The 72,089-nt window shown below is 40.0% G+C and overlaps 5 protein-coding genes and 1 pseudogene across 5 annotated transcripts in view; 3 read left to right on the top strand and 3 right to left on the bottom strand.

Annotated features, from left to right (window-relative positions):
• LOC102169262 (putative olfactory receptor 10D4) overlaps window positions 1–6,609 on the bottom strand; it is an 8,731-nt gene extending 2,122 nt beyond the window's left edge. Inside the window, 1 exon segment of the mRNA XM_013975795.2 lies at window positions 6,556–6,609. Coding sequence (XP_013831249.2) covers window positions 6,556–6,609 — 54 coding nt within the window.
• On the bottom strand, window positions 11,730–12,665 carry LOC102168981 (olfactory receptor 149-like). The gene has a single exon (XM_005699693.2). The coding sequence runs from the start codon at window positions 12,663–12,665 to the stop codon at window positions 11,730–11,732; it is 936 nt and encodes a 311-aa protein (XP_005699750.2).
• On the bottom strand, window positions 22,363–51,942 carry VWA5A (von Willebrand factor A domain containing 5A). The gene is made up of 19 exons (XM_005699555.2): window positions 51,866–51,942; window positions 50,839–50,883; window positions 48,695–48,752; window positions 48,390–48,592; window positions 47,577–47,799; window positions 47,279–47,454; window positions 46,884–46,998; window positions 42,225–42,394; window positions 41,882–41,970; window positions 41,088–41,232; window positions 37,110–37,189; window positions 32,577–32,691; window positions 31,659–31,823; window positions 31,281–31,381; window positions 30,765–31,030; window positions 28,250–28,372; window positions 25,906–26,036; window positions 24,218–24,344; window positions 22,363–23,696 (listed from the first exon to the last, which is right to left on the bottom strand). Exons 3-19 carry the CDS (start codon window positions 48,735–48,737, stop codon window positions 23,617–23,619), a joined length of 2,352 nt encoding a protein of 783 aa, XP_005699612.1. The 5' UTR covers window positions 48,738–48,752; window positions 50,839–50,883; window positions 51,866–51,942; the 3' UTR covers window positions 22,363–23,616.
• LOC102173069 lies at window positions 52,741–53,484 on the top strand (annotated as a pseudogene).
• On the top strand, window positions 65,265–68,014 carry TMEM225 (transmembrane protein 225). Its single transcript, XM_013975823.2, is given in 6 exon segments — window positions 65,265–65,442; window positions 66,032–66,149; window positions 66,151–66,176; window positions 66,474–66,593; window positions 67,772–67,982; window positions 67,984–68,014. Coding segments are annotated over 6 exon segments (684 nt in total).
• LOC102168700 (olfactory receptor 147-like) lies at window positions 70,146–71,075 on the top strand. Its single transcript, XM_005699692.3, has one exon. It carries the CDS (start codon window positions 70,146–70,148, stop codon window positions 71,073–71,075), a length of 930 nt encoding a protein of 309 aa, XP_005699749.3.

Below are 72,089 nucleotides of genomic sequence, written 5' to 3'. Positions count from 1 at the left end.
GCATGCCCTTTCTTTAATCATGAGGTGTTGTAGTGTCCACATTTTCATCTACATCCATATGGAAGATATTGGTAAAAGAAACTGCCTAAAATGGCAATAAGTTTTTCTTTACTAAAATATTTGAATATATTATGTATCCTATTTCTGATCTAAGTAGGGGAGAGATATGGATTAACTTTTATAATTCTTTCAATTTAACTAAATTGAGGATTCTAATCAGCATTGCACAAATATACATACAAAAAATTTCAAAAACTATGGATAAAGTAAATAACTGAAAATAAAAAATATTTCATAACATTCTGGAGAGGTTTCTTTGTATTCTCTAAAAGAGATTCAGAAATAACAAATGTCATGAACTATCTGAAATAGGATATTTTCTGCTCCTGAAGCAACCCTATGAAATCAGATGAACTTAATTTAACATCCTAAACAGTTTTTTTTTAATATGCAAAGGGAAAGCAACTTTTAAGTATAAAATCAAGACTAACATGTGTGATGAGTCAGAAATTAATCTGAAAAACAGATTATTAACTTTGAGGAATCCATCATACCCACATCCTTCAGCTTTTTTTCTTCATTGCCTCGGGGAATAATAAGATATATAAAATTTTTATGATAAAATAAATCATAAAAGTTTAGACCATGCCTTTTTTAGATAACATGTTTTGATTTTATTTTCATTGAAGTTTTGAATAAAAAGAATATGTTCTATTGATTCTATTGATCCAAGAGGAGAAAGGGGAAAGTTTTCATATCAGAGAAGAGAAATTATAACACACAATAAAACAAAATTAGCGAAAGTTTAGACATTGAAAAAAACCTCATTCCTATAATGCTAAATTATTCTCTTAATTCAACATGGTGGATGGTAGTGCTAGTAAGTGAAATATGGAACTAAGTGAATTATAGAATGAAAATCTATTTTTAAGGTAAATAATAGAATTGTTCCTGTATCTATTGACTTTAAGGAACATATGGACCAAGCAATTGATGATGTCCAAAGTGGAGCTGAATGCATGACTCTGACACCAAAGAGAAGTTCAGGGCTAAAGATGTAACTGCTCCTTGTATTTATGAAAATATAGATGAGTACAAAATGGAGAACACAGAGAGGAACTGGGAGCACTTGAGAAGTCTAGGGAATTAGGGGTCCTGTCTTTATTCCTTCCCCTCACCACTCCTCACATTATTATCTAGTTCCAATGCACTATGGAAAATCAGTAAATTAAATAAATAATAACTAATAATCAGCCCTTTATATACATTAACACATTTAATCCTCTTAACAACCATCTGTAGTATTTGTATTACTATTCCCCACTTACAGAAGAGTAAATGGAATAATAATTTGCCACATTACTTACAAATGAAAATGAAAGTCTCAGAAGAGTAAACTGCATAATAGAAGATTAAATAAATTGCCACATTATGTATGATTACCAGATAGTAATTTCTGACACTCTCTCTTCCCGCCAAAACAGAGATCTGGTGAGCTGTTTGCTAAGCATGAGTCACCTGATTATATTTGGTCTATAATTATTTCTGAGTTTTTAAAAGTCTCAGTCCAGGTTTCGTGTTGGTGAAAGAGAAGCCTCATACCATTGTAAGGCTGTAAAGTGAGTCAGACAATAAAATGGATAGAAAAAGGACTATCAGACTGAATGTTTACTCTGTGTATAATAGCATTGAAGTGAATACCAGGAAATGACATACCAAGCAATGTTAATCATTTGAATGACTCTCCAGGGACAAGAACACTGTAAATATATTAAAGTGGTTATTTTTAATTTCTTCTCTTAAAATTCATGAGAACAGTTAGGCTAGGGAACAATTTAACAATTCAGGAGCCCAAATCTTAATGTTCTAATGAATGATTCTATGGCACAATTCCTTAACTGTAAACATATCTTTATTATCATCATACAAAGGAGAGCCAGAGAGCAGACATATATCATAACTAACGCAGAGTAAATCCTACATGGCTAAATATGGAAGGAGACAAAAAGACGAACTCAGTTTGTGTCTCGAATTGTATTTGAAAAAATAAAGGTCAAGAGAGAACAGAAATGCCCAATGTCTTAGATTCAGGATTAGAATTTAGATCCAGGGTATGTTGTGGTTGATCTGAATCAGTTCTATTTAATCCTTTGACATCATATTCAGCATGTCATGTAGGGCGGATGGGGAGGGAGATACACGCAGACATACACACACAGACACATATTTTTTTCTGGGAAAATGTCCATAAGTATTCTTGGGTTCTTAAAAGGGGTCACAGCCATCAAAATGATGAGGAATCACTACTTAGACTAAACTAGGAAAATGACACGTAGGTTAAGAACTAAGGTGAAACAAATATATTTGTGTTTATATTCCATGACAAAAGAGTGAAAATGTCTTAGCGTCTACTTAAAGCAAATGGGGAAAAAATAGAACAAGGAAGTTACATAGCAGAAAGGGCAGAGAGGAGTGAGAAAGTGATAGGAAAAGATACAGGGAAAAAGAAAGGAAACTATATGTTATAATAATCATGTAGGCTTATACTGTCATAAAAACAGTGTTGTGGTCCAAGTCAGTACAGTTTTACACTTCTCTGTTCTCCTGGTGCCTCTTATGGATGCTTTTATGGTCACCTTGTCAAGAAAGGACTACAAACTGGCTTGATCCTGGGGTCTTTAGGTTTGTGGTGTTGCTATGTTTCTGTCCTTAAGCTGGTCAGGGTCTGTGCAAATCTAGAGCTCATTGAGTCATTGATCCTTTCTCTAGGCTCTAAAGCCTCCCTCAAGAGTGGGTATCAGAGGCTTAAATAGAACTGGCATCTCTAAGGGACCAGATTCCATGAAATCTGTTTTAAGTCCCTAAGGCTTACAGATAACATCATTTTCTCACTAATTAGTTTAAGGACTCTAATACTTTTTTGTTTTTTGACGTAGCCAGTTGGTCTCTGTATTGAAGATGATGAAACTTTTGCCAAGGACCATTCTGGAAGAGCTACCAGGTATGCTAGAAAACATTCAACTTATTATCTATGAAAAGTAGAGACCTGATGCTACATTAATATTTTCATTCCTGACATTTAATGTCTCAATGGTTGGTTCTTCCTCAGAACAATTATAGGGCTCATGATTTCTGCATGGTACTTAAAGTGTAAGATTTTTAATCATAACATCTGGGTTTACATCCTGACCACACAATGACTGGTGTGTGAGAATGAACAAGTTACTCAAATTGTCTGATGATCACCAAATTTCTTTATCTGTAAACCTGAGATGATAATACCTTTCACATTATAGTTTTATGAATTTCACATGAGATAATGTGTGTGCAAATTTGGTTTTGAATTGTAAATCTTTCTGTAAATATTAAGAAGTAGCACTATTTTAATTACTTTCACTTAATTAGTATGATTTAAAGTGGCTGGAATAATGTGTTAAAAGAACCTAGACTATTGACTTCTTAATAACAAATTTCTTGAGATATAATTCACACATCATAAGACCCATCATTTTAAAGTATACAGTTTAGTGATTTCACAGTTTTGCCACCACCACCACAATCCAATTTTAGAACATTTCTATCACTTTAGAAAGATCCCTCGTGCCTACTTGCAGGCATTACTTCTTCCCATCCCTCACTCTAGGACACCATAATGTGCTTTTCTGTTGTTATGGACTTGTCTTTTGTGCACAGTTCATGTAAATACAATCATACACCATGTAGCCTTTTGCATCTGCCTTCTTTCATTTGGCATAATGTTTTCAAGGTTCATCTACTTCATAGCATCTACCAGCACTTCATTCCTTTTATAGCCAAATAATTGTGTACAGTGTAGATATTGTACATTTTTTACTCATTCATTACTTTATGGGTATATGGGTTGTTTCTGAGGTTATTAAGGTTACTGCCTCAGGAATGCAGATAACCTCAGATATGCAAATGACACCACCCTTATGGCACCTTTATGGCAGAAAGCAAACAAGAACTAAAGAGGCTGTTGATGAAAGTGAAAGAGAAAAGTGAAAAAATTGGCTTAAAACTCAACTTTCAGAAAACTAAGATCATGGCATCTGGTCCGGGCAAATAGATGGGGAAACAATGGAAACAGTGAGAGACCTTATTTTGGGGAGCTCCAAAATCACTGCTGATGGTGACTGCACCCATGAAATTAAAAAGCACTTGCTCATTGGAAGGAAAGCTATGACCAACCTAGACAGCATATTAAAAAGCAGAGACATTACTTTGCCAACAAAAGTCCATCTAGTCAAAGCTATGGTTTTCCCAGTAGTTGTGTATGGATGTGAGAGTTGGATTATCAAGAAAGCTGAGTGGTGAAGAATTGATACTTTTGAACTTGGTGTTGAAGATTCTTGAGAGTCCCTTGGACTGCAAGGAGATCCAACAAGTCAATCCTAAAGAAAATCAATCCTGAATATTCATTGGAAAGACTGATGTTGAAACTGAAGCTCCAATAATTTGGCCACCTGATGCAAAGAACTGACTCATTGGAAAAGACCCTGGAAAAGATTGAAGGCGGGAGAAGGGAACAACAGAGGATAAGATGGTTGGATGACATCACTGACTCAATGGACATGAGTTTGTGTAAGCTCCGGGAGTTGGTGGTGGACAGGGAAGCCTGGCGTGCTCCAGTCCATGTGGTTGCAAAGAGTTGGACACGACTAAGCAACTGAACTGAAACTGAACTGAACTGAGTTATTCCTACTTTAGATTATTGTTAATAGTGCTCTTATGAAAATTTATATATGTTTCTGTTTGACTATATATTTCCAAATCTCTTGTGTATATGCCCAGAGGTGAAATGCTGAATCTAGATTGTTGGTACTTCAACTTGAATTATATACAAACAGAAAAAAATATTCTTGTTGACTGTACATTTTCTTAAGTATTGTCATCTCTAATTTGAAACTAGATGTGAATGGTTGCTTTCAATCTTTATATAGAAATAAGCAAAATAAATGCAAAAAAATACTATAAAACCTAATAAAATCCTAAATGCACTGATTTTATCTAAATGATTATGTTGTTTTATGTAAAATCAAATAATTGATACTGAATTTAATCAAAGAAATATATTTATATTTGTGAGTTTTATGCTTCATTTGTCAACTTGATTTCATTTTTATATTTTTTCTTAACTTTTTATTTTATATTGCTGTATAGCCTGTTAACAATGTTATGCTATTTTCAGGAGAACTACGAAGGGACTCAGCCATGCATATACATGTATCCATTCTCTCCCAAGCCCCTCTTCCATCCAGGCTGCCGCATAGCATTGAGCAGAGTTCCCCATGCTATATGGCAGGTCTATATTAGTTATCATTTTAAATTTAGCAGTGTGTGCCTTTCCATCCTAAACTATTCAAGGTATATTCAATTATCCTTTGAATTATCCTTCTTACCCTTGCTGTAATCTCACTTCTTTTAAAAATGAGCTTTTAACTTATCAATATATTATTTTTACCAGCTAATTAATTAAATTTTAAAGGGATTATAGCAATTAGATTTTAGGGGAAATCTAAAGGAGTCTCCAGTTTATGATGAGGGGAGTCTCCCCCGGATGATGATGTTGGAGGTCAATGTTAGATAACAATGTTGTTGGGTGACCATGGTAGGAATGAGTTACTTCCAGCAGATGTTGGGGCAGAGAGAGTTGACCAAACACCATCACAGGTCACAGTACATATCAAAGGAGGCCACAGGAAGGTGTATCAAAGTGGAAAAATGGACACCACTCTTTACCAATGCTGTAACCTTGTAGTTGCAGAGCTCAGAATCAACCCTGGGGAAATGAAGGATGAGGGTAGAAAGTTCAAAATTGACTAAGTTTGTAACTTGAATGTAACAATTTTGTAACTTGAATATAATAAGTGTAACTTGAATCTCATGGACTTCAGTGTAATTAGGATACTTTTCCTACCAACCATTTGGCAGAAATGGAGGTGCAAGATAAAAATAAGCGAGGTATGAAAAAATAAAGAGAGCTGCATTTTGCGCATCTGGGTTTGTCCCGTAGGAACAACAGTTGCCCACTATATCTTCTTTGTATGTCTGCATGAGTGCTCAGTTGTGTCTGACTCTGCAACCCGATGGACTGTAGCCTCCCAGGCTACTCTGTCCATGGCATTTCCCAGGTAATAATACTGGAGTTGGTTGCCCTTTCCTCCTCCAGAGGATCTTCCTGAGCCAAGGATCGAACGTGTGCCTCTTGGGTCTCCTCCATTGACAGGTGTGTTCTTTACCACTGAGCCACCTAAGAAACCCACTTACATGTTTGAAATGACCTTAAATTGTGACACTCCAAGAGATACATAGTGATGTAAGTTATATACTTGTATATGGATGTGGTTGGGGACCTGATAATATGATGGCTAGGAACAGAATTACAGGTGGAAGATAATAGGCCTAATTATGTTCAATGGACTTTAAAAATTATTCAGCCAGTGCAATTTTACTTGCAACATTTTCTCTGACATTCAAGCTTACATCTCATTTCAAAGGGCTCAGCAAACCAGCTTTGGTCAGTCGCTGACTTACAGGATCCTCTGGAAGGTTTCCATGGAAACCAAATGCAGAGCAGAAGGAGAGCATGGATAGCCTAACAATTAATTTCAAGCCTGCTGTTTCTCTTTTTCCTGACCATATAGCCAATGCTTTTGCCAAGTGAATATAAATAATACCATGCTACAAACATTTAAAATACTATAAAATACTATATTAACAGTATCCAATAAAAATAGAACATATTACTATATGAAAGTGAAGTGAAAGTGAAGTCGTTCAGTAGTGTCCGACTCTTTGTGACCCCACGGACTGTAGCCTATCAGGCTCCTCTGTCCATGGGATTTTCCAGGCAAGAGTGCTGGAGTGGATTGCCATTTCCTTCTCCAGGGGATCTTCCCAACCCAGGAATCGAACCCTGGTCTCCCGCATTGCAGGCAGACGCTTTACCGTCTGAGCCACCAGGGAAGCCCCATATATATATATACACAAATGAATTGTACATATATGTATAGTATACATTGTACGTACATACCATATTATATATAATAATAGCTGCTATATTATAAACATATAACATAATATTAAGGACCATATATTACTGATTTTTTTTTTTGGCTAAAAAAAAAAACTAATGACTTTTCTATATCTCTTGACATTTCTATGCCTTAACCACTCCTAGATTTTCCTCTTATGGCCATCCCCATTCTCAAATTTTTAAATCCTACCCCAGCCAGCAATACACATTTCATATGTGATCTTCTCTTTTAGGCTCACCCTGGTATTCCCAGACCAAATAAACATCTCTCATTTGAACCCACTTCATATTTTAATTACATTTTTTGACAGATAATACTTAATTTGTTTCATAATTAATTACATAAAGACCTCTGCCCAAATCAGCTTTTCTTTCTCTGTAGCATCTAGTTAAGTGACTTAACAGTGACTCAATGAATGTTTGCTAAATTAATACATCAGTTAATTAAAATAAGAGGAAATCAACTTAGACTTCAGATCCCTTGGAGAGCAGAACTCCCAGTTTTGTGCCCTCATTTCTGAGCACTCAGGAAGATACACAGACCTCTTTCCTCTTTTCTAGGAGAGGTATTTATATGAGGGATCTCTGAGGTCCCTTCTGCCTCAACAATTCTATTTGATAATCATGATCTAAAAATAAGGTCTAACTATGTTGCATTTAGACTATCTTTTCATGCGGACCCTAGTCTAAATTTCTCTCTTTAGTTCTGCTCATCATTTGCTTCCCAGTAGATAGACTTACCTCTATAAATAATAAACTGGCCAGAGAGTTGAGGGCCAGGCTACGTAAAGGCATCACTTACTAAAGTATATCCAATTCAGTATTAAAAATAGTGATAGACTTTCAGCTGTGCTCAGACCCTGTGCTGAACCACTGCATGGGACACAAAGATGGGCTTAGTGGTACAAGATATATGAGACATACAGTACCTATTCTCAGAGAATTCACCAGCTACGAAGTGGAGAAGACAAGTATAAAGATAACTATAAAAGCTATGGAGGAGGATTCAGGAGGAAGGGGACACATGTATGCCTATGGCCGATTCATGTCACTCTATGGCAAAAACCATCACAATATTGTAAAGTAATTATCCCCCAATTAAAATAAATAAATAAATTTTTAAAACTTATTCTAAGCAGACAAACTCAGTATAAGATTTAGATCCTAAATTAACTACCAATCCATTCTTTTAAGTGAAGCGGCATTGAAGAACAGAGTCCCTAACTTTTTTCTCACTTGTTCCATGTTATTTTATGTATGTTGTTTGGGCTCTCTGGATTCAGTTGCCTCATTATATATAAAATGAAATCATTGTTTTATATGATCTTTAAGGTCTCATAAATTTCTATCTTCCTATGTCTTACAGGGCTTAAGAATGTAGCTCTTTGTTTTCATAGAAGTGGTTTGTTTATTGGCGTCCCTAAAGGACTTTTATATTCACTTTAAAAATAATGAATTTCATTCTGTTGGATTCTTATCAGAATTATTATCAGTTCCATTGATTATATCATGTGTGTGTGTGCATGAGTTTTGTGTGTGTGTGTATTTAAGGAAATTAAATATTCCTTAGCTTTCTCAAAATAACTAAGAGTGTAATATACTTATAAATTTGGGGTATCAAAACTGCAGGCAATAACATGAGATACAAATTTTCACAGCACCTACTGATGGAAAGAATTAGCAAGTATCAGATTAATTTAAGCCATGAGAACAGTCAGGGCTGATAAACTGAACCTTCTGCATTCCGTCTTAAAATTCATTCTGAGAGTCAGACTGCTCGCCCTGGTCCTGCTGTTTGGTCTAATTGCCTTGCTTTAATTCTGCTTTTTATTAGGTGCTGGGCAAAGCCAGCTCTGAGCCTGGAATGTGATTGAAAGATTCCAATGGTGCTTCTTTGAGATAAGATTCCATGCTCAGAATATGTAGCCATTTGAATGCTGAATTATTTTAATTGCTTTGTCTAGACCATTTAATTGCATCATAACTGGCAAGTGACATTTTTATCACTAACTCTCACAAAAAGCTAATATCATAGAATCTCTCTCTTTTAATGCAATAATTTAGGAAGAAATCAGTCTCACCTTAGAAATGCTAGAAAAACTGAGGTGAATGAAATTTTGCTTGAGTGTGTGTGTGGAAAGTAGGCTGTATGTTGTGTGTGTGTGTGTGTGTGTGTGCACGCATATACACATGTATGTTACACTCACACTTACTTCTTCCCTGGAATACTAATTGCAGAGAAAACCCAGACCATAAAACTAACAACCCTTCTTGTACTTCCAGTATCAATTCCCAGTCTTAATCCACTTGGCCCTGATATGCAGCTCTGAAGTAAGAGCTAGAAATAAGAGGGCAAAAATAAAATCCAAAGTCATAATGAGCAGAAGTATCTCATAAGAGTGAGTACCTTTGAGATTAATTAACTAGAGAATTATCTTCACAATGATTCCCTTAGAGAAACCTTACAGCTTGGCGTAAGTGGTAAGAAAAGTTTTTTAAATGTGTTTCTTTTCTGGAACTTTCCATTACCTCCTTTGGGAAACAAAGACCGTTTCTGAGTCTCAAACAGTGATGTTGATAGGAATGAACATAGAAAGTGCATGCTGTTAGCAGCACAAATCATACGTTGGCTATGGGAGGCATTAGAACAGATCTGGGCTTGGAAGTCTCAGTTTTATAGGACTATGGGGACAAAATATTGAACCACAAATTGGGTGGCATGAACAACAGACATTTATTTTCTCACAGTTCTGGAGTCTAGGAGTCTATGATCAAGGAGACAGAAGGGCTGGTTTCCTCTGGGAGGACAAGGGACCCATTTCAGGCTCTGTCCTTGATGACTTGCCAAGGGCCACCCTCTTGCTCATCCTCATGCCGGCATTCTTCCCACTGTATCCCTGGTGTCTCTTTGTGTCTGCAGATTACCGTTCTTATAAGGACATCAGTCATGTTGGATCGGGGTCCACCCTAAGAGCCTTATTTTAATTTAATTACTGCTTTAAAAGTCCTATCTCCAAATTACAGCCACATTCTAAGGTATGGGGTCTGGCAGGGGACAGTTAAGACTCCAACATGTGAATCTGGGGGGAGAACACAATTCAGTCTATAATAGAGTAAGACAAACATAGGGCTGGATGGCAGCCAAGGTGCACATGACATGTACGGCTTTGAACAAGTTTCCCATGCTCAACCTCATGTTTCTAACCTGCAAAATACAAAAATACAGTAACAACAAGTATTTAGCTCATAGGGTCATTGAGTGAGTGAAAGTCGCTCAGTCGTGTCTGACTTTTTGCAACCCCATGGACTATAGAGTCCATGGAATTCTCTAGGCCAGAGTACTGGAGTGGGTAGCTTTTACCTTCTCCAGGGGATCTTCCCAATCCAGGGATCAAACCCTGTCTCCCACATTATAAGTGGATTCCTTACCAACTGAGCCACTAGGGAAGCCCAAGAATACTGGATTGGGTAGCCTATCCCTTTACCAGGGGATCTTCCCGACCCAGGAATTGAACCAGGGTCTCCTGCATTGCAGGTGGATAGGATCATTATGAGAATAAAATGATATAAGAATGCAAATAAACTAGTATAGTGCTTAGTACATGATAAATGTTCTATTTATCACATTTATCAAATTTGTCACATTTATCACATTTACTTGGTCTCTCCATTCCTGGTGGTAGCTTCAGTTTATCTTTTTCTGCCTACAGTTGTAATTTAACTATTGTATGTCTGTTTTCTCCAGCAGGCTATGACATCATTCAGGTAAGATCATCTGTGTCTTCTTTATCTTTGCCTTGCCCACTCCTAGCAAAGTTATCTGTCAAATGATATCTGAATGAGTGAAAATGAAAAGGAATTGGATTCCATCTTTTATTATTACAAATTGTGCTAGGTTGACCCTCTGAGCTGTTACAACCAGGAAACTGAGGAATGGGAAGAGATCATGTAGACTCAGAGAGGCTTAGAAGCGTTTGTGTATGCATGTGTCTCTCTTTTTTTTTTAACAACTCCTAGACCAATAAAATGAGGGCTTATTCAATGAAGACACTGGAGGAATCAAACACTGCAGCCAAGATGAAGAAGCACCAGGGCAAAGGGGGAAAGAAGAGGAGGAGGGGCTGCAAGAGGATGAAGGAAACAGATCTTGAGAAGCTGAAAAAGCAAAAGGTGGTCTCCCTCCTTCCCTTATCAGCAGCATGATAACACACACATCCCAGCGTCAGAAAGCCAGCCCTCGAGTCTTCTTTCTGCCATTCACTCCTTATGTGTCCTTGCATACGTGCATGTGTGCTAAGTCACTTCAGTTTGTCCAACTCTTTATGACCCCATGGCCTGTAACCCACCAGACTCCTCTGTCCATGGGATTCTCCTGGCAAGTATACTTGAGTGGGTTGCTGTGCCCTCCTTCAGGGGATCTTCCTGACCCAAGGATTGAACTCCTGTCTCTTATATCCCCTGTATTGACTGGCAGGTTCTTTACCACTACTGCCACCTGGAAGCCTTATGTGTCCTTAACAAGCCATTTTATCTCTTCCAGTCTTAGTCCCCACATCGCAAAATGGATGTAATCATAATAGTATCTGCCCTTTCAAAGACGTTTGTGAATATTACCATATACTAATATTCCATAAACTACAAAGTGCAGTTGAAGTAGTAGCTACTGATTTCTCTACCTCTGCTCAGGAAGGAAGTCCAGCTGATATAGGACCTTCCTCAGAGATGACTTCACCTCCTTATTTCTGAGGCTGTAGATCAGTGGGTTGAGCATGGGGGTGACCAGGTTATTCAGGATCTGAACAGTTGCATCCATCCAGGGGCTTGGGGTTGGCCGTAGGTAGATGAGGACCACTGGCATGTAGAAAAGCAGGATGGCAGTGAGGTGGGCGCTGCAGGTGGAGAAGGCGTGCTTTCGGCCGTCTGCAGAGCGGATCTGCAGGATGGAGCAGACGATGCGGCTGTAGGAGGTGAGGATGAGAAGGAAGCAGCTGAGGGGCATGAGGCCCACACTAATGAACCCCACCATCTCCAAAGCTGAGGTGTCTGCACAAGCCAGCTTCAGCATGACCGGAATATCACAGAAGAAATAATCCACTTCATTGGGGCCACAGTAGGGCAACTGGAAGGTGAGTGTAGTTAGAAAGGTGGCCTGAATACAGCCAAAAAATGAGGTGCCCATGGCCAGGATGGCACACGCTCTGTGACTCATGATTATTGTGTAGCGCAGAGGGTAACATATGGCAACAAAGCGGTCATAGGCCATTACCGTGTACAGGAAACACTCGGTGCAACCCAGGAAGTGGTAGAAGAAGAGCTGGGACACGCAGCCTGCATAGGAGATGGCTCTGCTGTTCCCTGCAAGGTAGAAGAGCATCTTGGGGGAACTCACAGAGGGAAAAAACATGTCACACACAGACAGTTTACACAGGAAGAAGTACATGGGAGTGTGCAGCCGAGTGGAGGAGACAATTGCCAGTAGGATGAGCAGGTTCCCCATTAGGGTGAAGATGTAGAAGGACAGAAACAGGACAAAGAGCATGGTCTCCAGGTCCTCTGTATGCGGGATGCCCAGCAAAATAAACTCAGTCACCGCCGAGGCATTCCTCATAGCTGTGATGAAGTCAAACCATAAAAAGGGATCAGGAACACTGAAGTCTGAACACCAATATCAAATTATTAAGCTTTTTGACGATGAGCACATTGGCTGTGTTTTTAACAAGCAACAACCCGCCTTCCTATGAATGGCAGGTTAAAAATATCATGTATTAAATATATCATATCTTGAAGTATCATATATTAAAAATATCATGTATTAAGAAAAGGCTATTTTACAACCAGTCTATCAATCTCTTGGAAGGAATGTCTTGAGAGGCTGATTCTTGTTTATAACAAGACCAGAAGTTCTGAGATATATTCAAATCATTTTCAGGTCAAGTTAGAAACCACTTTACAGTTGTTTAATTCATGGATTCACTCTTTTCAGGCACATTTATATTTTGAAATCTCACAATACCTTTGAGAGGCAAACTCCCACTATGCATTACCCTCTGAAAAATAATTAGGAAAAAATTGTGTTAGGAATCAGAACATTTAATTTTAATTCTGGCTTTTCCACTTATTAGATATAGTAGTTCAAACAATTTATACAATATCTTCCATAGACATAGTTTTGTCATACACAAAATGAAACTAATAATTACCTTAGCAAAAACATCAACAGCAAAGATACTCTGGTGTTATAGTAAAGTTAATGCAATTTCTATGAAAGTATCTGCGGAAAACATAAATCCTAATGAAAAGTGTATTTTTATGTTTCTTAAATATATGTTTAAATACCTTTCTTCAATGTTGGCATTATAAAATTATTTGCCAATACATATTTTATGAAATAATATTATTAAATAGACTTACATCACATCCTCTTCAGGTTACATCCTTCCAGACTTGGGAGGCACAATGTCCCCAACTCTATCAGGAGATGCTGCTCTGGTTCTTCTAGTCTTTTTAACATTTTCTGAGTGGACTTAGAAATATTAAGTCCTAAGGTGACTTTGGAATATTAAATAAAAGAAAGAATAGCAGCAAGTAGAGTACCAAATACTACAATAACATATGATTCTATAATACTGTTTGATTTTTAAAGTCCATTTCAGGAAAAAGAAGCCTCAAGGACCAGGAAGGTCCCTTTATGTGGTCCCCAAGCATGTGTGGGGGAGCAGAAGCTAATGATAAGACATGGCATGGCAGAGGTTGAAACACTCACATAGTCCACCTGAGAATGAAGTCACATTTTCCAGCGTTATAACAGGACCTCATGTTTACTGCCTCTGACCAGAGAACAGAGTGCTCCAGCCAAACACTCTTTAATTCTCCTACTTATAAAAATGGAGTCTCTTAGGGTTTGTGCATTTGAGACCTGTACACACCCCTGCTTCCAGGAGTGCTTCCTTGGAAGTTGATTCAGATCCCCTGAAGCCCTATTTGGGAATGAGTGATAGCTCTGAGGGAGCAATTAGTTTGTCGATCTATTCATCATCCAGATATGAAATAATAGTAGTACGATCATCAGAAAGGAATTCTCTGAAGTGGGAAATGTCTGTGTTCCTCCAAGAGTATTTGCATGGTAGCATGAGTTCCAATTCTAACCTTAGATCACCTGCAATGCTATCTCTTTTTTGCTTGTCTCCTATACCTTCAAACTTTTCCTTGTGATATCCTTTGTCTACTTTTTTTGAAATTATCTATACATCCATGCAACTACGTGGTTATCTCTAACAAATACCACTTCCAGGTAGAAACTCCATCAGTTATTATTCGCTTTATATCTACTACCATTATTTGTCCTTCGGGTCAATACTTCTAAAGACAAATGTACATTCATGGAGGGTGATCAGTGTAAATAAAGGGGTTGGCTGCAAACCTTCTCCAAAAAAAAAAAAATAATAATTGACTAAATAGCTAATGTTCAGTTAAAAACTCACAGTAAGCCTTTGTCACATGCTAAAGAAAAGTGAAGGTGTTAGTTGTTCAATCATGTCTGACTCTTTGCAACCCCATGAACTGTAGCCTGCCAGGCTCCTCTGCATGGAATTCTCCAGGGAAGAAGACTGGAGTGGGCTGCCATTTCCTTCTCCAGGAGGTCTTCCTGACCTAGGCATTGAATCTGGGTCTCCTGCATTGACAGGCAAATTTACTGTCTGAGCCATCATGGAAGCTCTGACACATTCTAAGTGTTACGTTAATTCTTAAAATTTATTACCACATTTATTCTCCCAAAGAAACCATATAACAAAGAAACTGAAAAGCAGATTAAATAACTGATCACACAACTAAAAACTGACTGCACTGAGACTGTAATTTTAAGGCCAATGTTTTTAAGCTCAACACTATGATGAGCTCCAGAGATTTGAATTTTGTACCCAGACAGATTTGGGAGAATGACATTGAAACATGTATAATATTATATAAGAAAAGAATCACCAGGCCAGGTTCAATGCAGGATACAGGATGCTCGGGGCTAGTGCTCTGGGATGACCCAGAGGGATGGTACAGGGAGGGAGGTGGGAGAGGGGGTTCAGGAAGGGGAACACGTGTACACCCGTCATGTATACATGTTGATGTATGGCAAAACCAACACAATATTGTAAAGTAATTAGCCTCTAATTAAGATAAATAAATTTAAATTTTAAAAAAAAGGCTTCCAGGGCTGATAGATAAACTTTGTATGCACTCTTCCATGTGATGATTCAGGAATCATGGGCATATCTGGTAGAAAGATTTATTTTTGATGCAGAAAGTTTAATTATTAGAAATTGGACTCAGAGCAACTGTGACTTTCCTAAAGTTAGACAGCAGAACAGTCATCTCCAAGCTTAGCCCTCCTTCACTGCATCATCACTGCTTCCCAAAACAACCCCATGCAGAAAGCAGCTGGCCCTGTGAGAGAGTTATTAATAGATTCACTTGAGGGTTTTGGAGGAGTGTTGTGTATGCCCTTAGTGTATGCCTTATTACCATTTTTATTGTGTATTCCATGGCAAGATTTTATGAGAAAGAGAAAAAGAAGAGAATCTGATCAGAATATGTCTTGCTTCATAGGAATCGAGTCTCAGAAATTTCAGTAGGTATTTCTCAAGGGAGCAGTCTTGCTACAATTTATTTGTAGGAAATCTTGCCTTATTTGGATCACTCTTGTTTTAATCAGAAAAAAAAGCCCTGCCTTGTTCAATGCCTTTTATCCTCTCTCTGAAATTCAAGTAAGTCACTAGTACATTCTTGCAACAACTGATTTCTCAACTAATCATTCAGCAGAACTTTCTGATTATAAATAGCAGGGCTAAGTCCAGGCATTCTCGGTCCAGTGACAGGTGCTTTATTGTTTGTTGGTAGGGCTGGGGTCTGGCATGAGTAACCAAGTGAAAGTTTCTTCTTTCATCTGCAAAAACTCAGCAGTGAAGAAGTGGACTGTGAGCCAAAACGGAAGAGTAAGATATGGCGACTTACTGGGTCATAAATTTCTTAATCTGTTTTCCCTCTCCCTTTCTTTTTCTTTTTTTCCTTCTGGTAAGAAAGTATTCAATTGCTTTACTGGGCTCCCTAACAATTTAATTGTTTCTATGGAAGAAGTGGAACCCAGTTAATGGAGGAATTAAGTTAATAAATATAGGAATGAAACATACTTTCTGCATTTTTTGTTGGGGAGAGATGGGTATGAGAGAAATATCAGGGACTTGAATCCCAGGAAACTCTCTTGAGTGGCTTGGTGTCCTTAGTTATTACCAGTTCTTAAGTGATTCCTCGCATTTCTTTGTGGTCCCCATTCCCATGATGAGAGCTGGTCAACTGCTGGGATATGGTTCAGGTATGCTCAGAAGGCTACAGTACTGAAACAGCCCTTGTGTGTGATGGAGCAGACCAGGTACTAGCAGAAAGATGACTGATCTAGCAGGTTTGAGATATAGCCCAGTCTGTCAAGCAAACTACAGTATCCAGTTTCCAAGGCACAAGCAGACAAGTAGGCCATAGTTCAGAAAGAATAAAACTTTTAGTAACAGCTATCCTGAAAGATACAGTAGAGCATCCTTACAAAAGAAAAAAAAATATGTATAAAAAGATGCACCTTTGTGTCACATATATGTAAATATATGTGTGTTTGTGTAACTATATATATTCAGGGTTCAATTGCTAAGTTTTTTATGTTTATAGTCATTCCTGTTTTGCTCTCTTTCATTCTAACAATATTAAATCCTGCCTTCATTCACATATTTATATTTCTAGCCCAGGTTTCCTCCCTTGAATTCTAGACTTGTTACTCAATATCTCCATGTAGGGGTCTGGATGTTAGGCATCTCAAACTCACTGTAACCAAAGAGGCACTCTTGTTTTTCCATTCTAAGCTTTCTCACAACTATCTCTAGCTTAGTAAATAAAATGCTACAAAAAACAAAAACAGAGAAAATCTTTAAAAAAGTCAGAGTCAAGCAAAACACTTTACACACTAAGGAAAAAGGATAAGAATTACAACATATTTCTTGCCAAAAATTATACAACCAGGAAAAAGTGGAATGAAATGTTTAAAGTGTTGAAATAGATAAGCACAGAATATTGAATTGATTAGCCAGTAAAATTATCCTTCACAAGTGAAGGAGAAACAAATACTCTCAGACAAACAAAATCTGAGGAAATCTATTTCCAGGAGAACTATTCTGCAAGAAATGTTAAAAGGAATTCTTCAGAAAGAAGGAAAATAACATAAGTCTGAAACTCAGATCTACATAAAGAGAGAGTGTCAGAGAAGGAATAAATAAAGGTGAAACAAATATTTTATTTTTCTTAGTCTAAAAGATAACTTTTTAAAGTAATACTAATGCATGGGACATCATGAGAAATGCTGGGCTGGAAGAAGCACAAGCTGGAATCAAGATTGCCGGGAGAAATATCAACAATCTCAGATACGCAGACGACACCACCCTTATGGCAGAAAGTGAAGAGGAACTAAAAAGCCTCTTGATGAAAGTGAAAGAGGAGAGTGAAAAAGTTGGCTTAAAGCTCAACATTCAGAAAACGAAGATCATGGCATCTGGTCCCATCACTTCATGGGAAATAGATAGGAAACAGTGGAAACAGTGTCAGACTTTATTTTTGGGGGGGCTCCAAAATCACTGCAGATGGTGACTGCAGCCATGAAATTAAAAGACGCTTACTCCTTGGAAGAAAAATTATGACCAACCTAGACAGCATATTCAAAAGCAGAGATATTACTTTGCTGACTAAGGTCCGTCTAGTCAAGGCTATGGTTTTTCCAGTGGTCATGTAAAGATGGGAGAGTTCGACTGTGAAGAAAGCTGAGTGCTGAGGAATTGATGCTTTTGAACTGTGGTGTTGGAGAAGACTCTTGAGAGTCCCTTGGACTGCAAGGGGATCCAACCAGTCCATTCTGAAGGAGATCAGCCCTGGGATTTCTTTGGAAGGAATGATGCTGAAGCTGAAACTCCAGTATTTTGGCCACCTCATAAGAAGAGTTGACTCATTGGAAAAGACTCTGATGCTGGGAGGTATTGGGGGCAGGAGGAGAAGGGGACGACAGAGGATGAGATGGCTGGATGGCATCACGGACTCAATGGACGCGAGTTTGAGTGAACTCTGGGAGATGGTGATGGACAGGGAGGCTTGGCGTGCTGCAGTTCATGGGGTCGCAAAGAGTTGGACACGACTGAGCGACTGAACTAAACTGAACTGAATGCGATGGATAATTATAAATAAATGAAGAACAATGCCACAATAAATGGGATGAAAGAACTATGAAAACTCTGTAACTCATCAAGGTACCTGAACTACATGTAAAGTAAGATAGTGCTATTTGAAGGTGGACCTGATATTGCAAAATCTAGGGAAACAACTAAAAAATACATGTAAAGAAATATAATTGATATGTTGAGAGTGGACATAAAATGAAATCACATATAATGCTTAACTGAAACCAAAAGAAGTGGGAAATGTTTAAAAACAGATGTAAGAAATAGAAAGAAAATTTAGTAAATATTAAGCCAATTATATCGCTGATTACAAAATGTGCTAACTAAAACTCAAAGATGGTCAGAGTAGCTAAAAACACAAGCGAAGTGAAGTCACTCAGTCTTGTCCAACTCTTTGAGACCCCATGGACTGTAGCATACCAGGCTTCTCTGTCGATGGGATTTTCCAGGCAAGAGTACTGGAGCAGGGTGCCAGTGGTTAAGACTCCATGCTCCTAAGAGGGCACAAGTTCACTCCCTAGTTGAGATACTATGATCTTGCATGCTATACAGTGTGGCCAAAAAAAAAAAGTGTGTGTGTGTGTGTACCACTAGAAATCCGATTTAATTATAAAGACTTATGTTAAAAGTAAAGGAATAGAGAAAATTATATATCAGGCTAAAACTAATCAAAAGAAAGCTGGACTAACTATATTCATTTTAGACAAAGCAGATTTCAGAAAAAGGAAAATAATCAGAGATAAAGGTGCATATTACAACATAATCATTATGTATCATTATGTACATAATGTACATCATTACATAATGATAAAAGGTGCATATTACATAATGATAAAATCCAAAATGTGTATGTGCCTAATAAGAGAACATCAAAATGCATGAGGTAAAAACTGATAGAACTGAAAGGAAAAACAATATATGGGGCATTGCATGGAGTTTTTTTTTCTTGTCAATCAGGTACTTCAAGCAGATGGACTGATTTTAAGGGAGCCATGGCTGAGTTGGGAGAGAAACAGCAGATGCTAAATAATCTCCAACATGACTGTGTTGTTGTTGCTAAGTCACTTCAGTCGTATCCAACTCTGTGTGACCCCATAGATGGCAGCCCACCAGGCTCCCTCATCTCTGGGATCCTCCAGGCAAGAACACTGGAGTGGGTTGCCATTCCCTTCTCCAATGCATGAAAACGAAAAGTGAAAGTGAAGTCGCTCAGTCATGTCCAACTTAGTGACCCCACGGACTGCAGCCCACCAGGCTCCTCCGTCCATGGGATTTTCCAGGCAAGAGTACTGGAGTGGGTTGCCATTGCCTTCTCCAAGAGGATCTTCCTGACCCAGGGATCCATCCCTGGTCTTCTGTATTGACAGGAGGATTATTTACCATCTGAGCCATCAGGGAAGCCCTTAGTAAAAATACCAATGGGTTTACTAATAAGTCTCTGTAGAACAGCGTACCCTGCCCTGAAGGCACTAGACTCGGTCTGAGTGGGAGAATCTTGAGGCCATGTTATCTGCCTTTCCTCTGGCCAAGTCTGCAGCAGCCAGGAAACAACTACAGGAACAGGGTGAGGAAAACCAATATGAGAGCAGCTTCCTTCCCAGGCTCCTTGCCCAGATCATCAGTTCCTGTCAGCACAGATGGTGTTTGACATTTTTCTAAAACATGAAGCACCAGCCTTGAACGTGGGCTTCAGTGCAGGTGATAAAATATCTTTGTTGGTTCTGAAGATAGACACTTGTTTAGATCTGAGGAATGTATAGTTGGTACAACATTCTATAACACAAGAGCACAACTAGAAAAATAAAAGCGTGGACATTTATAGTTTATACTTTAAAATGGGAGTTGATTCTGCAGTTTAAAGAAGACATAAGTAAGATTATCCTTTGTTTTTTGGTTTTTGCTCAGTTGCTCAGTCCTGGCTCTTTGCAACCGCATGGACTATAGCCCACCAGGCTCCTCTATCCATGGGATCTTCCAGACAAGAATACTAGACTGGGTTGCCATATCCTTCTGTTTTTTTTGTTTTAGAAGTTCCTCAGTCTCAAGTCTGGAAACTGAGGGTGAGCAAAGGAGAGATGAACAATGAATGGAACAGTCTACGTCCTGCACAATAAATGTAAAGGACTGTCATTTTGTGGAAGAGGGTAATTGTGCAATGCCATGGTCCTTAAGAACCTGTCTTTTCTGTCATTACATTGATAGGACTATCTAGATCACAGGTCTCCAGCTTCTGGGATCTAATGCTTGGTGATCTGAGGTGGAGTTGATATAGTAATAATAGAAATAAAGTGCACAATAAATATGCTTGAATTATTCTGAAACCAACTATCTCCATCCCCATCACCCCAGGTCCATGGAAAAATTCTTCCACAAAACTGGTCCTTGGTACCCAAAAGTTGGGGGACCTCTGATCTAGATGACAAACTTGAATGCAAGCATATTTTATGAAAAGACCAAGCCCTTATTTCTCTAAGTTCAATGTGTGTACAGATCACTTGGTGAACTTGTGAAAATGCTGGATAAGCAAGCTGTGGTACATATACACAATGGAGTATTACTCAGCCATTAAAAAGAATACATTTGAATCAGTTCTAATGAGGTGGATGAAACTGGAGCCTATTATACAGAGTGAAGTAAGCCAGAAAGAAAAACACCAATACAGTATACTAACACATATATATGGAATTTAGAAAGATGGTAATGATAACCCTGTATGTGAGACAGCAAAAGAGACACAGATTTTTAGAATGGACTTTCGGACTCTGTGGGAGAGGGAGAGGGTGCGATGATTTGGGAGAATGGCATTGAAACATGTATACTATCATGTAAGAAACGAATCGCCAGTCTATGTTCAATACAGAATACAGGATGCTTGGGGCTGATGCACAGGGATGATCCAGAGAGATGATATGAGGTGGGAGGTGGGAGGGGGTTCAGGATTGGGAACTCATGTATACCCGTGGCTGATTCATGTCAATGTATGGCAAAACCAATACAGTATTGTAAAGCAAAATAAAGTAAAAATAAAAATTTAAAAAATAAAGAAAATGCAGATTTTGATACTGTAGTTTCTGAGGTTTCCTAAAATTCCGCATCTCTAGCAAGCTTCTCAGTGATGTCAGGGCCATATTCCATGGGTTGCACTCAGCTGTAGTAAACTTGGAAGAAAGTCTTTGGAGGTGAGTCACCACTGTGCAAGTCAGGCAAATCTTCCTAATGCCAGTTCATGCAAGAGCCAAACAGGACTCAGCTCTGGGCCATTCTCCACCTAAGTGAACAGATATTGTCGTCTTGCTCAGAATGCTTGAATAATCAAGATGAAAGTAATAACAGAATTCTAGTTTAATCTCTTTGTTGTAGGATGGGAATTCTAAGGTCCTGAAGGTAAAATCATTTGTCCCTCCTCACATGACTATTTAAATGTATGGTCAGGATTCCAACAGTGGTTTTCTGGCCAGTGCTCTTTACCTGCCTCATATAGGATAGGAAGCCAGGGACTTCCCTGGTGGTCCAGTGGTTAAGAATCCACTTGTGATGCAGGGGACACAGGTTCAATCCCTGGTCAGAGAACTATGATCCCATATTCCTCAGGGCAACTGAACCCACGCACCACAACTAGAAATTCCATGTGCTGCAACAAAGGTTACACATGACACAGTAAAGACCTGCATACCACAACCAAGACCCAATGCAACCAAAATAAAATATATATATATACATATATATGCAACAAAGATTACACACGACACAGTAAAGACCTGCATACCACAACTAAGACCCAATGCAACCAAAAAAAATATATAATATATATAATAAGATACAAGACACATAAAAAAAAAATAAAAATAAAAAAAAAAGATATATATATATATTTATATATATTTCTCATTTTAAAAATGACAGGAAACCAGCCTACAACAGAAGATAGGAGGAAAGGACACAGCATGAACGGCAGAGGCACCAGAAAAGTTGGCTGGAAAAAACAGGGATAATAAAAACTGATGCAGGTTCAGTGGGTAACTCTACAAATAAAGACCAAATACAACAAAGTGCAGGGTAGAGATAGCCATTTTAATATTGATATGATAGCATTTTAGGAGACAACACATCAAAAACGGTCATTTCCACCAGGATAGAGTATATGGGACATAAGTTTCAGAAACACAAGGAGTTTCTTTCTTCCTCATGGGGTGAGTGGTCTAGGTGGAGGTCTCAGAGGAAATTGCCCTTCAACTTGTTTTTTCCTATATTATATGAGGTCAGATCTGGACTTAGAAGCCTCATGAGTTCAGACTAGGACTAAGGAGTCCATTAGTGCTTTCTTACTAACATGTTTAAAGATTAGGAAAAACAGGTCTCTATCAGACATAACTCAACCCAAGTCACCAAGGCAATGGGAGGAAACGCATGTAGCAGGGGCAAACAAAGCCCAAGCAGGATCAATCAAGAAAGCCCCCAAGAAATAAAGGGTGGGATGAACTGGGATAGTAGCGTTGAAACATACCTATTACAATATGTAAAACCAACAGCTAGTGGGAAGTTGCTGTATAATGCACACAGCTCACCCCGGTATTCTGGGATAAGCTAGAGAGGTAGGATGGGGTGGAGGGTGGAAGGGAGGTTCAAGAGGGAGGGGCCATATGTATACTTATGGCTGATTCACACTGTTGTATGGTAGAAACCAACACAACACTGTAAAGCAATTATCCTCCAAATTAAAAAAAATTTTTTTTTAAAGAAGCTCCCCAAGTGCCAGATTTCACAGTGGACCCCTGAGTCTCCCTCTTTGTGATCTTAAGCTTATATGTATCCCAGTGTTGGCTTTCTACCTCCCCTCCAACTCTTCTTCCTATCTAAAAATAGAAAACTGCATAGTTCTGGTCTAGTCTGGTGCTGATAAGTACCTAAGAACAAAAACAGACAGAAAAAAAGTGCAGAGAATTCTCTAATTCAAGCATTCCCTGAACATGATTGCTACAATCTTTAGTCTGGAGTCCACATCACCTGTGTTCCATGTGGTCATTCTGGACAATTGAGGAGGAACATTATAGCCTGGGAATGCTTTGAATTCCTCTAAGAAAGGGAACAGATTCTGGGACCCGTGACACTCGGCTGAGAGTATGAGCTGGGGAAGGAAAAGCACATTCGAAGAGAACCTGACACTGAGAGGCAAGAGGGTGTGGCCGCCCACTGCTCGTGTAATAAGTAGCTGCCAGGACAGGTGTAAACTACAGAAACTTCAGAGAAGAGACGGTGAAGGCAAGGACTGTAGCATAGCAGAGGCACTTCTTCTGGACGGTCTCCTCAGGGGCCGAAGATGGCAGGATCCACAGAAGATTTCACAAAAGCAATTGCAGTTTTCACAAGCTCGTGCCTGTCGGACCCTGGTAGAGGAGGAAACAAAAATGAGGGCTGAGGGACAGCGATGAGAGGACAGGCTCTTCTCCCAGGCTCCCCTAAACTCTTCAGCATCTTCCCTGAGCCCTACTTAGCAGTCTTCAATACCCCTGACTTTTTTCTCCCTAGTGCCCAGGCTCCCTTTAATCTTCTCTGGCCCCAGAAATATTCAGCAGCAGTGAAACGATAAATACCCAAGGAATAAGGGCTCCACATCCAGTCTTACACTCAGTACAGCACATTTTCACTACACGTCCTTCTCACAGCTCACACTCCCCACCCATGTCCCCTTCCCTCTACACCCACCTCCTCCACTCCCCCAATTTCAGATTGCACCCTCATCCAACCAGTTGGGGCATCAGGAAAGGTCTGAACCAGGATGGTCGGGAAGGGAAACATGGGGACCCTATCTTGGTAACCCTCTATCAGGCTTGGAGGCTCAATGCCTGGGATGATGGCTAGCTTCCTAAACACGGGGAAAGATGGGGTCTTAGGACTGGGTTCCTACCTGCGTGGGTGTGAATCCAGGCCACTGCCTTCCTTTCCAGAAGCTCCCACTCACAATCCATGTCCTTAGCGTTGTCATGCAGCCAGAGCACCGCCAGGACTGTGGCCCAGCTTGAAGAATTCGCATCCTGTACCACAGAGAGAGATTTCCCTGAGGCCCCCAGGTTACGTTCAGGGACTGCCCTCATGGCCCGGTGGTTAAGAATCTGCCTGCCAATTCAGGGGATTTGGGTTCGATTCCTGGTCAGGGAACTAAGATCCCACGTGCTGCGGGCAACTAAGCCTGTGCGCTCTGCAGCCAGAGTCTGTGCACTGCAACGAAAGATCCCTCACAATGCAACTAAGACCTGACACAGTCAAATAAATAAATATTTTTAAAAATTGAGATTCCTTATTGAAGGACTCTTCATTCCCCTGATTTATTGATCCAGTTACCACGAGAAGGAAGGAAATGTTAGTCAGACACGTCTTGTTCTCAATGAAACCAAGTTAGAACTTCGTGATTCTCATATCTTCTTCCACTTATTCGTAAATTATCCCTTTAATTATTTGTTTTAGAATAATTATTTCCAGAGAAATATAATGCTAGACACATATATAACTTTAAATGCCCAAGCAGCCACATGTAAAAATAAAGACATTGAATTATTTAATATATTGCATTTAACTTAATATAGTCAAAGTATTATTTTAACATGTAATCAATTTAAAAATAATTATCAAGAATGGTTTACATTTTTGTGTTGTCTTTGAAATCAGTTTGTCTTTCACAACTCTAGCACATTTCAATTCAATGGAAAATTTAATTTCTCACTTGCATTTGTCACAGCTCAAGCTCTTAGAGGACACAGGTGACTAGTGGATACTATATTAGATGAGGCAATTATAGAATATTTAAAATTTAGTTAATCACCTTCCACATTTTGAAAATTCAGCATGATGGGTGTCCTTCAAGTTTTTGGCATTTGTCTCATATGTCTCATTTGGCGTATATCTCAATATTCAACAGTTTCTCAACTAGAAGATTCAGTAAGTTACCTTGAAATTCTTGAATATAATTTGTCCTCATCAGCATACTTGAACACAATTGAAATAACTAAGTTGTCCCTATTGATACTTCACCTATCTTAACTTTGGTGAAATTCTGTTAATTTCTGGACCACCCTGTTTAGTAGAAAGAATATAGATTCTGAAGACAGATAGTCCTAGATTGAATCCAACTCTGCCACTGACTAGCTGAGTATACTCAAAGATATTGTCATACTTCTTTGAACCCTGGTTTATTCATCTATTAAGTACAGCATGAGTAGGATTTACCATATTTAATTGATTGATGAATAAATAAGGTCATGAAGGGAAGTGCAATGCACAGGGGCTGGCACAGAGTAATTGCTCAATAAATATAAGTAACTATAACTAAGATGACTGGCAGAAAATGTAGTTAAAGAGGATTTTTGCTTTCCCTCTGTCATCCATCAACTCTAAACCATCAACTTCTACTAACACACTAATTCTTTGTTCTTTCTGCTCCAACACAGCCAGAAAAATCTTCAACTTCTATTTATCAGAAATTAGTCTATGACCTCTTGTATTCTCCTTCCTCAGGTGATTCATGATTCACCCCAATTCTCATTACTCACCTTAACCTCACAAAAATATACACACTCTCTTTTCTTCTCTGAATCTCACCTTGTCAGGAAGTGCAGCCTGTATGTCTTCCAACTTCATACCCAGGACCAAAGCCAGATCTTCATTCAGATCCCAGGAACCATCTGCCTTTTGAAGGGAAATCAACTGTGCAAGACGATTATCTTCAACGACTGTGCGGGAGAAGAAAAGAGAGGATGGGAGATTATGGCGCTAATGGCCCCTGAGCATCCTGAGAGACAGGTCTGAATTCAGAGACAGGATGCAGTGAGAGCCCAGCACTAAACAGATACCAAAAGATCCTCATTTTAATCTTGTCCCCTAGGACACATGCCCTCTCTCTGTGACAATGCAGGCCACTCCGGTGACACACCGACAGCACTGAAACATTCAGTGACAAGGGAAAGATACAGGCCACTAAAGAACCCACATGATGGTGCTGTTTAGGTCTTACCCAGTCCTGCTTATTTTATTTTTATTTTTTTAATTAATTTTTATTAGCATGTAGTTGCTTTACAATGTCATGTTAGTTTCTACTCTACAGCAAAATAAACAGGACTGGGTAAGACTTAAACAGCACCATCATATGGGTTCTTTAATGACCTGTATCTTTCCCTTGTTGAATTTTGAATTTCCTTCCCACGTAAGTCATCACAGAGCATTGAGTAGAGTTCCTTGGGCTATACATTTGGTTCTCACTAGTTATCTATTTTATACACAGCATCAGTCATGTTTAAATGGGCCTTAAAACTTTAGGTATATTAAAAAAATTCTGGACAAATGTGGTTTGGATTTCAATTATCAAAATTTCCAAAGAAAGCAGATACTATGGAAGCTCTCAACAGTCTACCTCAAAGAATAGCCTAGTGTCCAATCCTGGCAGTATGAAAATTGCTTAAAGGCCACAAAATTTTCATAGAAAGTATCTCACATCTGGCTATCAATCCTATGAGATGATGTACTTACAGCAACTTAGAAAGTTAGTAGGTAAGAAAAACTGTAACCAGAGAAACAGTTCCACTCCAATGGAAAAAGAAAAAATACCAAAGGCTCTGATTTCAACAGTCTTAGTTTGAAACTCAGCACTGTTAACACTCAAAATTTAACAGTTCTTTAACAGGAATCTCAGCCTTCTCTGTAAATTCAAGACAATAGAGCCTAACAGACGACAAAGAATGTGAAGTGCTTGGAAGGCCACTAATTAGCTCTCTATAAATAGTAATTGCTAATTAATTCATAAAAACCAGCAGCTTATTCTCCTGGGTAATTTTTCTTTCTACTTTGGTAAAAGGATTTATAAGTGAGAAAGCTCAAAGTGGGGATATTCTAAGTTACTGAGATAGTAGGATACTACAGACAACCAACACAAACTATTGGTTTGTCCAAAGAGTTTTCCAAAAGATCTTATTGAAAAACCCGAATGAACTTTTTGGACAACCCAAGAAGGTTCTTGTGACAACCCAAGGAGGTGAGGAGCTGTGCAGATGAGTGAGCTAGCTAGCGCTAATAAGTGAACTAATTTGCCTAAAACTCCACAACAACTGGGAGTACAGAGCTCTGAATCCACTGTAGACCCTGAAGCTGTGAGAATGAGTGCCAAATAAGATTTTAAAGAATGAAATAATTGTATAGCACAAACTCTGGCTACAAAACTGGGGAGACTAGAAAGAAATGTCCTGTTAGCCTATTTTAATAGAAAAGACATCTCTTCATGGTGAAATGTACTTAGATTCCATTTGTTATGTACATGTAAAGCCAGCTACTTGAAACAAAAGGCAATGAGCAAGGAACACTCTTTGGTGACAGACGATCATCAGACAGTATCTGGAAGACCCATTTGTAAACCCAGTCTGTACAAGAATGGCAGTGTAGCAGGGGCCCACACATGGTGAGTTGTGCGGGAGGAGGGCCCCAGCCCACAAGGAGTGTGAGCTGAGATGGCAACGTGGTTTATCTATCTAGGGCTCAACTCAGACTCTACTGGGTAGGTTTCAGGGTCATAAGCTGTAGGGACTGACCCTGGCAAATATAGGGACTGGACAAATCTCACCCTCTGCCTGCTGCTTTTCAAATAGGTAACTTCCTGGTAGAGAAAGTCACAGGGCTCCCCTGGTGGCTCAGGTGTAAAGAATCCACCTGCCAATGCAGCTGACACAGGTTCGACCCCTAGGTCGGGAAGATTCCGTGGAAAAGGAAATCGTAACCCGCTCTAGAATTCTTGCCTGGGAAATTCCATGGACAGAGGAACCTGGCAGGGTACTGTGCAGAGTCAGACACGACTGAGCAACTAAACAACAATAACAAAGAAAGCCACAAGATAGCAGAGAACTGAAGATCTGCTCTTCAGTTCCCATAGAAAAGAGGGTAAGACTGAGGCCCATCTCACCTGGACCGTGAGTTTCAGCACTGGTCTTTTTGGCAGAAGCACGAGACTTTGGCTTCTCAAGACAGGCCTTTGACAGGCATTTCTTCTCTTGTCTATGACCAAGACACATGAGTGCTCTTCGTCCTATACAGGCGGTAGACAAACACTGGTCAGAAAAAGTCCCTGGAAAGATGCTCAGGTAGAAAGAACAGGCTCTGTTTAATCAGAGGCTTAAAAGGATCAGGATCACGACTATTCTGCTGGTGGGACACCCCTCAGTAATGAGTGATCATCAGTGGGCCGAGAAGGAGGATGGAAGCGGGAAAAGGCCTCTGAATGAGCTGAAAAACACCAATGTAGACGTGGAGACCAAGGCGTCCTCTATGCTCGAGTGTAGCCAAAGGCCCTGGATAATTTGAGACCCTCCTATCCAGATCAGTTCTGCCACTGGCTCTATTGTGCATTGTTTTCTTCTACCATGAGCCCACATCCTGCACACAACGTCACCCTCTGAGTGCTTTGTACTTTGTCTTCTGGAACTCTCGACACAGGACAAAGACCTCTTCTGCATCGTGAGTTTCATCACAAGAGGCTTCTTCGGACTATTTATCTTAACTTAAAACTGTTAAAACCTGTTCCTGCCCTACCCCTCAAATTGCTCGAAGTGCCATATCCCAAGTCCCCAGGTTTGGGAGGTGTGTGTGGAAACCACTTCATTGCCGATTGCTGCAGCCAGGTCACCAGCCTACCAATCTCACCTGGGTTACCCTCCTCATATCCTTGCTGCTGTCAGCCTCCAACCTCTCTGTCACTTCCCATCACCCACTGGAGTGTCTGAAAGATCACAGTCTTGCACTTCATTGCAGGCTGCATCACCTTGAGAGACATCAACACCTATCTATGCAGATAACCTGTCCAACACCTTAATTTAAAACTTCGGGACTTCTTCAATCAAATGGCTTCAGCCTCCCCTCTACTTCACCACTCCCTCTCAAGTCAGAATCTTATTATCAAGCAAATTGTTCCACTTATACAAAATAAACTTTTAAAATATTCTACTTTTATAATACAGAATCCACTTCTCCCAGTTTCTTTTCTTTTTTATTGGTTATGTTTTTTAATTGGAGAATAATTGCTTTAGAATGTTGTGTTGGTTCCTGCTGTACAACAATTCAATTCAGTTGTAACTGTGTGTGTATACGTGTGTAGCTCCTACATCTGGAGCCTCCCTCACCCACTATTCCACCCCTCTAGGTCATCGCAGAGCATCGGGCTGCGTTCTCTGGGCTATGCAGCAGCTAGCTATTTTACACATGGTAGTGTATATAAGGCAACGCTACTTTCTCAACTTGATCCACACTCTCCTTCACTTCCTGCGTCCATACGTCCATTCTCTACGTCTGTGTCTCTATTTCTGCCCTGCAAATGGGTCCATCAGAACCACTTTTCTAGATTCCACATATATGCATTAACAGAGTGATATTTGTTTTTCTCTTTCTGACTTACTCCACTCTGTATAACAGGCTCTATGTCTTTGACCTCATCTGGATTCTAAATCTGTTTCCTCTATTTTTTTTTTCCTATGTAACACTTCCTTCTATCTTTACTTTCTCCCCTAATTACCTTAAATCTCAGGTCCAACAGTACTACTCTCTTATCAATATCAACTCTATGTCCCTAGTGTCCTTTTCATCACACCCATCTGACAAAACCCCAACCTCAGTATTAAGCCAACACTCTACCTGCTTCATTCTTATACCAAAGCTCCTGATTCCTTTTAGTAGTTTGGTGCCACTAAAAAAGTCAAGGAATCAAAACTAAACTGGACTTTCAACATCATGCTGGGTCTCCATTGCTGTGTGTAGGTTTTCTCAAGTTGCAACAAGCAGGCTTCTCATTGCAGTAGTTTCTCTTGTTGTGGATTCCAAGATGAGCAGGCTTAAGTGGTTGCGGCACACGGGCTCAGTAGTTGCAGCTGCTGAGTTCTAGAGCACAGGTTCAGTGTTGCCACTCATAGGCTTAGTTGCTTCACAGCATGTGTGATCTTCCTGGACCAGGGATCAAACCCGGGTCTCCTACACTGGCAGGTGGATTCTTAACCACTGAGTCATCAGAGGAGCCTCACTTATACCCTTTGTCATCCTGTAATATGGACTGTTTCCTGATCCAAGCCAATAAAACTGTTCTTCATTAGATTGGCAAGGGCTTCTTTGATATTTATCCAGTAGCTCTTTTTCAGCTTTTACCTTGACTTTTCTGCAGTATCTAACATTTTGATGAACCCATCTGAATATCCTTTGTTTTGAATATACATTCATTTATTGTCTTCCCACTTCATTTCTTCTTAATTTCATATGGAAAATCCTCCGCCATCTATCCCTAGATACTTGAGATACCTAGTCCATGGGATTGCAAAGAATCAGACATGTCTCAGCAACTGAACAACAAGGACCTTTCACAAACCTTTGCTTTAAATGCTGTGTTCAGATGTCCAGAGGCCCTTCTTTTGCATGAGTTTGAATGGGGTAAAACTTACCAGTTCCACACCTCTGTGGTGACAAGGATTGCATCACTGGGGCAGCATGCAACAGCATTGGCCTTGGAACATCCCGAGGAGCCAGTGGCCCCTGAATTGGCTTGCTGAAATCCTTGTTGACAGCAATGAAAGCTGTGTGGGAGCTTATGACTCCACACTCCGTGCTAACTTTCAACACATCTTTTTTATCATCTGCAGGAGTTTCCCTGAGGCCCATGTCCTTGGTCTGCAGAAAGGATTTGGCTGCAAGTCGGTGAATGGTGAGGCTAAAAAAAAAATAAATCCTGTGACTTAGAGACTCACACAAAAGTCAGTTGTACAGGACCCTCAAAAGTTAAGGCTGAAAAGGAGGGAAAAACCAGATTAGGGGAAGAAAAAGAGATAAATGGGTTAGGAAGGAGAAGTGATGGTAGGGCCACTACTGAACCCCAAAATAAGAGAAGGAAATCAACCCTGAAGGATGGCAGAGACCAAACAAGAAAGAAAGAAAATAGCAAAGGAACACTGAATTCTCACTTGGCATCGAGCTCGGGTTGTAGGGAAAATGTCACTTTATTCTCCAGACTCTCTCCTTGGAGTGTGTACTTGAGGCAAACTTCTCCTGTTGCCTCTGCTGGCTACAAATCAGAGAAGGGTAAAAATGGCAGAGGAAGAGATTACCAAAAGAAAGGATAGATATGGGGCAGCTCCCCAACCCAACCCATTAAATTTCTGACAGGGAACCAGGCCACTCAAGAAATCAGAGACTTGAAATAATAGAGAAGGGCCAGGCTGACTCCACCTGGCAAGGGAAATCTCCTGATGAGACTCTACCAGCTTTCATGGCATTGCCGAGAGCAGAATTTAGGACAATAGCTACTCTGACTAGAGGAACAGACAAGAATGAGAACTCACCGGCATTGTCCCGGTCAACTGGGCATAGAGGATTAATCTCTGACCCCTAAAGAGGACAGTCTGTTCTGGGGAAAGCATTTTAGCAGACAGACCATCAGGCAAATCCCAGCTGAGAGAAACATCGTCTACCACGGGCTGCAGAGAACGTTTAAGGGCTCTAAGTGCCTGGTGAAGGAAAAAGATCAGAATAAGCACAAAACATAGAAACAGCAACAATACTACTACTAACTGAATATCACATACCTAGTGTTAGGCAACACAGTACATGATACACCTATCCTTGATACTATCTGCACCAGGACACGGGCATTATTCCTCTTGCTTTACAAATGAGGAAACTAACATTGAGAGATTGAATGACATAATTATGAAGGAAGGAAGGAAATGTCTGGGAAAGGAAACCCAGGAGAGGTAGGGATTGGATAAGAGATCTGGCAAAGAGGAATTTAGAAATATAACGAGAGGTGGAAGATGCCTTCCCTTGTGTATAGGAAGCAAATGGACTATCAATCTACCACCTCTTCCAATCTACCAGACCTACGACTGCTGTTCCTTCATCTTTACTTTGTAGTATTTGCACAGAGGATGGGCTTCAATACCAAAAGAGGCCCTAAAGCAAACACCTGGAATCTCAATCATGACATTCAAAATTCAGTGTCTCTGTTTTGGGTCTTAAACCCAAAGCCCTAACCTATTCCAGCATCTTGGCTCTGGGCCTCCAACTACTAGAACCAGATGCCATTTCTCCCCAAACTATATACTGGGCTCCTTCTGCATAAGGCTGAAAGTAGTCCCATTAAGTATATAGCCCAAGTCCCTGGGGATATAAGAAAATGAATGCTGGCAGGGAGTTGTTGCCCCACTCTGCTCCACACTCTTCTTATATTGCCACCTCTAGACACAAGGCCTGTCCCTCACCTTGGCCTGCATTCTCTCCTTGCCTGTGATAAATTCTGAAGTGCCCCGTGATACCCGGGCAATGCCTTTTACTAGGCTGGTGGAGACTCCTTCACCAATACCAAATGAAAAACATCTGGAATTATAAAAGAAGATGTTAGAGACAGGCACTATAAAATTAACACAAAATGATCAAAAATACATAAATAGTTTTCTTCCTTGACCAAAAGTATGAGCTACCATTTATTGAGCATATTTCAGGGGACCAGATGTCTTAAATTAATGATGCAATTTAATCATCACAAGGTTCCTAAGACATAGGCTAATAGCTCATTTTCGCAGGTAGGGAGCTAAGGCCCGAAGGACTTAAAAAATATGTCCAAGATCACATATCTACGAAAAAGCAGAAATTGCATTGAGCACTAGTCTGATCATAAGATGCCCCTGGCAAACCATTATATATTACACTGAATCTAGAAGCAGGAAAAAAAAAACAAACTAATAGGACTGTATCCTCATCAATTATTTTAATAATCAATCCAAAGAACTAATCAGAAATCAGAAGTTAGGAAAAACAGACACTGCCATCAGTGTTTGACTAACACTGTAACGAAACCACATCTGCCCTCAAAAGGCCAGTCTTACGAAAAGTGAAAGTGTCAGGTGTTTAGTCATGTCCGACTCTTTGCAACCCCATGGACCATAGCCCGCCAGGCTCCTCTGTCCATGGAATTCTCCAGGCAAGAATACTGGAGTGGGTTGCCATTCCCTTCTTCAGGAGATCCTCCTGATTATTCAGGGATCAAACCCTGGTCTCCTGCATTGCAGGCAGATTCTTTACCATCTGAGCCACCAGAAAAAAAGTGCCTCCTGCTCTTTTAACTAGAAGGTCATCTCCCCACCCTTATTGATGGGCACCAAATAGCTTTTAAACCACAAACAGATTCCCAAACAAGACTGTCTATAAGCAGAGATACTACAAATATAAACATTTTTAAGAGCATGAGAAATAGTTTTCATTATATGAAATTAATACACTATAATTTTGGCCTATAAATCCATCTCTTTTTTATCAGGTTAATGTGAGTCATCATCCCCATATCTAGTGATATCAGCCTCAGGATTAATGCTCTTAAACATGGAGAGCTAAGAACCTGACATCCAACTGTAGGAACCTAACTGTGATCAAGTCCTCCAGAGACCACAGCCTGCCAACATACTGGTATTATCTTCTTCAAATTCTCAACATGATCTCTAAATTGTTTTTTTGTTGTTGTTTTTGGTAAGAAAAAAAGAACATATTCATAAACAAGAGATAAGTGAAAAAAGACACAGGAGCAAGTTAAAAGGGCTTCCACTAACCAACCTAGAAATTCTGAGAATCTAAATAGATAATGAGAGCAATGAATCTTTAAAAAATGAAAAATAATAGAAGAATCCAAAAGTACACATTGATACAACAACAACAAAAAAGGTTGGGGTTGGGGGCGGGACAGAGGTAGTCAGGAAGAGAAAATTCCTCTTTACAGTAGGATGCCAAGTAATAAATATGGAAACGTTGACAGAATTGAAAAAAAATCACCATTTTGTAACCACTAACAGCAATCTGGGCAATAATCGTCAGTGAATGCTAAAACTACTGGGTAAACATTGGCTGAAAACAAGATGTTTACAAAAATGTCAAAGTTATATGTCAGATACCACTTTTAACTAAGTGACAAAACTCACAGCCAGGCCCAAATTCACTTTGGAATATTTTTTACAAAAATATTTTACTATTAATCTAAACATAAACTTAAACAGTCAAACAAACATAATTGCAATTTTACAAAAATAACTAGCTAGTAATCTTTTAAAATGTCAGTGTCATTAAAGATAATGAAAAGCCAAGAAACTACTCTAGAGGAAGAGAGATTAAAGAGGCATAATAACTAAATAAAATACTTATTATTGGATTTCCTCCTGAAGAAAAATAAAAAAGCAAGCAAAATTCTATATGACATTACTTAAAAATTGGCAAAATGACCTATATTTAAATAATGTATTATATAAAAATTAAATATCCTGAATTAAGTAGTTGGTTTTTTTAATTTACTTATTTCTTTTTGGCTGTGCTAAGTCTTTGTTGCTGTGTGTACTTTCCTCTAGTTGCAGTGAGAGGGGGCTACTCTCCAGCTGCGGTGTGTGGGCTCCTCATTGGAGTAGCTTCTCTTGTTGTGGAATGCAGGCTCTAGGGCACACAGGCTTCAGGAGTTGTAGCTCCCGGGCTCTAGAGCACAGGCTCAATAGTTGTGGCCCATGGGCTTAGTTGCTCTGTGGCATGTGGGATCTTCCTGGGTCAGGGATTGAACCCATGTCTCCTGCACTGGCAGGTGTATTCTTTACCTCTGAGCCACCAAGGACGCCCAAGTAGTTTTATTCTGGCTATTTGTCAGATACTCTTAGTTCTTAGAAGACGAATGCAAAATGATATGCATAAGAAAGGTCATGGCATCTGTGGCTTGCTTTCAACTATTTCAGAACAAAAAAATTAAGTGAAATCAATACGTTAAAACGTTGATGACTGCTGGATGTGAGTGAACAGTATATGAACATCTATTGCTTTATTCTTGCAACTATTTGCTAGGTTTGATAAATATTTCAAAACAATATATAGGAAACACATATTTAGAAAAAATGAAGAAAGACCCAAATGAAAGGAAGGACATATCATATAGAGGAAATGTTTGTTACAGCAAATATTAAAGTTCTCCCAAAACTGACTTATAAAGAGAATACAATTCTAGTCAATATCCAAACATGTTTCCTCTTTTGGTAAAAACTGACAAGCTAATCATAAAATACAAAAAAAATCCAAGAATGACTAAGTCTTGAAAAAGAGCAAAGCTTAGGACTTACTCTACTAGAAATGAAAATTTATCAGAAAGTAACATTAGTTTATACAGTGTATTGCTGGCACATGTCCAAATAAACAGACCAACAGAATGCAACAGAGGATCCAGAAACAAGCCACACAGGATAGATGCTTGTTTGTGACAAAATGGCTCTGTACATCACTGAGGAAAGGACAAGCTTTTAAATAAAAGACACAAGGTCAACATAATATCCACATGAAAACAAAAAAAAGAGAGAGAAAAAAGAACCCTGACCCCTAACTCATACAATTCACAAAAATAAATTTCAGATCAACTGTGATTCTAACTGTGAAAGAAAATACAATAAATCTTCTAGAAAATGACAAAGGCAAATAGCTTGAAGACCTTGGATAATGGAAGACTTTTTAACAGAATAGAAAAAAATACTAACCGTAAAGCAAATTACTAAAAGAGAAACTATATCAAATTAAGAACAATTATTAATCAAAAGATACCCTCTTGAGGGAAAGCCATAGAACAGAATACTATATTTCTAGAACATCTCAGAAACTGTTTGTACCTAGACCATAGGAATGAACTACAGATCAATTTTTTAAAAAAGAAAATCTAATAGAAAAAAATTGGAAAGAGACTTGATCACAAAAGGACATCTAAGTGATCAATAAATATGAAAATGTGCTCAATTAAAACCATGATGAGCTAGTACTACACACACCCACAATATTAGTTACAGTTTTAACAAACAAATGCCAAATTTCGGATAAGTAAAGCGGCAACTGGAACCCTGATACAATGCTGGTATGTATTATATTAGCACAGTAACTTGGAAAACTATTTGGTATACCCCCAAAATTTCACAATGATGTCAGTGTGTTTAAATTCTATATTATATGAGCATAGATATGTATGTATATATTCATATATATGTATACACATGTTCATGTCCAAAAAATGCATGTACAAGAATGGAAGAATGTTCACAGAAGTATAATTTTCAGCAACGAAACCAAAGACCATCAGCAGCAGAATCAATAAATAAATTATGGTATATTCACCCTATGGAATACTATATACCAATGAAAATTATGGCTCCATGAAAAATATGCATGAATCTCAACATACAGCTGAGGGAACAAAGCCAGATACACAGAAACAAAAACATGCTGCATAACTCATTTATTTTCATTCAAAAACAAGCAAAAATAATCCACAGTGTTTTTTATTTCCTCTTTGGAGAGGAAAAAAATGAGTAGAGATTAAAATTAGGATGTGATGGAAATGGATAGAGTAGTCAGAACCATTCTGGTACTAGACTTGTGTGGTGGTTATACATGTGTGTAACTCTGATAATTCACCCAACTGTATATTTAAAGTTGTATAGTTTTCTGTATTATTTTGATTGCAATGTTTATAGTAAAGAAAAAATCTTACTGTTCAGTTTTTGTTTCCATTGTGGTTTAGAGACACCACAAGATAATGATTTCATTGTGTTGTTGATATTATTTAGAAAACTACTTTTTTCTTTTAGTAGGAAGTGAAGATTATATAGAAAAATATTTTCAGTATTAAAACTAAAATACTTGAATCATTCTGTTGTCTGAAAGGAATATGAACACTGTTATCAGGTGGCACTAGATTGCATGTGACATTATATGGGTCCAGACACATTAACTCATACCTGTGCCTTAGACAGTGGCTCTTAACTTCTCTAACGACAGTAAATGTATCAGTAACTTCTCCATCTGTGAAGACAAAAACCTGTAGAAAGAAAACATCCATCAAGTCTCTGAAGTATATTTAAAGACATCAGAACTTGCCCTTGAAAAACCCCAACTATTTCATTTCAAAGACTCATGTCACTTCAGACAGGTCAGTTCAGTCACTCAGTTGTGTCCAACTATTTGAAACCCCATGAATCACAGCACGCCAGGCCTCCCTGTCCATCATCAACACCCGGATTCACTCAAACTCATGTCCATCAAGTCAGTGATGACATCCAGCCATCTCATCCTCTGCTGTCCCCTTCTCCTCCTGACCCTATCCCTCCCAGCATCAGGGTCTTTTCCAATGAGTCAACTCTTCGCATGAGATGACCACAGTACTGGAGTTTCAGCTTCCACATCAGTCCTTCCAATGAACACCCAGGACTGATCTCCTTTAGGATGGACTGGTTGGATCTCCTTGCAGTCCAAGGGACTCTCAAGAGTCTTCTCCAACACCACAGTTCAAAAGCATCAATTCTTCGGTGCTCAGCCTTCTTCATAGTCCAACTCTCACATCCATACATGACTACTGGAAAAAATATAGCCTTGACTAGACGGACCTTTGTTGGCAAAGTAATGTCTCTGCTTTTCAATATGCTATCTAGGTTGATCATAGCTTTCTTTCCTTCCAGGGAGTAAGCGTCTTTTAATTTCATGGCTGCAGTCACCATCTGCAGTGATTTTGAAGCCCAAAAAAATAAAGTCTGACACTGTTTCCACTCTTTCCCCATCTATTTCCCATGAAGTGATGGGACCAGATGCCGTGATCTTAGTTTTCTAAATGTTGAGCTTTAAGCCAACTTTTTCACTCTCCTCTTTCACTTTCATCCAGAGGCTTTTTAGTTCCTCTTCACTTTCTGCCATAAGGGTGGTATCATCTGCGTATCTGCAGTTATTGATACTTCTCCCAGCAATCTTGATTCCAGCTTGTGCTTCTTCCAGCCCAGCGTTTCTCATGATGTATTCTGCATATAACTTAAATAAGCAGGGTGACAATATACAGCCTTGACGTACTCCTTTTCCTATTTGGAATGAGTCTGTTGTTCCATGTCCAGTTCTAACTCTTGCTTCCTGACCTGCATATAGGTTTCTCAAGAGGCAGGTTAGGTGGTCTGGTATTCCCATCTCTTTCAGAATTTTCCAGTTTATTGTGATCCACACAGTCAAAGGCTTTGGCATAGTCAATAAAGCAGAAATAGATGTTTTTCTGGAACTCTCTTGCTTTTTCCATGATCCAGCGGATGTTGGCAATCTGATCTCTTGTTCCTCTGTCTTTTCTAAAACCAGCTTGAACATCAGGGAGTTCACGGTTCATGTACTGCTGAAGCCTGGCTTGGAGAATTTTGAGCATTACTTTACTAGCGTGTGAGATGAGTGCAACTGTGTGGTAGTTAGAACATTCTTTGAAATTGCCTTTCTTTGGGATTGGAATGAAAACTGACCTTTTCCAGTCTTGTGGCCACTGCTGAGTTTTCCAAATTTGCTGGCATATTGAGCGCAGCACTTTCACAGCATCATCTTCCAGGATTTGAAATAGCTCCACTGGAATTCCATCACCTCCACTATCTTTGTTTGTAGTGATGCTTACCCACTTGACTTCACATTCCAGGATGTCTGGCTCTAGGTGAGTGATCACACCATCATGATTATCTGGGTCATGAAGATCTTTTTTGTATAGTTCTTCTGTGTATTATTGCCACCTCTTCTTAATATCTTCTGCTTCTGTTAGGTACATACTATTTATGTCCTTTATCGAGCCCATTTTTGCATGAAATGTTCCCTTGGTATCCCTAATTTTCTTGAAGAGATCTCTAGTCTTTCCCATTCTGTTGTTTTCCTCTATTTCTTTGCATTGATCACTGAGGAAGGCTTTCTTATCTCTCCTTGCTATTCTTTGGAACACTGCATTCAGATGCTTACATCTTTCCTTTTCTCCTTTGCTTTTCACTTCTCTTCTTTTCACAGCTATTTGTAAGGCCTCCCCAGACAGCCATTTTGCTTTTTTGCATTTCTTTTCCATGGGGATGGTCTTCATCCCTGTGTCCTGTACAATGTCACAAACCTCTGTCCATAGTTTATCAGGCACTGTCTATCATATCTAGTCCCTTAAATCTATTTTTCACTTACACTGTATAATCATAAGGGATTTGATTTAGATCATATCTGAATGGTCTAGTGGTTTTCCCCACTTTCTTCAATTTAACTCTGAATTCGGCAATAAGGAATTCACGATCTAAGCCACAGTCAGCTCCCGGTCTTGTTTCTGCTGACTGTATAGAGCTTTTCCATCTTTGGCTGCAAAAAATATAATCAATCTGATTTCAGTGTTGGCCATCTGGTGACGTCCATGTGTAGAGTCTTCTCTTGTTTTGTTGGAAGAGAGTGTTTGTTATAACCAGTGTGTTCTCTTGGCAAAACTTTATTAGCCTTTGCCCTGCTTCATTCTGTACTCCAAGGCCCAATTTGCCTGTTACTCCAGGTGTTTCCTGACTTCCTACTTTTGCATTCCAGTCCCCTATAATGAAAAGGATATGTTTTTTGGGTGTTAGTTCTGAAAGGTCTGGTAGGTCTTCATAGACCCGTTCAATGTCAGCTTTTCAGCATTACTGGTTGGGGCATAGGCTTGGATTACCGTGATATTGAATGGTTTGCCTTGGAAACAAACAGAGATCATTCTGTCATTTTTGAGATTGCATCCAAGTACTGCATTTTGGACTCTTTGTTGACCACAATGGCTACTCCATTTCTTCTAAGGGATTCCTGCCCTCAGTAGTAGATATAATGGTCATCTGAGTTAAATTCACCCATTCCAGTCTATTTTAGTTCGCTGATTCCTAGAATGTCGATGTTCACTCTTGCCATGTCTTGTTTGACCACTTCCAATTTGCCTTGATTCATGGACCTGACATTCCAGGTTCCTATGCAATATTTCTCTTTACAGCATCGGACCTTGCTTCTATCACCAGCCACTACCACAACTGAGTATTGTTTTTGCTTTGGCTCCATCCCTTCATTCTTTCTGGAGTTCTTTCTCCATTCATCTCCAGTAGCATATTGGGCACCTACCAACCTGGGGAGTTCCTCTTTCAGTATCCTATCACTTGGGCTTTTCATACTGTTCGTGGGGTTCTCAAGGCAAGAATACTGGAGTGGTTTGCCATTCCCTTCTCCAGTGGACCACATTCTGTCAGACCTCTCCACCATGACCCGCCTGTCTTAGGTGGCCCCACACAGCATGGCTTAGTTTCATTGAGTTAGACAAGGGTGCAGTCCATGTGATCAGATTGGCTAGTTTTTCTGTGATTATGGTTTCTGTGATTCAGACAGGTATGAGATTCCTAATGTTCACATCTCTCACATGGTCTGATCACAACCCTGAGAATATTCAGCATCTCCTCTGCTAGTTTCATGCAAGGCTTCTGTCACACTTCCCAAAAGAGCTTCTCTCATCTATTGTCCACAGCATGGAGCTAAGGGAGAGGAATTCCATCAAATGCCTCTTGTCTTAGTCTGTATATTATAGGACATAAAGCTAAATTTGTTGTTCTTGTTTAGTCGTTATGTCATGTCCAACTCTTTTGTGACCCCAAGGATTATAGCCAGCCAGGCTCCTCTGTCTACAGGATTTCTCAGGCAAGGATATGGGAGTGGGTTGCTAATTCCATCTCCAGGGCATCTTCCTGACCCAGAGATTGAACCCGAGCCTCCTGCATTAGCAGGCAGATTCTATACCGCTGAGGCTATACCACCAATGATTCTATACCACTTCACCTGGGAAGCCCACGGCTAAATGACTACCACATTTCAACAATCCTGTGATGAAGCCCAGAGCTATGTATTCTTGAACAAGGATTCTATTCCATCCCTTTTTTGAGCTCTGTTCCAATTCTTACCTGCAGGGGGTGGCCTGGGACAGAAGGCTGCTTGTAAATGTGTTGGAGTGGTGTCAAGATTTCCGTACCCCCGAGGTTAGCCCTCATAAGCTTAACTCTTTGCAGTGCCTCCTCCACAGTACTCTGAGCGTACTTCACACTATTCCTGAGAAAAACAAACACTCCACAGTGAAATGAAGGCTACTGGACATAGCCCAGTATTAAGTCCCTGAATTGTAAACAACTTTAACTTGAAATCTCCGAAGCCAAAGTCAATTCTGCAGCAACCCCTTTAACAATCTAGTCCTTTCTTTACAGTAGCCTTTTTAAAATTTTTATTTATTTTATTTCTTAATTGATGGAAAATTCCGTTGATGTTGTGTTGGTTTCTGACATACGACATGAATCAGTCATAGTTTTATATATATATATCCCCTCCCTCTTAACCCTCCCTCCCCTGTCTCCATACTAGCCATCACAGAGTACCAGGCTGGGTTCCCTGTGTGACACAGAAACTTCCCACTATCTGTTTTACACATGACGCTGTATATACTGTCAGTGCTACTTTCTCAATCCATCCCACCCTCACCTTCCCTCACTGTGTCCACAAGTCTGTTCCCTACTAGGTTCATCAATATCATTTTTCTAGATTCCATATGCGTCAATATATGATAATTGTTTATCTGACTTACTTTACTCTGTGTAAGGGGAGAGAGGAGTCACTACAACTGACTCAAATCTGTTCCTTTTCATGATTAATATTTCATTGTATAAGGTAGCTTTTTGAATTCTCTATGGACTTTCTGGAAACTTACGGAAAGAATGCCTCATAAGTAGATCCAAATTCATAGATGTTGAAATAACAGCCTAGAGGCAAACTCTTCAGAAGCAAAATCAGTGTTTCCTGAAGGAAGACCATGTGAGAAGACAGTGAAAAAGGATCCTCTCAATCACATGACCCTGCTAATCTAACTCAGGAATGGGTCTTCACCCCTTCATTCCCCCAGACCCTTCTATTCCAAGGCTAACCTCACAGTAGTCATATTAACTGTAACTCAGATGGGGAACAGACCTATGGCTCCAATGGACCCTAATTTAATCCCCAAGATTCACTCCCACTTGAGCAAGTGACTAGCAAAAGAAAGAAACTACTTTTACCTTGGCTACATCTATGCGCAGCTGAGATCTCCTCTGCTTACTAATGGGGCTCTGCATGCTTCCTGAGCAGTCCATGAGGAAGATGAATTCTCCACAGGCAATTGATGCCTGAGCTTCTGGGATATTCGGGTAGAAAGTCACCATTGCAGCTGGATCTCCCAACACACCATCTACTCAGAAAGAATAAAGACGTGGTAAGAAAAAGGGAACTCAAGAATCAACTGTAGTGAGTTACCTAAGGAGCTAAGAAAACACAAATCTAAAACAGCTTACTCTTTATACAGTATCTGCTGGCAAAGAATTTGAGGTGAGTTACAAACATATAAAAGATATAGATGTATTACAGATATGAAAGAGAAGAAAGAGGGTAGAATTTACTATATGCAAGCAATATTAAAATACTATATCTGGATGTTAATCGCCTAGCAGTTGGGAGTGAAATATGTCATTAAAATGTCCCAGCATTTGCCAGAGGAATCAAGCTAATTTATTTGATATCTTCACATCAAATCAAAGGGAAATTTATTTACATGGGGTCCTTAATTCTATTTTTTCTAAATAACTTTTTTATTTATTTTTGGCTGTGATGGGTCTTGGCTGCTGCACGTGGGCTTTCTCTAGTTGTGGTGCATGGGCTTATTGCAATGGCTTCTCTTGTTGCCCAGCATGGGCTCTAGGGTGTACAGGCCCAGTAGCTGCAGTTTCCAGGCTCCAAAGCACAAGGTCAATAGCTGTGGCACATGGGCTTAGTTGCTTTGTGGCTTGTGGGATCTTCCTGGACCAGGGATCAAACTGGTATCTTCTACACTGGCAGGTCGATTCTTTCACTGAGCCAACAGGGAAAAGAAACTGTTAGTCGCTGAGTTCTGTCTGACTCTTTGCAACCCCATGGACTGTAACCTGCTAGGCTTCTCTGTCCGTGGAATTCTCCAGGCAAGAATACTGGAGTGGGTTGTCATTTCCTTCTCCAGGGGATCTTCCCAACCAGGAATCGAACCCAGGTCTCCTGGCATTGCAGGCAGAGTCTTTACCATCTGAGCCCCCAGGAAAGCCTGTCCTTAATTCTTAATTACAGCTTTGAAAAGAAAAAACAATGATGACTGTGTGGAAATTTTTATGCTGACAATTTACAAGAGCTAAGAGTGTAATGAGTGTCATACAGGACAAGGAAATCCATCTGTGCTTCATTTGGGTACAAAGCACTTATGATACTCTTCAGAACAAAGAAAGAGAAGTACTTAAATGCGTGTTGCACTCTAACACTAGCATCATCCAAATAATGGTATGGAAGAGATCATGGGCATCTAGCCTATGTTACCAAGTTGCAAAAGCCAGAGCTGTGATTCTATTTTGAGGAACAAGTGAAAACAGATACAGGAGATGAACTAAGAATGGCTGGGTTATACCAACTCTAGCTTTACTGTTCAGAGAATATAAAAAGACACAGAATTAAATTCCAGTATCCCATTTTTATAAAGTGATTCTAGGATTACAGTTTTAAATTATCAGTACCCCTGGGATTCAGAATAATAACAAGATCTGGTTCAGTTTAACCTCTTACCTCTGAGATATCTCAATAACCAAAATGGCTTCCAAATAAAATGGGGGTGGCTCCACAAATATTTGATAGAGCACTGTTTCAAAAATAATTTTTATACAATCCAGGATCTCTGGATATAAAGGAGTAGCTTTTTTTTTTCAAGGTAGATTACTTTCCATTCTGAGAGACAACTCGTTACAGTGGGACTAGCACTGTGCTAAGAGGTCAGAGAGGTTGCCACAACAGTGAAATGAGTCCATATATAACTTTAGAACAATGCCAGACACATAGGAAATACTATATATGTGTCATTTACCATTATTCTTTTGTCATGACTCAAATTATTTTCATCTCGAGTCTCCACTTGCTCTTTTTTAAATGAGGCATTTCAAACCCTAGCTCCTCTGCTTGCTAGCCTGTTTCCTATGAAATCAAAGTAGTAATACCTGCCTCAAGATTATTTTAAGAAACAGAAGTAGATGGATGTAGGAAACAAACTTATATCTACCAGGGGATAAGGTGGGGGAGATGGATAAACTGGGAGACTGGGATTGACACCTACACACTACCATATGTAAAATAGACAGCTAGTAAGAACCTGCTGTATAGCACAGGGAAATGTACTCAGTACTCTGTAATGGCCTATATGGGAAAAGAATCTAAAAAAGAGTGGATATATGTACTTGTGTAACTGGCTCACTGTGCTGTATACCTGAAACACAACATTGTAAATCAATTATAGGCCAATAAAAATTTTTTTAAATATTATTTTAAGAGTTAAGTGAGGGAAGTCTGATACAGTACCCTTGAGAAACTCAGTCTGTGGCTCAACTTAAATTAAGAATAGTTTTATAAAATTATTTATAAATTGTTTTATGTGATTATTTTTATTAAATTATACATACCATTTTTAATATCATTTTTTAATATGGAAAGTACAGTCTAAGTTTTTGAGAAACAGACTATGCATTTCTCTCATGTAGTGATATGCTTCATTTGGTCGAACTACAAACTGTTTTCGTGAATCAAGCAGTCAGCTGTCATTTGCTTCTTTGTATGGATGGAAATAGCAAGTCATCTTGATCAAATACATGATCTAGAAAGCAAGATGTGAATGACCCTGCTGGACTTGTAAGGGGTCGCCTGAAGTCCTCCTAAGGCTAATAGAGCTTGCAAGAAAAGGGCTTGACATCTCAATCCTTACCACTTGAGATTCAACATCATAGAACTTTCTCCAGGGGATTAAAGTAACTGAGTAAAGACCAGGTCCAGCTTCCCAGGTGGCTCATTGGTAAAGAATCCCTCTGCCAACACAGGAGTCATGGGTGGGTTCAATCCCTGGGTCACGAAGATAGCTTAGAGAAGGAAATGAATTTCCCAGTATTCTTGCCTGGGAAATTCCATGAACAGAGGAGCCTGGCGGGCTACTGTCTCTGGGGTTAAAAAGAGTCAGACACAACTGAGCATACGAGCACACATATACTCACACAAAGACCAGGTCACTGTTGCAGGAGAATTTCAGGGACACTCGAGCGGGAACTCCCCAAAAGGAAAGGACAAAGCCAGGCAACTAATGTACAAAGACAGAGCACAGGGCTTCCTGGAAGAGGAGCTGTTATAGACCTCTTTGAGGTCCCTGCAATCCAGTGGCCTGACAGTCAAAGAAGGCCCCACAGAACAAGAGATGGATATGGGTTATACCAGTTATAATTATAAGGAAACTACACATATATTAAAAAAAATTTAGAAAATGAGATAAATTGCTATTAATATTTTTTTACGTGTTTTTTTTGATGTGGACCATTTTAAAGACTTTACTGAATTTGTTACAACATAGATTCTGTTTCATATTTCTGTTTTGGGGGCACAAGGTATGTAGGATCTTAGCTCCCTTACTAGGGGTCAAACCCACACCCCCTACATTGGAAGGCAAAGTCTTAATCAATAGACCACCAAGGAATTCCCCCCAAAAAGACATATTAAAGAAATTACAATAATAATTTGTATATAATATATTATAATATAATAATAATAAGCTAAGCTGTAAGAAAGTAAACATAGTCTCAGAAATTAAGTAACTAGGACAAGATGAAAAATATCTGCAGATGGATAGTATGATGGTTGAACAGTAAGGTGAATGTATGCAAGGCAATGGGATTTTATACTTAAAAATAGTTACAAGGGTAAAGTTGATGTATATAAAATTACTACACACACAAAAAAAGAATTCCAGGTAAGATTACGTGAAGGTATATGAATCAAGACCAACAGAAATTGTTAGATTTAAAAAGTAAACTTACTTTGAAACTAATCACAATTACTTCTTGCATACTTTCTCTGTTTTAAAGTGGTTTTTCCCCATGCATAGATTATTTCCTACTGGTAATCTACTTCTACAACTCATTTTTACCTTAACAATCTTTGGAAAACGTTTTCCCATATTATTTCAATCTGTTAATGTATATTATTTTAGTAGTTACATGGTAACTCATCAAATATACCTAGCATAGTGAATTTAACCACTGTAAGACATTTTGATTGCTTACTGGCCTTTGATATGATTAAATTAAAAGAGAAGAGAACTTTTCAATCCATATTTTTACTTATATTTAGATTTATTTTCATTTGTAAGATTCCCAAACCTAGAATTACTAAAATAAACATTTATTTTGACACATGTAGCCACATTTCCCCTCAAAAGCTTGATACCAAATTATTTTGGTTCAGCCAATCTCTGAATACCAAATTCACCACACCTTTTAAAGCATGATTTGGAAATCTCTGATAACTTGAAAAATGAAAATGTCACATTATTAGTTTTATTTTGATTTGCCTTTGTAAAGACTGATCATTGTCACATGTTTGTAAACTAGCGTTTCCTCTGGTGAATTATTTGCTTGTGTCCTTCAATTATCTACTGATGCACTTAGATTTGCCTAAAAGATATAACCACAAGATATTCATTGAACTTAACCATTTCTTTCACATCATAATGTAAGATGTTTCAATGTTTCACCTACTACTGGATAGAAGGAAATAAAACTGAGGATAATTTGAAGATAATTCCAAATCAGAAAGTTACTCCTCAGGAGGTAACCGCAGAGGGAGAAAGACAATACCTGACTTTGTGGTAGCTTCTCCCATCTCCACGACTACACTAGGGGTGTGCACTGCTCTGTAGTAAATCAGAAATTCCACATCCCTGTCAAACTTGTGTCCATCGGCCAAGGAAACCTGAATTGGGAACAGACAAAGATGCCATGTTAGAACTATCGCTGCCTCTGCCCAGGGCTGAGGTCAGAGCTGAGGGCTACAGGCTTCTTCCATGAAGAAGAGCCAAGAGCAGGAGCAAAAACAGAGAGAAACCTAGGGAGATTAAAGGAGGGGTGAGGAGGGAGCACAGTGTGATCCCCTCTGGGTTAATAAGAAAAAATGAGGCAGAATTGAGTGAGGACCAAGGTCAGGATCTAAAGGAAAAGGGTACCAGCAATGATAATGCTTTCCTATGAATTACCTGAGCAGAAGTCTTGTTATCTCCAAAGTACTCAATAGGACTCAAGGAGCAGTTGGATTGAATCCTGTCAATGCCATGCTGGGAACTGATGGTCGCCACCATGCTGATTGTGTAGGGCAGATCCTCCAAAGAGACTACAGGAGTCTTCATATTAAGGCAACTGTCCTCAGAACATCCTACAAAAAGTTATTTTAGTTCTATGTTCCCTTCCCACTCTTTCTAGCACCCTACAGCCTTGAAGGGGTTTCCCCAATTACGTCAACTCCCCCAGGAGTATTTGGAGGGAGAGGAGACTGACCAGAGAGTTGGTACCGAGGATTCAGGATAGCAGGGAGCACGTAGCGCAGAGCCCCGTCTGCTTCCAGGGGCAGCTCCTGCACGTACTTCAGGGTGAGCTCCGCCTGCGACCCCGGGAGGAGGTTCCCCACGTTACAACAGAACACATCCCTGGAGCACATGTCCTCCTCTAACAGGAAGGCTTGGTGGCCACGGATGATGGCATTCTCATAGTTGGTGTGTGCCTGAGGACAGAGAAGGAAAGCCGACACAGTTGGTGGAGGTACACAGGGTACAGAAAACAAAGACTAGCAGGGAGAAACGGTGGCTCGTATTGCCAAGTTCACACCCGCACTTTATTTTTAAATTGTATTATTTGCTTTTATTTTTGGTTTCAGTGGGTCTCTGTTGCCTGCTCGGGCTTTCTCTAATTGTGGTGAGCAGGGACTACTCTTCACTGAGGTGCTTGGGCTTCTCAGTGTGGTGGCTCCTCTTGTTGTGGAGCACAGGCTCGCATGTGGCCTTCCGCACTTGCATCTTGTGGGCTTCGTTGCCCCGTGGCGTGTGGAATCTTCCCAGACCAGGGATTGAACCCATGACCGTGCATTGGCAAGCAGATTGTTATCTACTGTGCCACCAGGAAGTCCCCACAGCTGTACCTTAAGTGACTCTGATTGACTTTCCCTCCAAATGATTTTAGGAAATTAGCAGTTAGAGGGGAATAAAGGAAAGAGCATTCAACATCAGCATATTTTGTGAAGTTGCATTTGCTGGAGATCCTGAAGAGTATGCATTAGGGAAAGGAGGAAGGAGGTAATGTACTTATCCGCAGTACCGTCATCTTGTCCTGTAATTCTGCTTTAACATTCTTTCCATCCACCATGGCCTCGAAGCTGTAGACAGCTGAGTCTTCATCCATGGGGAATATAAAGAAAGCCTCCAAGGGAACTTCCTCCTCATTCTTGTAGTTTAAGGTTGCAGACACACCCGCCACAAACTCACAGATGGACAAGGTCACAGAGATGCTTTTCAGTGGCACTGGAGACAGACCAGAGTCCAAGAGTTCAACAAAATGTAATTGAATACCTCTATAGGCCAGGTTAGGTATGAAGGCAAGTAAGAGTTATGAGTCAGACTTACCTGGCTTCTCCTGGGGGGTTAGGAGGCCTCCTGGGTACACCATGGTGACACAGGGTTACTGTGGAGAAAACACATGATGAACAGAGTAACATGCTGGGAGCTATTCACTCAGAAAATTAAAGTGAAAGTCACTCAGTCGTTTTTGACTCTTTGTGACTCTTTGTGACTATATAATCCATGGAATTCTCCAGGCCAGAATACTGGAGTGGATAGCTGTTCTCTTCTCCAGGGGATCTTCCCAATCCAGGGATCAAACCCAGGTCTCCCGCATTGCAGGCTGATTCTTTACCAGATGAGCCACCAGAGAAGCCCAATCACTCAAGTACCAGCATTTTATTTGCTTCTCTGGCATAATGGTGGAGGAAGGAACCTAGAAAAAAAGACTGGATAGGTGAAAAAGTTGCTAATAGTAAGAAAAGAGTCAGTTGCACAGTTGTGTCCGACTCTTTGTGATCCCATGGACTGTAGTCCACCAGGCTGCTCTATCTATGAACCCTTCAGGCAACCCCTTCTGGAGTGGGTTGCCATTCCCTTCTCCAGGGGATCTTCCTGACCCAGGGATGGAACTCAAGTCTTCTGCATTGCAGGCTGATTATCTACCATCTAAGCCACTGGAGAAAACCCGGTAGTAAGGATCCTTCTAAATGCCAGACCCAGGTGGGGAACCTGTAAGGTTCAGTAAGTATATACTAAATAGGAAATCTCTGAAAAACCCTGAGGTTTGTTCAAAGGCTGGCTCCAGTTTTTTCAAAAGCATATTTAATACACCACTTGCTATATATATTGAATCAGTGTAATTAGTTTAACCCCTCTGAATCTCAGTATTCTCTTGCTAAACTGAAAACTATAATAGCTGTATATCATATATGCATATATGAATTAGTACATGCGAAGTTCCTAGAACAGTGCCTGACTTATAGGAAACAGTTAAGCAATGTTAATAGACGTAAGTATTGTTCCTATTATTCCTTTTACTATTATTAAATAGACCTCTGCTGTCACTTTGATCATGCTATTCAGACAAGTAGGAAGCTGCCAAATTCAAAATGGACCCCCTTACAATTTGGAGCAATTATCTTGTAGCTTTTCTTTTGTGGTTCATAATTGAAATTGCTGATGGATTCTCCTGTTGAAGATATATTTATATATGTGTGTGTGGTTTGTACACAAGTATGTGTCCAGCGATTTGGACTGTAGCCTGCCAGGCTCCTCTGTCCATGGAATTTTCCAAGCAAGAATACTGGAGTGGGTTGCTATTTCCTTCTCCAGGGGATCTTCCCCACCCAAGGATCAAACCCTTGTCTCTTACATCTCCTGCAATGATAGGGTGAGCCTTTACAACTGAGCCACCTGGGAATCACCTATTTGCACTGTGTGTGTGTGTGTGTGTGTGTGTGTGTATATACATATATATATGTGTATATATATATGTATGTATATTACATGCTACATGTAGCATGTCCTCTATTTTAAATCAGGCCATTCTAAACATATCTTCCAAGTTTTACTATAACCCTAGACAACCATTTCATGTGACATATTAACAAAGAAATCAATGTATGTACATATACTGTGATTTACATTATGATTCCTTTATGCAGAGAAGTAATAGGTGGAGCTGGTCCTACCCATTGAAGATGCCCTGGGACTTTTCTGAACCCAAGCATTTGTGAGATTGCCTCTAAGTATTCTAGGCCATCTATGCTCATCCCAATCACCATTTAAGGTATATCACACACTATCCACACTCCAGAGCAAAGTCCAGGTTGCTCCTCCAGATGATGGCAATCCTGTTTCTTATCGCGGTGCCCCTCCTCACAAATCAGAGCCAATAAAACAGGTTCTTCCTTCCGTGTCTGTTTTTATTTTGAGCAACTGAGTAAAACCTGAGTGTGGTAAAATGGCACACTAGCTGACAGAGAAACACAGAGCACAGTACCAGCTGTAGGGGAGGTGAGGTTTCCATGCAGACTCCTAACTGGGCTAAATTTCCTGCTAGAACAGGCTGGAGCTGGGGACAGGAAGAATTGCTAACCACCAGCAGGGCGCTTAAAGTAGGAGGAGGACACCGACCCGGGTACAACAGCTGAAGAAACTGCGTCACATGTCAGGCCACCCATGCTCCAAAATTAGGTAATACTCACCCAGGGTGGTTTTCAGATGGGGTGAGAGAAGCAGAGGGACGTCTCCTATAAAGAAACAACCCTATTTATTTCCTGATTATGACCCCAGAACAAATCCCTCTTTGCCAGTCATTTGATTTCCCGCACCCTCTCCCCTACCCTTTTCAAACAAATGATGCTGCGTCAGAATTAGTTCTTCCTTCAAGAAGGCACTTCAGAAATGCAGCCAGCAACAGGTGGGCAGACTGGCCACAGCGGCTGGCCAAGGTCAAAGCCTTGAATCCCAGGCAGCAGGGAGAGCAGAAGATGGCTCACTGAGCCGGGGGCGGGGGGCCTCAGTGCTAGGCTGACCCTCAGGAATGCAGGCGCCCCGGCAGAGCGGGGGCGGGAAGGAGCAGCTGGCGGTGGCGCAGTGGGTCACACCCCTGCAGCCTGCTGCCGGGCAGAAATGGAGAACCCGGAATCCGGAGGAGTGGGTGAAAGCGGGACTCCTCTAGAAACGGAAAGTGACTGAGTCTTTATTCAGTCCTAAAATTTCAGCATCCAAATACTAACGGAAGGGATCTGAGTCAGTCCTCAATTTCTATATAGAAACCTTTAGGGGCTGCAATCCGACTGGGGAGGGGGTTGGGGGTCGAGGGTGGGGGGACTTGGAGAGAGAAGGCTTGAAGCTCATTTCCCCAGCATAAAATCACATAAAATTGAGAAACATCAAGTGTCCACAGGAAACAAAGGAAGGAAGAAAGAACGAGAGAAGTTGATCAAAAGTAAAATGAAGTAAGAGAAGTGAAGTAGAAAAAGGGGTCTTGGGATTATCCGGAGATGGCTACACCCTCCTTCCACATTCAGCAATATTCCCCTGACCCACCAAACCCGCAGATACCCTCTGGGCATCGCACTCCAGGACTGAGTTCCCTACCCTGGGCTTGCAGTTAAAACGAGCCCCGAAAGATTTAAAGACGGGGAAAGGGAGTTGAAAGAGGCAGGTCTCAATCCTCAAGAGCAAGGGGTGCCATTCACCGCCAGCGCGGGCGCCCTACTCACTTACCTCCAGAGGTTCCCAGCACTCTGCGTCGCTGCAGGAAGAAAACAGCTGCAGACAGAATTTCCAGAAAGCCACGCCCCCTCTAAGGGACCGGATGTAAGGTAGTGACTACGTGACTAAGGGATCGACGGAAAATTCTTACACAGAATATTGAAAATTTCACTTCTCTCTGGTTCAAGTCCTCAACCCTGGAACGTTTTTGTCTTTGTTTTTGTTTTCCTTTGTCTTGTCTCAGTTAAGGAACAAACAGGAGAGGCAAAGGGAAGGGATTTCTTTTTTAATGAAAACACTGTAAGAAACTACATTAACATCAAAAATTACGTGTTTTTGTAATAGACTGAATTAGCGTTTCTTCATTCTTACTGTGCTAGACCCCAAACTCTATTGGCTTTATATCACTGATTCATTTTTCATTTGAGTCGTTTGTTCCAAGATTGTATCCCTTCCTACAATATGTGAGGAAAATGAGGAGCCAAGAAAAGGCACCCACAGACCAAGTCTTCCAGTCATGAGTCACTTGTGGGTTTTTCATTCCGGCTATAAAATCAAATGATGGGGGCTAACAGTGCAAATAACAGAATATTTGTGCTCATTCAGGCCTTAGGTGCATTTTGGAATTCAAAATCAATTTAGCAAATTAAAAGCTACGTTTTTAAGCATTTCCATGTACTACATACTACTATTAAAACTATGAGAATTGAAAGTTTTTTTTCAAAAGTGAAGTCTAGGGGAAAGCTGAATCTACACCTTCCCCGCCAGCGAAAGCAACTGCAGAACTGCAGAAGACAATCTTTCTAGACAAGGCAGTTGAGGAGCAGGGAGCAATTTGAAGGGGGGGTTGACTTGGCGTGCACTGCGCCCCTCGGGAACATTATTGCGCGTGGAACGGCTGCTTTTGGAAGGCTATTGCCCAGAAGAAAAGATGTTTGGTTTTCACAAGCCAAAGATGTACCGAAGTATAAAGGGCTGCTGAGCTAAATCCTCCAGTTCTCGATTCACTGACAGTAAACGCTATGAAAAGGATTACCAGAGCTGTTTGGGGTTACATGAGACTCGTTCAGGAGATATCTGTAATGCCTGTGTCCTGCTTGTGAAAAGATGGAAGAAATTGCCAGCAGGATAAAAAAAAAAAATAAAACTGGAATTATGTGGTAGACCCAAGGGCAGGACCCAGTCTAAAGACTACACTGAAACCAAAGACAGTGAAAACTCTATCTAGAAACAGAATAAAAAGTAACCAGATCAGTAAACTGTCGAAGGAATTTAAACGCCACAATTCTGATGCTCACAGTACAACTTCAAGTGCCTCTCCAGCTCAGTCTCCCTGTTACAGTAACCACTCAGATGATGGCTCAGATACAGAGATGGCTTCTGGCTCCAACAGAACGCCAGTGTTTTCCTTTTTAGATCTCACATACTGGAAAAGACAGAAAATATGCTGTGGCATTATCTATAAGGGCCGTTTTGGGTAAGTCCTCATTGACACACATCTATTCAAGCCTTGCTGCAGCAATAAGAAAGCAGCTGCTGAGAAGCCAGAGGAGCAGAGGCCAGAGCCTCTGCCTATCTCCACTCAGGCAGGAGTGGTGACTAAGCTTTATGTAGAAGGGGAGCAAAAATGACTAAAATTTTGGAAAACAAAGCAACAAAATGACCCTCCTATTTTTAATTTGGATACCTGCTATTCTGCCAAAAGATGGATTTGTAGAATAGTTTTGAATGGGTTATTTTTCCTCCAGTTCCACAAGAGTTTGTGAAGCCAGTGAAGCTTACTAAGAGATAAAAAAGAAGTGTACATAATATTTAAGATGCTGAGTATTTCATAGGAAAGCTCAATGCTGCTGTAAAGTGCTCTTTAAGTCTTTTTTAAAAATCCCCTTCTAATGAATGAAACTAGGGGAATTTTCAGGGGACAGAGATGGGATTTGTTGTATGATAAACGTATATAGTTTTAGTCTTTCTATTTTGAGAAGCAGTGGTTGGGGCATTTTTTAAGATGGCTGGCTACACTTGTTTTCCTTCATTATAATAAATTTGTCATAACTCAGTAAACATGGACTTGCCCCTAGAGGTAGTTGTTAATAACTGAAATATTAAGGTCTTGCCAAGGTTCTGGTGATTCAAACCTGTACTACTGAATATTAAACAGGACAGGCAGCTCTCTGGTGTGAATATCTTGAAGGAGTAATTTCTAAATATGCAGAGATAACTTGACTGTATATGTTGCATCCTATGCCACCTCCCTCCATATTGATATTTGATACAGATTTTAATTTATATGAAACTTAAAAAGCAGAATCAAAACTTAAAGCAGAATTAAAGTTCCTCTTGGGGAAATGTCAAGTCTTTAGGATAAGCAATCCTATATGAATAGTCCCAAAGCATTACCACTTGGTAGAGAACATTCTCTCTTAAAAATGTTAGATTATCTGAAAAATAACAATGTGCAAGTCTTTAGGGTGGCACACAAGAAAAACAAAGGTTAATGCTTCTTGGGACATGTTTCTTAGAGGGCTTGCAAGTGTATAAATAATTTGTTTATGTTACGTGACTGGTGACTTCACTGAAAATCTGCACAATTCAGATTTAGCTCTGGATTTCTTCAGTTGACCTTTGTGAAAGTTTTATCTGGGTAGAATGGTTGTTTGACTTGTTTTAACCTGTTAGGGTTTTGGAATTTTTTTTTTCATTCTATATTAAAGTAAAATTCTACTAAAAGAAAAGAGGTGTGTGTTAATGCTGAGTGGGTTGGTTTTGGTTTGGCTTCTTTTAGTCAGGCTTTCTGAACACTGAGGTGTTAGATGATACATCCTAAATGTGGAGCTCTTCCATTCTAAAACCTTCATTAAAAGCCTTTTCCTTGAACCCAAACCAAAGTACTCTCTATTGCCTCTTGTCTAAAAGTACAGGGAAAATATATCACCTGTTTTCATAATGAGGAACCATCGTTTACCTCCCTGATAAAACATGACTCGGTACTTATTTTTTAAAACTGGATTTTAAAGATTGGATATTATACATAACAAGAGAGTGAGCCACTTTTTATGGGCACCCTACAGTTTTATAGTTCTTAATCGAAACTTAAAGTTTTATATTTCTTCCTTTGGAAAAAGCTACAAGCCACTGTATGCACAGACTACACAGCGAGTTGGGTCGGTGCTCCCGCAGACTTTGAGGTGTATTACAAGAACCCCAGCCATTATCATCTTCCTCCTGAATTATTTTGAAATTCTTTTTTGTACATTTTGGCTGCAGTATTGGTGGTAGAATATACTATAATATGGATCATCTCTACTTCTGTATTTATTTATTTATTACTAGACCTCAACCACAGTCTTCTTTCCCCCTTCCACCTCTCTTTGCCTGTAGGATCTACTGTATGTAGTCATGCACTTTGTATTAATATATTAGAAATCTACAAATCTCTTTTGTAGTTTTTATACTGTTGGATACCTATAATCAAAACTTTTACTAGGGTATTGAATAAATTTAGTCTTATTAGAAAATAAAAAAAAAGTGAAGTCTAGATCATCATTGCTCAATAGAAAGATAATGCAGGGTCTTTCCTGGTGGTCTAGTGGTTAAGACACCACCCTTCCAGTGTAAGACGTGCAGGTGTGAACCCTGGCAGGGGAACTAAGATCCCACATACCACATGGCCAAAACACTAAAAAGAAAAAAAAATTTTAGAAAAGGAAAGATAATACAGTCACATGAGTGATTATAATGTCCTAGAAGCGCATTTTTTAATAGCAAAGAAAAAAAAAAGTAGCTGAAATCAATTTAATGCTGTATTTAATATGGTATATACAAAAACTTATATTTTAACCTTTAATGATGTAAAACTCCTTATGAAGCATTTTGCATTTTTTGTACGAATTTTTGAAATTAATAATGTATTTATATTTACACTACACCTAAAATCATACTACATTGCAAATGCTCAGTGACCGCACATAACTAGTGGCTATAATATCCCACAGCATGGGTCTAGAATATAATTTTTTAAAAATCAAAGTTGGCTGTCAAATAATTGCCCCCTTTCAAGAAGGGAATCATTAACACAAAAGTGGCAGAAACAGCACTGAATCATGAATCAAATACATTTTGTTTCAGTGCCAGCTCTAACACAGGGTACCATCTGATCCATCAGAGAGGCTCTCTGAGCTCATGTTTTAACCTGTAAAAAAAATAAATAAATACTTCTAAGAATTGCCGTACAAATTAAACAAGACATTTTGTGCATTGTCCGTTGTGTATAAAAATATTTCTAGTATTAAAATTTCTATTTTAGAGGCTGATGATGTCACAGACTAATTCACACACTAGACTCTATGTGACTTAACTAAGCACTAAGCAGACACTACACATCTGAGTCTAAGATAGGTGTCCACAGGCTCTTCTCTTCACTCCTGTGGCTCGATGGCCTGCAAACATCAGAACCTCTAGCTTACGGGAAAATCAGAAGTTAATTTAAAACCTGTTTGTTTTAATTCCTATACAACATAAACATTGTGACTATGAAACTCACCTTCCTCCTCTGAAACTAGCTGAGTATCTTTTCTTTCCCTAATCTCATCATTTTAAGAGGAAAGATGTCAGTTATTCCTTTTCATCTTTATGTTAAGAAGAAGCAGGTTTAAATGAATGTGACTTCTGTTCTCAGTTCAAGTATTTTATGCCAAGAAATATAAAAGCAAGTGTCCCTCAAGGAATTCTGATCTCTGGGGTTTAGTGGCCTAAATATTTGTAAGAATATATCCTAAAATACTCTTTTTACATGTGGAAACCTGTATAATATCATATTTCCAGAACAATCCAATTAATATAACCTAATATCAGATACATATTTAGAACACAATGATCAAGAAATAGAACGTGTAAAAGAATGTAATATTCTCTTAAGAAGTGTTTTAAACTATAGTGGTAGATTTTCAGTCATATTTTTAAGTAAGACATGGATAAAGTTTTAATTTAAAAAATATAAGAATAATTCAAATATTATATAAATTTATTCCTACTCCAAAATTATATAACTACTCTTTCTCCTTTAAAAATTTTTATTGATTTGTAGTTGATTTGCAATGTTGTATCAGTTTCAAGTGTACAGTAAAATCATTCAGTTATATATATATATGTCTGTATATATGTATTCTTTTTCAGATTGTTTTCCTTTATAAATTACTACAAGATATTTAATATTGAATATAGTTCCTTGTGTTATATGGTAGGTCCTTGTTGTTTATCTATTTTTATATGTAGTAGTGGGTAGCTATTAATTCCAAACTCCTAATTTATCCCTCCCTCCCTTTACAAACCTTTGGTAGCCGTAAGTTTGTTTTCTATGCCTATTTCTGTTCTGTAAACAAGTTCATTTGTGTAGTTGTTTTCGATTTCACATATAACTGGTATCATATTTGTCTTTTTCTATCGGACTTACTTCACTTAGTGTAATAGTCTCTCAGACCATCCATGTTGCTGCAAATGGAATTTTTCATTCTTTTTTAAGGTATGACTAATATTCCATTGTATATATTGTATATTCCAATCTTCCTCATATAGTCATCTGACAATGGACATTTAGGCTGCTTCCATGTCTTTTTGTTGTTGTTGTTTAGTCACTAAATCATGTCCGACTCTTTTGTGACCCCATGGACTGTAGCCCGCCAGGCTCCTCTATCCATGGGATTGCCCAGGCAAGACTTCTAGAGCAGGTTATCGTTTCCTCCTCCAGGGGATCTTCCCGACCCAGCAATCGAACCTACATCTCCTACTTGTCAGTCGAAATCTTTACCGCTGCACCACGTCTTAGCTATTTTTAATAGTGCTACTATGAGCATGAGGGTGCATGTATCTTTTCGAATGAGTTTTTGTCTTTTCTGAATATATGTCCAGGAGTGGAAAAAATTCAGTTATATAATTGTAAGTGACAAATGATGGAATTTTTAAAATTTATTTATTCAGTATTTTGGGGAGTTCTCTCGCAGTCCAGTGATTAGGACTCAGTGCTTTTACTGCTATGACTTTTGGTTTCAATCCATGGTTGAGGAACAAAGATCCCACAAGTTACAGAACATGGGCAAAACAAGTATTGAGGATATCTGTGATGTGATGTGAAGTCACTCAGTCGTGTCTGACTCTTTGCAACCCCATGGACTGCAGCCTACCAAGCTCCATCCATAGGATTCTCCAGGCAAGAATATTGGAGTAGGTTGCCATTTCCTAGATAGCATATGAAAAGCAGAGATATTACTTTGCCAACAAAGGTCTGTCTAGTCAAGGCAATGGTTTATCCAGTGGTCATATATGGATGTGAGAGTTGGACTGTGAAGAAAGCTGCGCGCCAAAGAATTGATGCTTTTGAACTGTTGTGCTGGAGAAGTCTCTTGCAAGTCCCTTGGACTGCAAGGAAATCCAACCAGTCCATCCTAAAGGAGACCAGTCCTGGGTGTTCATTGGAAGGACTGATGCTGAGGCTGAAACTCCAATACTTTGGCCACCTCATGCGAAGAGTTGACTCATTGGAAAAGACCCTGATGCTGGGAAGGATTGGGGGCGGGAGAAGGGGACGACAGAGGATGAGATGGTTGGATGGCATCACTGACTCGATGGACATGAGTCTGAGTGAACTCTGGGAGTTGGTGGTAGAGAGGGGGGCCTGGCGTGCTGTGATTCATGGGGTCGCAAAGAGTCAGACATGACTGAGCGACTGAACTGAACTGAACTACAGATGAGCTCACTGAAAGATGATGCAGCCTCATTCTCTTCACAACCTTGCAGTCTAGTGAGGAGAGGACTGGCCAGCACACGCCTCATCCTGACCAACTGCTGGATGAATGAATCACTGTATCCAGTGCTCTCTTTGACTTAGAACCATCACTCTTAATATATCAAACCCATCCCTGAGGAGACCAGCAAGTCATTATAAAAAGTGGTAGGAACTGGTTGAGTTTGAGAGATGAGGCAGAACACTACTGTCTATAGCAATAGTAGCAGTCTTTAGGGAAGGGTAGATTTTAAACTTTCAGAAGTAGGGAGAATTCACTTAGGCTGGAGGACACAAAGGGATATTCAGATGAAAGATAAAATAATCACCGCCAGATTCCTAATTCAATCAGAATACTTTGTTTTTCTCCAGCTTAGAGATTCATGGCCTGAAAACGAGGTAAGATACACTAATTTATACTAGAAGTTTTTCATTTCCTAGAAAAATCACAAAATGAGATTGAGTGTATCCCCCAGATTTACTGACATATAACTGACAAATAAATATTGTGTACACTTAAAGTGTAAGCTTCCCAGGTAGCCCAAGTTTAAAACTATCCACTTGTCAATGCAGGAGATGCAAGAGTCAAGGGTTCAATGTACAGGTTGGGAAGATCCCCTGGAGAAGGAAATGAAAACCCACTTCAGTATTCTTGCCTGGAAAATTCCATGGACAAAGGAACCTGATGGGCTATGGTCCTGGGATCTCAGAAAGTCGGACAAGACAGAGCAATTGAGTACGCACACACATACATACTTAAAGTGTACAAACATGATTTGATATATTTTGAGATGATTATCACATTAACACATTAACCACCTTATATGGTGACTGTTTTAAAATTTTTTCAGTTATAAGATAAATTCCTGGAATCTGATGTACAGCATGTGAATCTTATTCATAATGCTATTCGTATACTTGAATTTGGCTAAGAGATCAACTTTTAATGAAAAGAAATGAGTCCTCAAAGATATGGATTATGGTACTAAAAGAGTAGATATTTGACACTGTATTCTTGCTTATCCTTAAAATACTATAGATAAACATCTGTTCTCCTTATATATGTTCTAGCAAAATTATTGCATAAGGTCTACTAGAGTCAATATTTCATTTTTTATTTTTATTAAAAAAATTTTTTTTGGAGTTAAGTATTTTAAACACAAAGTTCCAAGCATACCCAAGACCTATATGAGACCTCCACCAGCCCATGAATCATGCATATTGTGAATAATGTTTAGTAAAATAAATCTCAAATCAGACTATTATGATCCTGTGAGTGTGAGTGTGAGTGTGTGTATGCGTCACTATCTCACCATGCAAGTAGTTTGTTTGGAACTAAAAATTATTTGTAATTTGCTGCAAAATTATCTTGAGGGGTGATACCAGATTGCAAAAAACAATAAATGTAATTCAAAGGCAAGGAGAAGTGTTCGAACTATCTCATATTCTTTTTGTAACGTGGATAAGTCAAAGTGAAATGAACTAAAGCAATGTCTTCACAGTTATGCCAGGCAACCCTCCTAATGTGGAAGGAGATAATTTAAGTGATTCGCTCTGTGTTCTAACTTCTGTTTGTCAAATTAAAGGTGAGCTGAGTCCCTATATATAATTGTCAATGTGTTATTTGACTTAGAATATATATTTCAAATATATCAAATCCTTCTCTGTGGAGCAAAGCAAATCATTTATCTTATTCTCATACAGATAATTACATAATTTATTTTCCACCACGGTTGGAAATTCTTCTGGAGGAGGGCATGGCAACCCACTCCAATATGCTTGCCTGGAGAATCCCATGGACAGAGGAGCCTAGCAGGCTACAGTGCATGGGGTTGCAAAGAGTCAGACATGACTGAGCAACTGAGCACATATTCCAGCACTGGCATGGTGCAGTCATCCAAGAAATACTAAGGGGTACATGTACCTCTAGGAGAGGTTTTTCTTTAATCCTTAGACAGAAAATAATATAAGACTTTGGTTATTAGAATTATGTGAAATAACATGTGAAAATCAACTTGTCTGCTGCTTTGGGGATATCAATATAGAATATTTTATTGACTTTATACCTGTCACTCTCCTTTGCTTCCTTAGGGAAAGTTTCTGAAGTGGAATAAAACTTAGAGATCAAGAAGTTACACAGAGAGACAAGCACTAAGAGTAAACACAGAGAATGACTTGGATGCCGTCTCTCTTCTTCCTCTTTTCCTTTATCCAAAAGCCATGGTTTAGGTGCTGTCTCAAGGTAGAGGAAAGAAGAATCATGTGAGCTAGTGAAAAGCCTGGACACTAGAGAGGTGGTTTTTGTTTTTTCATCTTTCTTTCAATTTTTTAGCTCTTTTTAATCTATGATCTTCTGAAGTTTTCTGTTGGGGCATTCAGATTTGGAAAGAACCACTGCTCCCTCCAAACCCTGCTCTCACTGTCCTAAGTACAAGCCACCTGGGAGAGTGTCCACTCCACCACCCCCAACAGTGCCTGGCAGCCCCCATGGGCACCCTGGGCTTGCTGCTGCTCCACCAGACATGGCTGCTTTAGTCTGAAGGAAGCCGTGGTCAGTGGAGTGAAGACATGTTCTTACACTTGGTCTGCATGACTGTTATGCTTTGCTGGTATTTATCCAACAAATGGTAATGTGCAGCAACATCTTGTAGAGATTTCTACCAAAATCAAGTGTGGGTTTTTAGATCCCTCAGATACTGTGAAAATATGAAAAGGAAATGGTCCAAAGTCCAGTCTCAGTGAGAGCTTCACACTGTCCTCAGGTTTTGCCTATGGAAGGGGAGATAGAGCTAAAGTGGCTCCCTCTAACCCTAGTTGTCTGATTATGCAAATCTGGGGTTGGAAAATGAAATTTTTAATTTCAGTAGCATTCCAGTTCAGTTCAGTCACTCAGTCGTGTCTGATTCTTTGCGACATCATGAGCCGCAGCACACCAGGCCTCCCTATCCATCACCAACTCCCGGAGTTTAACCAAACTTGCGTCCATTGAGTCGGTGATGCTATCCAACCATCTCAGCGTTCCAGAGAGGTACATAATCAAGAAATCCTGGGCTATAATGTAGCAAAATGCCACCGTCCAGTTCTGCAAATCAGAGTCTGTCCTGAAGGTCAAAGTCCACACCTCAGAAAGACATCTGATAAAGAAGGGAATAGGGAAGCCAAGTGATGTGAAAAGTATCTGAGTGGAAGCACAGACATAGACCATAGAGATGCTGTATAGAGACTCTCCACCCATAAACACTGCAATCATCACCTTCGCTAACCTCCAACAGGCAGAAGGGGAATCTTCTGCCTATATATATGTGCCCCAGGGTTCGGATTGACCCTCTGTGCCTTTTTCTTCAAGACGATGTCAGGAGGAGCTGTTTCAGCTAAAGGGATCATGATAAAGAGCTATGTATTCATTTGCCTAGAATACGTATCCCATGGGCAGGAATCAGACCATCCAGACTGTTAGCCTACGGTCTCCCACTCCCAAGCTGAAGGGTATTCCAAGTATAGTAGAGGAAAGTAGCTATCATACTTGCATTTAGAAATAAAGGGAAACAAATATCCAGGAGAGAGACCCAGAAACAACACAGTCCCAGACTTGTCCATGGTACCCTAACCCGGCGGACGGAGTCTTAGAGGATACTCTTGTCTTAAAATTGTTTGGCTCACAGAGGCACCTAATCAAGCTGATAAGTGACAGAGACACTGCTTTAGAGCAATAATGATTCCATTTTTCTTTTTGATCTCCAGTGTTCCTGGTGTTTAGGAAAAGATTCTGTTTTTTTGAGGGGAAGTGGGAGGGGAGCTGGGCTCCAGGGAGGTGGGGGCGAGGGACACAGAGAAAGGCAGAGAAGAGAGGCCCAGGTAGCCTGGCCACTGATCTTCCTGCCTTGCTGAGAACCTGCATTCATTCCTGCCCTCAGGTGTGTGAGAGGAGCTGGTTCCTTTCTTTCTTTTTAAAAAATAATTCATTTACTTTATTTATGGCTGTGATGGGTCTTCCTTGCTGCATTGTGGGCTTCCTCTAGCTGCAGCGAGTGGGGGCTGCTCTTCATTGCAGAGGATGAGCTTCTCATTGAAATGGCTTCTCTTGATTCAGAGCAAGGGCTCCGGGTGCAGGGGCTTCAGTGATGCTGCACTGGTTCGGTAGTTGCAGCTCACAGGCTCTCGAGGGCAGCCTCAGTAGTTGCGGCTCATAGGCTTAGTTGCTCCTCAGCATGCAGGATCTTCCCAGACCAGGGATTAAACCCATGTCCCCTGCATCAGTAGGTGGATTCTTAATCACTGTACCACCAGGTAAGTCCCAGGAAAAGCTTTAATTGCGCCAGATGGGACTATGTTCAGTTATTTACTAGTGAATCTTGCAATCATGAATGCTATAATACTATAGTTCCTACTTTCCAAGATACGTTCAAGTGGGAAACATTTGCACATGTGAACACAGTCCCAAATAGATTTCAATGGTGAAGTCAAAATTAACATTAAGAACTGTCTAATGTGGAAATATATAAGACATAAGCCAAAAGTGAACCCTCACAGTAACCATGGACTTTGGACAACAACAATACATCATTGTAGGTTTATAAATGTAACAAATGTACCACTTTGGTGAGGATGTTGAGAACAGGAAAGGCTGTCCCTGTGTGGGATATACAGGGAGTATATGAAAAATCTCTGCATCTTCTGCTCAGTTTTGCTGGAAAAACATAACTGCTCTTTAAAATATTATTTTCTTAAACTTGTTTAAATAGGAAAAATTATATGAGATATAGCAAACTCTGCGCACAGATAAACATGGGTGACCTTAAATCCTGGCATATTAAAGAAGTTTTAACTATTTTAAGAAATTTGAGGAATAAAAAATTAGAAAGGGAAATAATGAGGTAAAAACTTAAAGTAGTAAAATCTATTAAAAATAATATTTTCAAGTGGATAAACATGTAAAGGGATCTTGAAAATTATCAACAAATTGATAACCCTTTAATAAACCAGATTAAGAAAACAAAGAGGGATAGTAAGTAAATCTATGAGGAAAACTTAGCCCTCATCTTTTAGTGATACCAACAAATATTTAAGGATGAGATTCTCTGGGTTTGTTTCAGAATAACTCAGGGATGAGCACTCAAGCAGGGTAAAGCGTACATGGGAATCATCCCACCAATCTCTCCTTTTTCAAAATTGCATACTTACCTTTGAAACTAAAATTGTGATTTTCTTTTTCCATTTATTGTTATTTCTTTAATCTAGTTGTCTATTTAAAAAAAAGGAAAACATAAAACCTAACAATCTCCCTTCTACTTTCACTTCTCCCGTTGTTCTGCAGAGAATGCCATGCCCAGAACAGCCAGTGACATTCTAATCATCAAATCAAGTGACGTATGTTCAGCTTCCACCTAATTAGATTTCTCTGCAACATTAGGAATCTAATCTCTCCTCAAAACTCAAGCTTCTTTAATTAGTCAGCAGCATTTGTATTTTTCTAGGTGGCTTTAGTGGTAAAGAACCCACCTGCCAGTACAGGAGACATAAGAGACAGGAGTTCGACCCAGGGTGGGGAATATCCCCTTGAAGAGGGCATGGCAACCCACTCCAGTATTCTTGCCTGGAGAACCCCATGGACGGAGAAGCCTGGCGGGCTACAGTCCATAGGGTCGCAATGAGTTGGACATGACTGAAACGACTTAGCACGCAAGCACACACACGCAGCATTGCTCTGACCTCATTCTTTGCTCTTTCTCATAAATGACATTAATCAGAATTTCCTTCACTGCCTCTTGTCACGTTCTGTGTGATATCCTCTCATGATGATATGCACACTTATGTTTCAACTGCCATTGCTATGTTGATAACTCTTAACGTACTATTAAGTTTCAAGACTAATTCTAACCAAGAGTACTGGACTGGGGTGCCATTGCCTCCTCCATCATATGCCTTCAAGGCACCTTAAATTTAACCAAAACCTGTACTTACTAAATTCTTTCTCATAAGCAGACTTGTGCTTGCTCCCATGGCTTACATCTTATTTAATGGCATCTTGACTCCTGTTTTCCCTAACTACATACATAATCTCTTCTCTGACATGTGTCTCACTAATCTCTCTCACCTATCTTCAAAATACCCCAAATTATGAGTGGGCATTCTCTTTTGTGATGCTAGCTACCTGACATCTCACATAATGATTCAATTACCTTCTTCATTTCCTTGATCCCTATCTAATGTTCATCAGTCCTGGAGCATATAATCCTAATGTCTTCCATCACACGTGTTTGACTTCTTTCAGGACCTCTAGTTGCTCTTATAGCTGATAGTGTTCTCTATGTGTGACATCATATCTCCTTCTGTATCTGGTTCCTCTTTCAGGGCCTCTAGGCCCCTTGCTGATTCCATTGTAGTAGGTCTCAGGGTCAAGGGTCAGACCAAGATGATCCCATGGCAGTTGGCAGCCATGACAACAGACTAGCCCAAATGGAGGAGTCAGAAGCAGTACGATTTATCTTCTCTGTTCCATAGGCTACTTCAGTTTCTGCCACTGCCATTGCGTCAGCAATCACTAAAAGATTTTGCCCTATTTCTTGTGATTAATCCTATCTGAGAAGAAGCATGTGAGATATTGGTGACGGTCTCCGCTTGAAAACCCCAGTCGCAATGGTGCACATACTAGTCAGAAAGGTCGAGGCCAGCAACATGTTCTTCTCCTCCTGGGTCTTAGTCTTCTTGGCGATAGGACTCATCATAGAAGAATGGGCTGAACTAAAGTTGGGACCCCAGAAACATAGGATAACCCACAGTTCGTGGATATGTTGTACTTCCCTGTGGCTATCAGGTCAGAGCTATTACATGGAAAGAGATGTGTGGAGAATGAGGGTTCATCCTTCTTTGACTTCCGTTTATCTCACCATTATCCTCTAGTGCAACCACCTGTAGCCGCAGTGTGCCCACTTCCATAATCAACACAGTCAAGGCCTACCCCAAAAGCTCAGCATTTGCACATTTTGGAAAAATGTTTAGAAGCTCACAGGCTTACCTGATGGATCTCTGAGAAGCCCTGACAGTAGCAACAGGGAATCTAGCACATCTAGACTGTGAGGATATAAAAGAAAGGTGACCAGCAGCAAAGAAATCACGTTACATTGCCACTAGAGGAAGACAAGAGTGATTAGCAAGAAATACATTTTGAAAAAATAGAAGAGAAAGAAGCTTACAGAGATACAAAGATAGAGAACAATTTCTTTTGGTTCCATCTCCCATTTAGCTTAAGACCCCTACCTCTTTCATTCCCTACCTCTGCTCTTTATTACTTAATCAAATGTTTCACCTCATTCTTGTTTACCTAGAGATTTGTGTGCCCCAGGTAGAAATGAGCCAGAAGAAATATCTGTCCTTGCCTCAATACAGCTTCTTCTTTTCAACAGATGGCCTGGAAGTGGTCAGGAACATTCTGATTGTGGTGTTCAGCTTTTCTTTCATGCATAACTTGCTCCTGGGTTTTGAATTCACATATATGATTCCCCAAACCAAATATACTCTCATGACTTGCCTGCCTCTCTTTCCTCACAGGTAACTCCCTGTCTTCAGCCACCAGTAACTTCCTGTCTTCCCTGACATAGGATAGGAGGCTTACTTGGTTTGTAGGTCCAGGCTGTGGTCTCTGACTAACTCAGGCCTCCCAGTTCTTTGGCTTAGATACGCAGCTGCCAAATTGGAGCCACCACTCAAGTGGCATTGGCCTCTGGACAAGGTGCAGCTGTGCGTGGTAGGGGCTTGGAAGTCAAGCATGTCTCGGGTTAAGACTTAAGCACGAGAGCCAGGGTCCCTCAGAAGGGACTTTTCTTTCTCCTTTTGTCTGGACATCAGGCATCCTTCTGCTCATTGTGCTCCTACTGTATCACCACATGCTAACTCAGGGTGAATCCGTGTACCGCTCGAGTTACAAGGTCTTCTGGGTCATTGTCACTGCATACTTGAACACTTTATTGTTATTCGCCTCTGATGAGTGTCTTCAGGGCCCTTGATGGGAGCTAAAAACCCATCTCTGATAGGCGGGAGAGTGAGAGGATGGGAAAGAAGATAAAGGGAAAGTTACCAACCTTTGCATTTTAAAGGGCTATTGGGGGAGTTAGACTCACTCTGAGGATGGTTCCTACAAGGATGTGGGCTGAGTGAGATGGTCGATACGCTTGCCTCCAAGGGAACCCTTCCTTTCCGCCTTTTCTTTCACACCTGCCCTGTTCAGAGTGGAGATAACCGCTAACTTCAAGACTAAAGAGCTGGTAGGGAATGTTCACTTATGTGGAGGCGGTGACCCTAGGGGCATAGTTGTCCTGCCAGGACAGCCTGAGGTCAGAGAGAATCAGTGTCTGATGCACAGTGACCAGTTACAAACACCAGAGACTCTTCTAAGAAGCCTTTAAAATTTCCCTTGCAACTAAACTTCCTAACTCAGAAGCATGTCCTCTGTCAGAAAGAATGCTCAATTGTGTTGAGCACTGCCTGTGTGTGCTCAGTCACTCAGTCGTGTCCGACTCGTCCATGACCCCATGGACTGCAAGGTTCCTCTGGCCATGAGATTTTCAGGCAAGAATACTGGTGTGGGTTGACATTTCCTCCTCCAGAGGATCTTCCCAACCTTCCCAACTGAACCCAAATCTCCCGCATCTCCTGCATTGCAGGTAGATTCTTTACCTGCTGAGCCCTCAGGGAAGCCCCAAACCTTGTGCATGTGTGCTCAGGTGAGTCCGGCTCTTTGTGACCCCATGGACTGTAGTTGGGCTGCATTTAAGCTATTCTGCACACACTTTTAAAGTGAAAGAAAGAAAGTGAAGTTGCTCAGTCGTATCTGACTCTTTGCGACCCCATGGACTGTAGCCTTACCAGGCTCCTCCGTTCATGGGAGTTTTCAAGCCAGAGTACTGGAGTAGGTTGCCATTTCCTTCTCCAGGGAATCTGCCCGACACAGGGATCGAACCCAGGTCTCCCGCATTGTAGGCAGAATTGTCTGAGCAACCAGCACTCTTCTGCTAAAGCACCCCCCTCCTGAATGGCTTGGGACTGTTCAAAGGGAACCATTAGGTTTCACAGCTGGGCCTCGTGGCCCATAGGGAGGGAAGTGTTTCTGTGACTTTTCTGTTGTTCCTTCATCACCCTCCCCTGGCTTCTCTTTTTCCCAGGATTCCTCTCTCTCTTACAGTACAAGCAGTCTATTAATGGTTCTGGTAGCCTGATCACCATCCCCAAATCTGCCAGAGAAAGTCAGGTTATGGAGCAACGGAGTTTCAAAGTTGTCTCGTTACCAGCAGGTACTGCAATGCCTCATAGTATTGTCTGGATACACTCTGCCCACATGAAAGAAGATTCTCCAAAAAGACCAAGCACGTCGTGTAACCAGGGCTCTATGATTTGACAATTTATCTTTCTGTATATGTTCATCTTAATGGCAACAGCTTGTGCATATGTGGTGTGTGAAGGTCCATCTGTATGGTCTGGTTTGGAATTATGTAAATGACTATAACTGGATTGGGGTCTATAATAAGATCAAGAAACCTTTAAAAAAATTTTTTTACCCTGACCAGCTTTTATTTGTTCTCACCATTTAATAGCATCTGTTATTAATATAGTAAATATCATCATATAACTGATACTTGCTGTACTACTAACTTTATATATCACAGTGATTTGGAATAATGTATATTACCTTTAGTCTCATTGATTTTATTGTAAAATATTTCAACCTTTCAGAAAAAAATACAAAACAACATGATAAATACCTGTGTATACATCACCCAACTTTCACATTATAGACATAACTGATATTCCCTTAATTGTTTTTTCTAATCTTAATTCCCTCATTTGTTTCACTGTAAAACACATTTAATGATGCATTGTTGATAACTGTACATTCATGTCATCTTTCCTACAACTTTATACATCTATAAAAATTGTAAAGATTAGCTATCGAAGCATTTAAAGATCATTAAATATTGTACTTTACAGATCATTTTTAGCAAGTCACCTTTTTCACTTCACTTTATGGTTTTGTAATTCATTGATAAGTTTTGTTCTACTTCATTGATTCAGACTACTGTTAAGTTTTTCCCTTTAGGGATATAATGTGAAATACTCACTTTCCAGTTGATAAAAAGCTAGCAGTTTTCTTTTGTTGTTTTGTTGCTAAGTCATCTGTGACTCTTTTGTGACCCCATGGATGGGGGGTAGCCCACCAGTCTCCTCTGTCCCTGGGATTCTCCAGGCAAGAACACTGGAGTGGGTTGCCATGTCCTTCTCCAGTGCATGAAAGTGAAGAGTGAAAGTGAAGTCGCTCAGTCATGTCTGACTCTTAGCGACCCCATGGACTACAGACTACCAGGCTCCTCCACCAATGGGATTTTCCAGGCAAGAGTACTGGAGTGGGTCTCCATTGCCTTCTCCTGCTACAAAAATAGCACTGAACAAAATAGACAAAATCTATGCCCTTATGGAACTTAGATTCAAATGCACCTGAGCATATCAATGTGTGTGTATGTGTTGTGAGAAAACAAACTAAGTAAACAAATAAGTGACTAGTATTTCACAGAAGGGTAGGTGCTGTGTATTCAGGAAAGGTCACATGCTTTTCTATTTGAGGATGTGCCCCATATGGCAACAAACAAAAATGTATGCAAAATGGTTTACTTCCAATACACCACTGTTATAGTGAACTCAGCTTAAACGCAGAGTAATTTCTCTTTGCTACACATCATGATCTCTGGGGAAAGCACAATGAAAACCTAAGACTTCTAAGTTTTAATCAGGTCCCTAGGATTTACCATTCACAATAACCCTTGGGTCATATTATCAGGGGTTCCCTGGGCACCAGAAGATGCTATTTCCACCCCGCTGGACTGGAGAGGACACTCTGGCAGAGCCACCATCAGAAATCATGACCTGTACCTCATGTCACCTTAGAGCCTGGTGTACTGAGGTCTGTGCTCTGACTCAGTCCAAATGCACTCAAAACAGAAACAATAGCAAAGAAGAAGAATCTCTGTTCTGGGCTGTTTATCTCTAAAATTCATCAGAGCCACTTGCTCTTCCTTGAGAATAAGGAAGCAGAGGTAGCAAGTCCCAACACTGAAGTCTCCGTACAGAAGGGTGTGTTGAGTTTTACCTGCCCTGTTACTCACCTTCCAAACCTCATCTGTGGAAGCCAAGGATTCCCTAAAATGACAGCTTTCTCTCTGCTGAGATAACTACTGATCATGGGTAAGTCTGGTAAACTGTCAAAGCAGAAGTGGAAAAGAGATGCTGTTGTCCATGGGTTACTGAATTTTATCCCTGTAGAACTTGCCCGATAGTGTTTTTGATACACTTCTTTAAAAATTTCCTCAGCCTTTATACAGAGGGGAAAACAAAGGTACACAGAAGGGTGGGTGGGGGTTTCTTCTCAAATTCTGGGACTGTCTCAATAGACTGGGATTGAGCGGAGAGAGCGGGGCACTCATTTTAACATTACCCTCTGTCCTGTTCCCACAGGTATGTCCTAGGGAAGAAATGGCCCCAGGGAATGAATCTTCAGTGACTGAGTTTATCCTGCTGGGTTTAACACAGCAGCCAGAACTCCAGCTGCCTCTCTTTTCCATTTTCTTAGCACTTTATGTGGTCACTGTGGCGGGGAACGTTGGCTTGATTATTCTTATCGGTCTGAACCCTCACCTGCACACTCCCATGTGCTACTTTCTCTTCAACCTTTCCTTCACTGATCTCTGCCGCTCCTCTGTCATTACCCCTAAAATGCTGATGAGTTTCGTAAGCCAGAACATCATCCCTTATGCAGAGTGCATGACTCAGCTCTGCTTCTTCTCCTTCTTTGTTATTGATGAGTGCTTTATTTTGACGTCAATGGCCTATGACCGATACGTGGCCATCTGTAAGCCCCTGCTGTACAAAGTCTCCATGTCCCATCAGGTCTGCCTCATGCTGATGGTGGGTGTATACGCGATGGGGCTTGTGGGTGCCATGGCCAACACTGGGTGCATGCTGCGACTCTCCTTCTGTGATGGAAGCATCATCAATCACTACATATGTGACATTCCTCCTCTTCTCCAGCTGTCCTGCACAAGCACCTCCATCAGTGAGCTGGAGATTTTCATTGTGGTGGGTGTCAATGTCATAGTGCCCAGTGTCACCATCTCCATTTCTTACACCTTGATCCTCTTGAACATCCTTCGCATCCGTTCTGCAGAGGGCAGGTCCAAAGCCTTCAGTACCTGCAGCTCCCACATAATTGTGGTATCTCTTTTCTTTGGATCATCTGCATTCATGTATCTTAAGCCTTTTCCTGCTTGGTCTCTGGATGAAGATAAAGTGTCTACAATTTTTTACACCATTGTGGGGCCAATGGTGAATCCTTTCATCTACAGTTTGAGGAACAAAGATGTCCAAGTTGCATTGAGAAAGACCTTGAAGAAAAGAGTATTCTGAACTAAAATTTTGTTACTTATTGATGCCACATCTTAGTATGGATACACAATGTAAAAAGACATGGAGAACAGAGAAATTAAAGTAGAAATGTAAGTGATTTAAATCATAGCATACATTAAGTTCATTATATAAATCACTTCATAAGAAAAAATACTGTATGGAAAAGGAGGATCAACCCTTCATCCTTTCATAGAAAATAGGGGAAGTAGTCATTGTGTTGTTGTTCAGCTTATTTTCAGAGACTATAAGGTTTTAAATCGAGAAAGTTGAATGATAATGTATCAAGGAATGGTAAGATTGTCAGGTTTTTCATGGGAAGTAGGGAAGGAGAGGGTAAGGAGAATAGAGAGTAGCATTGATATATATACACTACTGTGTGTAAAATAGATGGCTAGTGGGAAGCTGCTGTGTAGCACAGGGAGCTCAGCTTGATGTTCTGTGATGACCTAAAGGGGTGGGGTACAGGGTGGGAGGGAGGCTCAAGAGGGAGGGAATATATGTATACACATAGCTGATTCATGTTATTGTACAGCAGAGACTAACACAACATTGTAAAGCATTTATAGTCCAATTTTAAAAAATAAATAAAATGAAATAAAATTTTAAATAAAGATTTCAAAAGTTTCTCTTTAGGTATCCCCCAGACATCAGGTACAAATAATATAGTTTAGTTAATCAACAAATTGAAACTGAGCACCTATTCTGTATCAGTTTGTGTTTTTAAACAGCAGAGATACCATGGTGAACAAGGCAATGTTTGTGCTTTCATCAGGCTAATTGTCTATGGGAAGGTGGAGGTGGGGTGCAAGCTGGAGGAGTCAAATTATGAGCAAATAAACATGTACACATGTATAGATGGAAAATGCCATGTAGAGTCTTGAATTAAGGAGATGGTACAATAAGTAACTATGGTTACTTCAGACTGGGTGTTCAGGAAGGATTTTTCTGATAAGGAAACATTCTAACTGAGAAGAGGAAAATTAGACACAGGGAGATAAGAATATTCTTTACAGG

This window comes from Capra hircus, chromosome 29, assembly GCF_001704415.2.
Source record: "Capra hircus breed San Clemente chromosome 29, ASM170441v1, whole genome shotgun sequence".
Taxonomy (NCBI): Eukaryota; Metazoa; Chordata; class Mammalia; order Artiodactyla; family Bovidae; genus Capra; species Capra hircus.
The sequence above is the reverse complement of the archived record's forward strand: the minus strand, read 5'-3'. Positions and strand labels throughout refer to the sequence as shown.

Bases quoted from the DNA above. Each gene is read 5' to 3' on its own strand.
- LOC102168981 (XM_005699693.2), bottom strand. From the start codon at position 12,665: ATGAGGAATGCCTCGGCGGTGACTGAGTTTATTTTGCTGGGCATCCCG.
- VWA5A (XM_005699555.2), bottom strand. From the start codon at position 48,737: ATGGTGTACCCAGGAGGCCTCCTAACCCCCCAGGAGAAGCCAG. The intron at 47,800-48,389 runs GTACTGCGGATA...CTCTGTCCTCAG, and splicing joins AATTACAGGACAAGATGACG to GCACACACCAACTATGAGAA. The intron at 32,692-37,109 runs GTATGAGTTAAT...TTATAATTCCAG, and splicing joins AGCCACTGTCTAAGGCACAG to ATGTTTTTCATTTGGTATTG.
- LOC102168700 (XM_005699692.3), top strand. From the start codon at position 70,146: ATGGCCCCAGGGAATGAATCTTCAGTGACTGAGTTTATCCTGCTGGGT.